Raw genomic sequence first — 72,089 nt, forward strand, 5'->3', positions numbered from 1 at the left:
GAATGTCATCAAATTTATGGAAATTGAAGGGTGTTTGTGTGACATTTTCCATCCAAAGAATCATATAATGGTAATTTGAGTCTGGAAAACTCCAGCCTGAAGAGGAGAGTAATTATGAGACTGTAGTAGTGGCTGGTATGACTGAGTGAGATAGAGTAGGATCTGTAAGGCTGTTACAGATGGCTTGGTTCCTTTTCTAGGGGTCAAACTAAAGAGATGAGCGTTGTCCATTCCCAATGCTATATGTTATAAAAGGTTTGGTAATATCCTTAGGACCCAACATTTTTCAGGATCGATTAGACTTTATTTGGTTTCAGGATCCATGTGATGCATGCGTGAAATCATTATACAGACTTTTGCCTTTAATGCAGTTTATTGATCTGCTGTCCCTGTCCCTCTTTCGTAACATTGCATGTTAATACAATATAATATTAAGAAAATAAAACACAATGCATTGAAATAAAATTAAACTAAATATCTCTGTTGATAATGCTTTTAAAGATGAGAAAAGATCAAGTGATAACATCAATAAATCAACCAAAATAATTATTTTTATATATCACGTAGCAAAAGCAAGCCATCCTTGTGTCATTATACATGCACTGATTAACTCTCTTATGTGATTTGTGTAAAAGAAGTGCATTGATTAGCTCTCTTATGTGTTTTCTGAAAGACATAGATTAATTGAATGCAAACTGCAAAAATAGCCAAAAAATGATGGAAAGACTAAAAACCATGCCTTTTTCTCACACTCATCTACCAAAGTTCGACGGGAAAGAAGAGATTGTACCAATAGGATCAAACCGTTGATGAAATCTTTAGGACATTCGTCATATAGCAGTTGCCCGACAACCAAAGGAGCATTTCCAGGATTGACCTAAGAAAAAAGAATGGACTCAGTGTTATAACTAGGCTGAGCATTCGGTCGGTTCGGTCAAAAATCGAACCGAACTGAATTAACCGAAAATTGAATTATTGTATTTTTCAAAACTGAACCGAACTGATCTTATATATTAACCGAACCGAAAACCGAATCGAATTATTTCGGTTTATTCAGTTCGATTTCTAAAAAACCGAAATAGTTAAAAAATATTGTTTTATAATTAAAATTTATAAAATAAAAAACCAAAAAAAATTTTAAATATACTATAAAATTGCAAACACCGTTTTATTATTGAAGATTAAAGACCTATACACTAGTTTATAGGTCATCTTACAGTGCTACTACTAATAACTAATAATACTAGTATTAATATGTATATGTTTAATAAATATGTTATATATAAAATATAATTCAAAATAATGTATAAATATTTTTTGGTTAATTCGGTTTTAACCGAACCGGTATTCTAAAAACCGAACTGAACCGATTTTATTTCGGTCGAAACCGAAAAATCGAAATAACCGAAATTTTTCAAAAAAATCAAACCAAACTGAACCGAAATTGCTCGGTTCGATTCGGTTTTTCGGTTTTGGTTCGGTTTTGCTCAGCCCTAGTTATAACCAAGCATACTAAATTAATGGTCAGAAATACTTGATGAAAGTTTTACCTTCTACACATAACTTCCATATATGGAAGCATATTGTTGTGTATAGGTACCGTGTAAGATCTGGAACGAAACCAAAGCAGTCACAAACATTAATCAGTTGGCGTGCATCTGGAAGGTTGGCTTCCATTAAGAGGTTCTTTATTTTTCAGCATCATAGTTATTTTATTCTCGTGAAACATTCAACTTCCTTGGTTTATCCAGTCTTAGTAGCTGCCTCAATGTACTTGAAGTGGACGTTATGATCCTCACTGAAAATAGACCAAATAAGTATTTGTAAGCTAAAAAATAACTGAACTCTATCATTTCCAAGAGAAGTGTGAAATGCTAGTTATATTCATTCGAAACTAAAATAACTGAACTCTATCTTGCTTCTCGACAAAATTATTATTTTATTTTCCACCAAAATCTACTACCTACACGTCAAAAATATTATCATAAAATGGTTGTAATGCAAATTTTTACAGTAGCATTTTTCAAGAATGTCCAGAATATCACTAAGAGGTTATATAATATGCAATAATCAAAGATAAAAAATCAACATAATGACTATGTGATAGTCTTGAATGAATCCTGATTATAACCTAGTAATATGTTATCGTTGTCATCAGCATAGCTAGAGTTCTTTACCCGACTGTCAAGAAAAATAGAGAGAGAGAGAGACTCTGATGCCAGCAAGAAATTGAACTTTTATACGAACTATCATTAAGGCTGATACTTCTCTCTATCTTCCCTCCCTATGTGATCATTTCTGAACTTTCATCGTTACTTAGATTTTTCCATATGTTACCTTCAAGTATACCTTAAGTTAAGCAGTATCAAATTATCAAAATCAAAGTCATTTGACTATAGTGAGAAGCGGAGATAACTGAAAAATCTTTCCTTAGAATATCCACTGGCTCCCGTAATCATGCCTGAAAAAAATGTCAAAATAGCAAGTAACAACAGTCTTTTCTAAAAAGTTCAACACACACACATTTATGTTCCAAACCATCTAGCATAAACATAATTATCAAAAACTTATATTTCGCAGCATGGAGCTTCGCAAGTGATCTCGTAATATATAAGAGCAAAAATTGATAATTTTTTTCCTATTGTCAGCAAATCTATACCACTCAACTATTGTAGACAGAAATTTATTCATCTGCGCATTTGTGTGAGCTTAAGTGGCATGGAACATTCTAAAACATGGTTTTGGATCTGGATCTCTATCCCCTTTCAGATAATTTAACTTTCTAAACTATTTAATGCACTTTTTGAGGCTTACTGTAACAGACAATAAAGTCCCTACACCTTTCTCACTTATGATCTTTCCCCCAGTGGCAGTATAACGCAGAGTGGCCATCAATTCAATCACAAAATGCACCAAGAAGTTGAAACATGAAACATTAGTTTAACGTACAACATTAATATAAAAAATAAAGTAATTAACACGGTAAAAAATAATACCTTTAAAAATACGATGTTATTTTCTCGCTTAATTCTTTAAGATTTACAATCTAAATTGTTGGTGCATTTGAGTTTACAATATGAGTAGGTGATAAAAAAATATTTACATCGTGTCTGCAAGTATGAGCGACAGCGTCAATTACTGCATAGAAGACTGCTGCCTTTTTTAAATAATACAACACTCAAGTTAATGATGTATTCCAAGAAATTCCAGATTCCAACTTGGGGCAGGGAAATTTGTAAGCACAAACTGAAAAACTCATATTATGTATTCAGTATTACAACTTAAACATATATAGATCCAAACAAAATAAACTATATTTTGGTACTGAATAATTTTTGACAGAATTGGAAAATATTATGTACAAGCCTATAAGGAAAGTGTCGAGAACTTTAAGTACAACGGTCATCGAATGCCAACAGTCTAAGCAAACATCAACTCTTGAGCAACAATATTTGGCATTATCATGATACATCATATCCTGTTGTGCAAAGACAAAATAACATATAAATGATGAATGACGGATATGATGATACGCCATATCATGTTGTTATATAAATCTTAAACTTTTACTTCCATTGCATTGCCATATCAAGGCCTGCAATAAATGTGAAAATAGTAAGTAACATGAATGTGTATCCGAAAAAACAAATTAAATAACAAAAATGAAAAATAAAATATACATAAGGAAAAAAAATGAGTCAGGGAAAGAAAACAAACAAACCTCCAATTGTAAACACATATGCAAACTTCTGTTTCAGAAGCAAATAATCTATCCACAATCACGACCAATTACAATCAACACAGATACATATAGTTCAAAAAATATATAGGCATGAATCATATTTAATTACAAAAATAACTGAAAAATTATCCGAGAAGATATGGACACAGAAATCTGAGAAAATACAAAGTGAGACAATAGAATTTGGCCGAGAAAATAATCAACAAACATGTACATTTACACTTGCATTATAAAATTTATAAATATCAATAAAAACTACAAAAGTCATGCTTCAAACAGATGAGACATGAGGCTATAGATAGTAAATCATTACTTAGTGTCTAAAAAAGTTTTAGCTAATTAAGTAGATCCATATACCCAACTGATGATCACTGTGATTGAGAAATATACTCTTGAATAATAATTACAATTGAATCAAAAAAATATGAAAAGTATTTTAAAATAAGATATAAAGAAAGCATATGTAAACAATTAAATCAAGAATTCCTAATAAAAATATTTGCATACATCATTGTTATATGACCTGATAATGGTTTGAGAGGAAGGAGATGATGGTCAAGCAGAACCGCTCCCGACTTTAAAACGGAAAACAGATAAAAGTGAGTCAAACTCTGTGCACGAAGGGAGATTAATTATCAATTATATCTGTCACCAACATCCGTAAAAAGTAATAAGGCATAGAGTAAACAAATTAAGCGCGCTACATTTCACCAGACAACAATCATGTAGAAATTGATAAGTATTTACCTGTTGACGTAGCATTAGTATGGTTTGAGGCGTCTTGACAACATGTCTTAAACGGAGTTGTAAAATCATCTAAATGAATTAAATTACACTTGAATCAGACATAAAACAAAAGTAAATCCAGGAAAATAGTAAGAATAGTATATTAGCCAACCGCGGTGGCATTAGAAATGTTGGGATGAACATTCTATGAGTTTTGACTCCAAATCCTACGTTTTAAACCTAAAGAAAACATCACACAAAAGTTACTCATTTTCCACGTGGCCACAAAAGTTACAATTAAACTTTGATGAAAAATCAAACATGTAAGTGAGGATCTTGAGGATGAATTTGTTGAGGGTGGATCTATATCTGTAACTGACCCATAAATGATCAAAATGTCTTTATCATCAATATAGATTTCAAGTAATCTAAATTGAGCCGGAGGATTAAAAACAAATCTCTTATTAAAATTTCATCAAACATGTAAACCCCATAAACAGAATTAATATAATTGTCTCCGTTTAAGAATTTTTACCTGATTTAATAGAACCTAAATAAAAAAACCTTCATATAGCATAAATCAGTTACACTGACATACGTTTCATCCTGCACAAATCAAACAAATTAAATAATTTACACACACATATACAAATATATATATATAAAGAAGGCGACAAAAATTGGGAGAAAGAAAAAAGTCTAAGAAGGAAAATGAAGGAAAAAAATATATTAATGATTTTGTATGTTTCGCCATTCTTGAAAGAGTTCTGAGAAAAGTGTATACATCAATATATAAACAGAAGAGAAGCAAAATAAGTAGAAAATTGTGAGAGAATAAAAATGAAGAAGGAGAAGGAAAAAAAAAGAAAAAATTAATTGATTGTGTGTATTGCCGTTCTTGAGAGATAGAATGATTAACAATTTTAAATTTTAAAAATTGATGTGGAATGATGATAAGATACAGTTGCTAATTTGATATAATCATAAAGCAGTTTAAGTGTAAGTTAATGGGTTGAGATAAATATTTATGTAAAAGATCCATGAATCTGTGTATAATATAAAGTTTTATAAGTAAAAAAATAAAATGAATTATGGGTGATGGATAAATTTTATATGGGCAATAGTAGAGTATAAGATTATACAAATATAGATGAATGGGATGCGTGATAACTATGTGACTATGAATGGGGATGCGTGATAACTATGTGACTGGCTATAATTCAAGCTTTGGCGTGGAAGAAGTTATCTCAAGTCATTGTTATCAACTAAACGGAAATGACAAACCATGTTTCAACTTTCAACTATAAATTTGTTTTCTGTATGCGCATGCCTTGAAAAGCCTTCTCTGACCAATAACAAAAAGTCTACCGGGCCAAACACTTAAAAGCCCAAGTGTATCGTAGAGTAGGGTCTGGAAGGTAAAACGTACGCAATAATTTTACCCTTTTCTACTCCCATTATTATAGTTAATGACTTAATGATGAATTGAATAAGCTTGGCAAAAATTATAAATATTGAAATGCATAAGTATGATAGTATAAGTTTATCTAGAACAAGCAAACAGATTTCTCAAAGTTACTAACAATAATCAGATACGAAAAATATAATTACATATACTGAAGCTGGGGAAATTAAGGTAGCAATAAATATTACACTCACAGTTCATACTGGCAAATTAAGATAACATTATGAGACTAGTGGTTGATTGCTAGCAATGCTTGTGATTGCTTCTCATAGGGAAACCCTTTCGACATAGAATCATCAGCAGACCAGATAAAGATACCATGAAGTTCATTCTTGCTTTTGAGCCTGTGACATGCTGTAAAGAAGCCATTTTGTGGAGACAAACCACCACTTCCATCAGTACTAAAGCTAGCCAAGACCTTACCTCCTTCGTATTTAGACGTTTGAGTCTCGAAATAATTTATAAATTGTGATACGGTAGTCCCTTCATCATATGCATAGAACTGAAAGTTCACATAGTCTATGAGATGACCATAACTCTTCCAAAGAGCCAAGTAATGACTTTGAACTTGATCGTCGTCATAAGGAGCTATTGAAGCAAATGAAATGACTCCGTTATTCTTAAGGGCTTTAATGAGTCTCCCGATACATTCTGCAAATGTCTGAGGATCTCCACGAAAATGCTCATAATCAATATCAATGCCGTCCAAGTTGTATTCTTGGATGATATCTGTGAGTGAAGATATAGCATTAGAAACCCAAGAATCAACTGAAGATGGGCTGAAGTAGGCGCTACCATCTCCAACACTATCGCCTCCTAAGCTCAGTGCCACCTTAACATTTGAATGCTTATTCTTGATAGCGGAGACTTGAGATGCGCTGAGATTTTCATTGTCCCAAAATATGTTGAACTTTCCGTTGGTGGGAGAAGGAGATGATGAAGTGGTATAGTCGATTGCAAAAGCAAGGATAAAATGAAATTCAACATTCGGGTTTATTGGTACATCCGAGAACTTTATGTTGTTAAACTCTGCACCAATGTATTCTCGGAAGATGTCTGAGGTTGCTGGGGAAGCTAATTGTGTTGCTGAGGTGATTAGAAGAGCTTGAAGAGCGAAAAGTGTGAGGCAAATCTTTGACAACTCCATTATATGAAAGAAGAGATTGTGTTGAAGGCTTGATGAACTAAACTCAGTGAAATACATATATATAGAATTCAGAAATGTAAAAATTTATAGAATATGGACATAAAATGTAACTGCTTTACATGGATTGTGTACGCTGTTACTACGCGTACGTTGTTTCTTTTGTACATTTTATCATTTACTGAATAGATTGTTTTTTATGCAACCTGAGAAAGTAACATTCAGCTTCCAAATATACATTTTGAGTCGTCTCTTGTCTTTATACGCTGCCCTTCTTTATATGGTGCTATAATGCATGTTTATAAGGTTCGCAAACATTTTACATTTATTGGATCCTGCTAAGCGGAATATACTGAGCCCGTTTGATTTTGCATCTTAACAACTAGCTGTCTCACTGCAGCAGCCTTGAATTTTGTAGAAGATAGTTTTGTTTGTTTCATTATGTTTATTCATAGTCATTTAAACAGTATGATACCTTCTCCCCACAGGCACAGCAGTGATTAAACAATTGACTTAATTTGTTTCTACAATTAGATCCACTTTACAAGGCCTGTAATTCAGGCCGAGCGAGCCGAGTTTCGAGCCGGGCATAATTCGAGCCGAGATTAATTAAATCGAGTCGAGCCGGCTCATTTAACTAATCGAGCCTAATCCTCTACCCGAACTCGACTCGTTTAATTTCACGAGTCGAGTCGAGCCGGGGCATTTAGCTAAACGAGCCGATTTTAACAAGTCGGGCGAGCTGGCTCGTTTAATTTTACACTTAATCGAGCCAAAAACTCTAACAGAACTCAGCTCGTTTAATTTCACGAGTCGAGTCAAGGCAGCTCGGGTAATTAGACGAGCCGGAACTTCGGTCCGAACTCGGCTCGTTTAAATGAGCCGAGTCGAGCCCACTTAAACGAGTTCGAGTCGGGCGAGCTCGCGAGCCGACCGACTCGAATTGCAGCCCTATTCACAACAAATATCAAACAATGGTTAACTGACATAAACTTCTAATTAAGGAGCTATTGGTTTCCTGTTTAATTGATTTAGGGACCAAGTAATAATTTATTCATGTAAAGTACTGTTTGGATTATGTCATCCACCCTATTAGTTAAGCAATGCTTGCTATATGAAGATAACTGATACATCAACTTTAGAGCATACAATCAACCAACAAGGCCAAAAAAGAAGAAGCAACTATTAACACATGATATGTATAACATGCCGTTCTCCTAATACCTTGTAAAAGTTCTGGTATTTGGAGAGTTGGAGATTACATAAAATGAACAAATAGATTATAGACAGCCCCGTGTATTATTCATTAACGTTTTATTGCCAGGATTCTGCTTCTGTGCATTCTGATCAAGACGACGCCAACAATGCTTGAGACGTCTTCTCATATTTGAACCCATTGGCCTTAGATTCATCAGCACACCATACATATATTCCCCCAAGCTTTCCTTGTCCTTTTAATTCTTTACAAGCCTCAAAAAACCCATCATCGGGTTTCAGTCCGATATTACCCTTGATAATAAAGCTAGCTAAAAGCTGTCCGCCTTGATAGTTATGAAGCTGTTGGTTATAGTACTGCAGAAACTGCGGAACACTTAGCTTATCATATGCATAAAACTGAAAGTTAACGTAGTCGATGACATGCCCGTATTTCCTCCACAAAGCTAAGTAATGACTTTGAACTTCTCCTCCATCATCAAAAGGCGCAATGGAAGCAAAGGAGATGACTTTATTATGTTTAAGCGTTGTTATTAGTTGTCCAATGCATTCTACATACGTATGTAAATTTGAACCTGAATCGTAATGCTCATAATCAATGTCGATTCCATCAATGTTATATTTTTTTATGATTGTGGTTAGTGAGGAAACTGCATTTTGGACCCAAGAGTTTATTGATTTTGGCTTAAAATATGCGTAACCATTTGCATCTCCAACCGTATCTCCCCCCAAGCTAATTGCAACTTTGACATTTGAGTGCTTATCTTTTATTGAAGCGATATCATCAGGACCCAAATTATTGGTTTCCCAGAAAACGTTAAAAACACCGTCAGTAGGTGAAAAACTATCGGTAGTGTAATCAATAACAAATGCTAGGATGAAGTGAAATTCAACCTCGGAGTTTATAGGCAAATCAGACAACTTGACGGAGTCAGATTCAGCTCCAATGTACTCCCGGAAAAGCTTTGAATTTGCAGCTGTTTATGGGCATTAATAGTCATAACCATAGAATAAGTTTATATAAATGTTGAATAAATCAAAGAACAATGAAATACTTGTTTAACTCAAGAAAGAACATAGGTACTTACCGTTGCTTGAGGGAAAAAACAGAATACAGATCGTGAACAGCAGTATATTCCATGCCTTCATAGCTATGTTCCCTTTTTAGTGTGCTGAATCTGTATATGCACTAGTGATACAACAGACGTATTTATAAGAAGTATTAGATACTGTATCGATTAGATTAATATACAGATGCCGCCATCTTAAGAAGATAAAAACAAAATATACGCCTTTTGAGGGTGTCTTAAGTTGTTCTAATAACACCTTAAGATTCTGAGAGAGCAGATAATGCTACAGAACTTTGCGCGAGCAAGCAATAAGGATCATTCTCCTTGTTCTAAGATGAAATCTTTACTAAATGCCAAACTGCCAACCGAGCAAACAAGTAATGAATCTTTTAGAAATACTTTAATCTATGAATTACAAAATTGAACACATATGCTTTGCAATTGCAGCCAATCGAACAACTCCAGATCTCTCTGATTTCTATGAACAGAAGCAGCTTAGCTTTAATTTTTTGATGTTTTTCAGAGTTATTTTGTTATTTTATTGGTCAATGTAGTAAATCAAATTCCTGTTTCCGGAAAAAGACAATCAAGTAAGGACCAAAATGATTCCATTGGTTTTGTGGGCAAGATGGCTCACAAATAAGACTAAAACAACACCTGGAAAACAACGATTATATATCCATATCTATGTAAAACTTATGATATCAATGTTGTTGCAGTAAGGTAAAAAAAAACCACTATCGGCTATATAGTCAATATCATGAGTTTAGTGACGGTGGAATCATTTGAATTGAGTGGTTTGGATATAATGCAGAAGTAGCAACCTATGACAGGATTGGAATATTGCCACTTCGAAAACTATAAACAGTGGACTATTTAAGCCGAGAGATGTAGAGGGAGAGACGGTCAATTATGCTTGTATGTTTCAGAATCAACTACGGTACACGTAGTTGATAAAACTAGGTTCCGTTCAGAGCATTTTGCTTGTCACCCGCTGGCCCTTGCAGTCCTAATGTTCGTGTGTACGAAATAAAATAGAATTGTTTATAGCATCTGATTAAGGTTTGAAGGTTACACAAATAGAATGCAGACTCTTAGTCAAGGTTAGAATCACCGGATATAAATTCATCAGGAGTACCATAACCATCGGATTAGTCATCAGTGAAAAGCATAGTCATATTCATCAAAATTATCTGAAACATGAAAAGTCGTCATCCATAGCAAGCTGCTCGACTATAGAACATTCAGAATAGAAGTTAAAAATTTTAGAAGCCAACTTCAGTATATCCTCATCATCCTCATCAAAACCTCCTGAACATCAAACTTCACAAGTTGTATGCGGTCCTTCAATATAATATTTACAGGGGAACGACAATTGCTGATGCTTATCTGTGATCTTTGTGTCCCCTTGTAACTAGCAGACCCATAACACTAGGCAATCAAATGAATCAGGATGACTTTGAGAATATCTACAACATGGAAGCTACAGCCTACATGCATGCATCCAAGGCTTAAGATTTCGAATTTTTTTAAATTTGTTATGAGGCTATGAATGATGCCTGAGCAGTGGACATGCAGTGCCAACATCTTAAAAGCAGGACATATTAATTATATAAAAAAAAGAGAATGAAATTAGAAGGATTTCAAATGAAAGATAGTTCAAACTATTTATAGTTTTTAACAAATTTAGGCTGGTTTAACTCTTTTAATCAAGTTTATCTAATTATTCTACAAAAAAATTAGCTTCATGATTAAATTAAAATAAATTATGTATTTTTTTATAATAATCAGCAAATCTTCAGACAAATGCAACATCTGATCTGGGACATTGCTCACACTAAAAACTTTTGTTTCTGGATATTGCTCACATTAGAACTCCTCTTCCTGTCTTAATACTCAAAACTGATGATCAAATTCTGTTTTGTTCTAATAGTTTTTTTTACATCTAATCAACCTAATACGCCTTCTAAAACCAAGATGACATGCATTTTGGACAATGAAGTACTTAGAAGATGCTTGCATGCATGCAAAATGATATAATGTGTAATTTTAATAAACAAAATTTCCGTTAATTACTCTCTATTTTTGGACGAGATATTAACTAAACCAACAACAGTATAACCTGAATGAATCATAACCCTTCCTAGCTTTCTTCATCGTTTAAGCGATGTTTCCTCCTTTCTCTTCTCTCTTCTTTCACCTCATTCATTTTACATTACACCTGCAACCTGCAACTCTTTTTCTTTCTCATCCATTTCCTAATTTTAATACCATTATATCCCATTCCTCTTGCAATTTTCATGGACAAATCGCGTATTAGTCTTGAGAGTGTTGAGATTCATAAAGGCGACTCACAGGATTTGGGACCATCAACACATGATCCAAGTAATTCGACATTGCCCAAAAGTACAAGCAAAAGCACTTTTAATAGGCTTGGTGGTAAATTTAAAGCCTCCACCAAGGGACTTAAAGGCTTTGGCACAAGGAAAGCCCCGAGAGCCAAATCTGGAGCGCTTAGAGGCCTCAAGAGCGTAAGATTCATCGATAAGAAAAAAATTGGTAAAGATGGTTGGAAAGATGCAGAGCGTCGTTTTAATCAAATGGCAGTTAATGGAAGGCTCGGGAGAGAGAAATTTGGAATTTGTGTTGGTATTATTAATAACAAACTTGATTTTGCATTTATTCTTTCGATTTGCATATAATTATCATAATGCTTGTAAACTTGAAGGCTTCTTGTGATGTATGTTTTTACATTCACCTGATGGAATTTATTTGATTTTTGGTTGAAAAAGGAATGCAAGATAGCAGCGATTTTGCAGCTGAGTTATATAATGCTTTAGGGAGGCGAAGGGAATTGAATTTAGAGAATGGGATAGATTTGGAACAATTTAAACTGTTCTGGGAAGACATTGCTTCACAAGACAGTGATACAAGGCTTCATATTTTCTTCGACATGTAAGGAACTCTTCTGAAACCATACACATTTCCCGTTAGTCTCACTAGCTCCGAAGTAAGGTATGAAGTGTTTTAAATGTACGCGGACCTTCACTCTACTCCAATACTTAAAAAAGAGTTGAAAGGTAGTTTCTGCGAATAATGAACTGTTCTGAAGCAGAGTTTAAAATCTAAGCAATGAAAATCAGATGGAATGAAATCTCCTTAGGCATTTCTAGCTTTCTTTCCATGTTAATTCCAAACTTTAGCCTATAAACTAAATGTAACGACGGTAGTTTTTCAGGTGTGACAAGAATGGTGACGGAAAATTGTGCGAGGATGAAGTAAGAGAGGTGATGATTTTTATATTGTGCTGTGTCTTTGAATCCTTATTCTCAATCACAAGTAAAAAATCCTCTAATTATTGTCATTTAAAAAGGTGCTGTTCATGAGTGCTGCGGCTAACAATCTGGGTAACTTTAAAAGACATGCGGGACGATATGCAGCTGTCATCATGGAAGAACTAGATCCTGATCAGTTAGGATACATTGAGGTACAAAAGGCCTAAGCAATACAACTACTATGGCAGAATCCTATAGTTAGGCTTTAGGGCCGCTCGAACTATCAGAGCTTATACGTTCAGAAATAGTACTCAGAACAGCTTGCACGCTCAGGGCGATGGCCCTAAATACTGTTTTTTCTAATTCCTAAAAAGCTCTTGTTATATATATTTGCAAACAGATGTGGCAACTTGAAGCACTATTAAAAGGAATGGGAGGGATGTGTCAAGCTGGTGGAGGAGGAGGAGGAGGAGGCTTCTCCGGGAGCTCATCTGTACAGAGATCACAATCACTTACAAGAACTATGATACCTACAAAATACAGAGGTAAAATTAGTAAATATGCAAGTTTAACGTTGGAAAAAGCACATGAAAATTGGAAGATGATATGGGTACTGTCCTTGTGGTTGCTGGTGAACGCTATTCTCTTTATGTGGAAGTTCAGAGAATATGAAAAGAAACCAGGTTTTCAAGTGTGTGGCTATTGTGTTTGCATTGCCAAGGGTGCAGCCGAGACACTGAAGTTGAACATGGCTCTCATTCTCTTTCCTGTATGCAGAAGAACACTTACTAAACTCCGCGAAACATTTCTTGGGACCTTTGTACCTTTTGATGAAAACCTTAACTTCCATAAAATTATTGCTTTAGGGATTGCAGTAGGGGTTATTACACACACAGTGTTTCATCTTACTTGCAATCTTGTGAAAATATCAACTTGTCCAAAGGCACTATTCATGAGAACTCTTGGAAGTAGTTTCGACTACCAGCAGCCCTCCTATATGGACATTGTAATGACAGTTCCGGGTACAACTGGTGTGATTATGCTTCTGATCATGACATTTTCATTCACTCTTGCGACGCATTCATTCAGGAGAAAAGTCGTAAAATTACCATGGAAATTTGACCGATTGGCGGGTTTTAATTCCTTCTGGTATTCACATCATCTTCTAATTGTGGTCTATATCCTCTTCTACTTTCATGGCACCATGTTAATCATTGGCAAGCAGAGGACGGTAATGCTATTTAGTACCCTACATCAGTAATTAAAGATGCATGCTATATTGCTATACTTTCGCTTAGCACTCATAATTCTACTTTACAATCATCTCATCTCTTAGAAACTTGATGAAAATCTGATTTTTTCTTCATGCAGACATGGATGTACATAACAGTTCCTGTCCTGTGCTATTCAACTGAAAGATTGTTAGTTCTCTACGATCTCAATTACGAAGTCCATATCATCAGGGTTGGTATTAACACATCCCATTTACTTAATTATCATAACAAAAACAACACAAGTAACTAGATATGCAATGCAGGCTGTTGTTTACACAGGAAATGTGTTAGCGTTATACATGAGCAAACCTTCACAATTTAAGTACAAGAGTGGAATGTACCTTTTTGTCAAGTGCCCAGATTTATCGAACTATGAATGGTAAGTTAATCACACATATTTGTTTCATGAAGTATTACTTTGCTGATAATCTACATTGATGGTACAAAAACAGGCATCCCTTCTCAATCACTTCTGCACCAGGAGATGACTATTTAAGTATTCACATTCGTGCTCTGGGAGACTGGACTTCTGAACTTAAAGACAGATTTGAGAGGGTAATATTTACTCATTTGTATTAGTATATATAATATAATTACTTCCTTACTCTAAACATATACTTGATGGACATATTTTTCGATATTTTCCTAGATGAATTTACGAGGTTCCCTGATCAGTGTAAATTTAGATCAACTTTGGAATCGTTAAGCTATCAATTCTTTAAAATCCTAAGGTGTTGAGAGAAATGATTAATTGGATTGTATATTTTAAACACTCCCACTGATAGCCCATAATAAGTCAGGCCCAATTAAAGAGGCCCAGGGCCCAAACATAAGACCCCAGGACACGTGGCGGCATCACCACCGTCCAGGTTCCCGGGATCTAGAACGTTCCTACGGTCCAGATCTGATAGTACTCTGACGGATTCAGCGTTGATCTTGGGGAGCCTAGGACACGTGGCAACATCACCACCTTCCAGGCACCCGGAATCCAGGACGTTCTTACGGTCCAGATCTGATAGTACTCTGACGCATCCCAGGCGTCCAGATGCCCTACAGTCCAAAAGGCCAACCTACGGTCCAGATGAAAAGGGACAAACCCCTAAAACCTAGTAGGAGGCCTATAAAAGGTGGAACAGAAGGAAGGTTAGATTTTTACAAGCATATATACTCTCTCTCTCTCTCGCATATACTTACATGCACACACGTACTCCTCACAAAGCCGGAGGTGCCGCGGGGACGCCACCCCCCTCCGCTTCTGTTTTGTAGGTTCCCACCCTACAGCTACACCGCACACGGCCATCGTTACAGCTTAAAAGGAGTTTGAGTTCGGGCCCTACAAGGGGAAGGTCCCGGGGTGATCTGGGATTATCATTGGCGCTAGAAGGAGGGGTGAACCTCCGAGAAACACGAAACACCATCTCCCAGTAAGAACCCTAATACCCATCTCTCAGACCCGTTTCTACAAGGTTTATTATTGTAAATTCATAGCATTTCCAAGTAATCATGACTACGAGAAAAAGCAAAGCAGCAGTGTCCACCTCTTTCCTACCGCCTCCTCCCCAACCCAGGGATGGAGACACGGAAGACCTGGACGAAGGATTCCCCATAACCCGGACTCCCTCTCAAAATCTCCAACCAGGAGATCAGAGGTTAGTCATTGAAAAAGCTGCCCACAAACACACAGGGATCACCACAAGCCCATGGGGAAGCATGACCCCGGAACAGATTCAGGCGGCTATGGACTTGTGGAAGGAAAAGCAGAATGCCGAGCCGGAGACCCGCCCAGGGGATCAGCGAGAGCGGTCTAAAGAACAGTCCGGAGAATCTCGGGGATCCGTCTTCGACCGGATCGCGAAGAATTTAAAAAAGCCACCAGAGGACGCCAGAGATGAAATAAGAAAAGCTGCCCTCCGGGAGAGAATCCGGAAAGACGAAGAGGCTAAAGCCCAAGAATCTATAGAAAGGAGGATCCGGGAGGAGGAGGCCAAACTAAAGAAAAGGGCCCACCGGATTCACGTTTCCTCAGACTCAGAACCGGAGAAGGAGTCCAAGCAAGAACAAATGGCACGGGCCCTTCGAGACCTTAAAAGGAAAGTGGAGGGCGACATGGAAGTAGGGGCAGCAGCGACCCCGTTCACAAAGAGTCTGGAAGCCACCCCTAGAGAGTCAGGGCTGAAGCATTTCAATTTCGACTCTTTTGACGGGCTGGCTGACCCTGAAGAGCATCTGAACTATTTTGAGCAAATATCCAATATTTATGATTACAGCGACCTGACTAGATGCCGATTCTTCGCATCGACACTGAAGGGGGGCGCTCAGAAATGGTTCAGCCGCATACCATCCCGGAGTGTGGACTCCTGGAGAGACTTCCGCGAGATATTTTTGAAAAGATTTAGGGCCAACCGAATGAACGAGCTGCAGATGTGTCACCTAGAAACAATCCAACAAAGAAGCAAGGAACCCCTTCCGGAATTCATCAAAAGATTCCAGGAAGTAATCAACCAACTCTCCAACTTAGAAGAAAAGGAGGCAGTAAACATCTTTCGAAGAAACTTACACCCGATATCTTGTGAAGGCTATGTCAAAGATCTGATTCACAGGGAACCCCAAGGCCTGGCGTCAGCATACGCGCTGGCATCAAAGTTCATAAAGGAAAATGACTTCCTCAAATCAATGAAGATGAACAGAAGAATACAAGACGACGACGAGTCTCCGGAGCGACGCTCGTCGTCCCGGAGAGACAAGAGATACAAGCTTGACAGACAAGCCAACTACATTCAGCAGTCCCGGGGAACCCCACCCCGGGAAATGTCCCCCGAATTAAGAAAAAACGAAAGGAAACAAAAGGCCAAGAAGGAACCCAAGCCGGAACCAGAGTGGACACCCCTCAACAGGCCCCAGGCCGACGTTTTACGTGAAGTCAAGGGCAAACCATTTTATTATCCGCCGAAACCCTTGCTAGCGCCGCCCGAAAACAGGGCCCGGGACAAGCATTGTGGCTATCACGAAGATCATGGCCATACTACTGAAAACTGTTTCTCCCTCAAGATGTTCATAGAAGACCAAATCAAGAAAGGAAACATGAACCAGTATCTTCAAAGGGGCCCGAATGACAAAGACAGAGCCACAGGAAGAGGGAAAAATGTGGTGAATGTTGTTTTCGGTGGCACAGTCTCTCCACCACGAAGCCCGGATTGGGAGAATGAGGTGATGATGATCCAGACTCAGGAGGACGAACCAATTTGCTTCTCTTATTCTGATTATGAGGGCCTCGATCCGGATCACAACATGGCATTAGTAGTGACCCTCGACGTCGCAAACAACGAGGTAAAAAGAATCCTAGTTGATAATGGTTCATCTGCTAATATCGTATTCGAGCACACGCTTAACAGGATGGAGCTCGGACACCTCAGAATGGATCCCTGTCTTGAAGACCCTTTGTACGGATTCGGGAACACCATGATTCCAATCCGGGGTATCATCTATCTTCCCATCATATTTGGAACCGCGCCTCGAGTGATCTCCCATATGATGAAATTCTATGTCATAAGCGCAACCTCCTCATACAATATGATCCTCGGTAGGCCCACTATCACCAAGCTCAGGGCGATCCCCTCAACTATCCACTTGAAACTCAAGTTCCCCACCCCAGGAGGCACTGGAGAACTGAAAGGAGATAGGGAAATGGCTGGTAGATGCTATGGTCAAGCACTCGTCATGGCAGAAACGGAACCCGAAAACCGGAAGAAAATAATGTCCCTGCCCAAGGGACAAAGCAGAAAGAAGCATCGAGAACACCTTAGTAAAAGGCCCCGTATGGATGTGAACATGATCGAAGACTCCGGATACAGCGTAACCAACGCTGACGCCCGGATTCAAAAGTTTGTAGAGAGCAAGGAAAAGACGAAGGTAGAACCGGCCCAACAGACAATCGAGGTAGATTTGGAACCCGGGAACCCCACCCGAAAAATCAAAATCGGAAAAGGATTGGAAACCATATTCCAAAAGGAGCCTATCGGCCTACTAAAAGAACACGCTGACGTATTCGCCTGGTCCCCGGAAGACATGCCAGGAATCGATGAATCTGTGGCCATGCACAGCCTGGATGTAGATCCAAAGCAAAAACCAATCAAACAAAAGTGAAGGAACTTCGCCCCGGAAAGGCAACAGGCAATCGACCAAGAAGTCGAGAAGTTGTTAAAGGCAGACATAATCTGCGAAATTAAGTATCCGGACTGGCTAGCAAAGGTTGTGCTGGTCAAAAAACCCAACGGCAAGTGGCGAATGTGCGTGGATTATACAAACCTCAATTCAGCATGTCCTAAAGACTCTTACCCCCTGCCCAATATCGACCAGCTGATAGACGCGACCTCGGGCCATGTCATGTTAAGTTTTATGGACGCCTTCTCGGGTTACAACCAGGTCAAGATGAATCCGGCAGACATTGCAAAAACGGCATTCATCACGCACCGGGCCGTCTACGCTTTTGTTATGATGTCGTTTGGGTTAATCAACGCCGGGGCAACATACCAAAAAATGATGAATACCATCTTTAAAGAGCAACTGGGCAGGAACATGGAATCTTACGTTGATGACATGATCGCCAAGTCGGTCACAACCTCCGAACACATCCAGGACCTTCGGGAGTGTTTCGAAAACTTGAGAAAGTACAACATGAAGCTGAATCCGGAAAAATGCACGTTCGGGGTCCCTTCCGGGAAGTTTTTAGGCTTTCTGGTCAGCGAAAGAGGAATAGAGGCCAACCCGGAGAAGATCAAAGCTATAATGGAAATGACAGTTCCCCGAACTCAAAAAGACATCCAAAAGCTCTCAGGATGCCTAGCGGCACTTCGAAGATTTATTCCAAAGTTGGCAGAAAAATGCCTACCATTCTTCGAACTGTTGAAAGGGGCCCAAAACAAAAAGCTAATACAGTGGACCCCGGACTGTCAAACAACGTTCGAAGAAGTAAAGCGACATTTGATGAACCCGCCTATTTTATCAAAAGCAAAGCCCGGGGAGCCCCTTTACCTATACATCGCAGCCGGGGAGAGAGCAGTATCCTCCGCACTCATCAGGGAGGAGAATGGCACACAGACTCCGGTATATTATGCGAGCCAAGTCCTGAAAGATGCCGAAACCCGGTACCCCAACCTGGAAAAATTCGCACTGGCCCTCGTACACTCGAGCAGAAAGCTAAGACAATACTTCCAAGGCAGGGAAATCAGAGTAATCACCAACCAACCACTTCGCAAAATCATCCACAAACCGGACGCCTCCGGGAGATTAGTCAATTGGGCAATTGAATTGAGCCAATTCAACATCAAATTCATCCCGAGGACAACCATAAAAGCCCAGGCGTTGGCCGAGTTCGTCATGGAATGTACTTTTCCAGAAACCACCGAAACGCCTGAAACCAGTTCCAAAGGAGAAAAAGAGTCTAACAACCGGGATCTTTGGACGGTACATGTTGATGGCTCGGCCACAGCCGAAAGGTGCGGAGCCGGTCTGATCCTCTCCAGTCCGGATGGATTCGTAATTCAGCAGGCCATCACCTTCGCCTTCAAAGCAACAAACAACCAGGCTGAATATGAAGCCCTACTCTCCGGGCTCAGGCTAGCCAAAACCCTTGGAGTAACGAGTTTAACAATCTACAGCGATTCTCAGATCGTGGTAAGACAAACCAATGGTGAATATGTCGCAAAAGATCCTAAATTGGCCCGATATCAGGAAATGGTTAGAGCAATCCTGGAAACCATCCCAGACTCGACCATCTTACAGATAAACAGAGAAGAAAATGCGAAAGCAGACGAGCTGTCCAAGCTCGTCCAAAATACTTCAGATTTAAGCAGCTCGGTTTACTTCGAGGAACTCGGAGCCCCCAGCACCGATCGACAAGAAGTATTATGTGTTAGCAACCCGGAGAATTGGATGACGCCCTACATAGCCTACCTCAAGGACGGTACCCTGCCGGAAGATCAGAACAAAGCCCGGTACCTCAAGTATAAGGCTGCACGCTTCTTTCTAGAAAACAATCAGTTATACCGGAGGACCTTCTCTGCTCCAACTCTAAAGTGCGTTGATCCGGAGGAAGCGGATTACTGCCTCCGTGAGGTTCATGAAGGGATCTGCGGAGATCACCTAGCGGCTAAAGCTCTAGCCTACAAAGTCATCAGACAAGGCTATTACTGGCCAACAATCCACGCTGATTCATTCGCCTATGTCAAAAAATGCAGTAAGTGCCAGAAGTTCAGCAACGTACCAAAACAGGGGTCAAGCCTCCCGGGATCCGTTCTCTCACCGATCCCATTCGCTGTCTGGGGAATTGACATCATGGGTCCTTTCCCTCGAGCGAGAGGGGATCTCCGTTATGTCCTGGTAGCAATAGATTATATGACTAAGTGGGCGGAGGCCAAGGCTATGAGAACCATTAACCAACAAGACTGCATCAAGTTTGTAGACACGATTGTAATGAGGTTCGGGATCCCGATGGTCTTAATCTCGGACTATGGTCCGCAGTTCGCGGGTTCAGATTTTGAAACCTATCTAAAAGAGCTCGGGATCAGACACAAAAAAGCATCTGTTGCCCATCCACAAGGGAATGGACAAGTTGAGGTCACAAACAGAATTATACTCCGAGGTCTGGAAAAAAGACTGGAAGACTCTAAAAAGAATTGGCCGGATGAACTCCAGAAGGTCCTATGGTCATACAGAACTACCCCCCGGACGGGAACCGGGGAGACTCCATTCAAGCTCGCCTACGGTACTGAAGCCCGGTTACCGATAGAGACCGGATCCCCTTCTCACAGAGTGACCAACTTTGACGAGGCCTCCAACATAGAAGGCCTCAGGACCAACCTCGAATTCCTGGACGAGGTAAGAGATCGGGCCGTAGAAAAAATGGAAAGCTACAAGGAAAAAACAAAGCTTTACTTTGCAAAGAAAGCCAGAATACGGGAATATATGGCAGGAGATCTAGTACTCCGGGACACTGAAGCCTCGGACCCAACTAACCAGGGAAAACTGCAGCCAAACTGGGAAGGCCCTTATATAGTCAAAGAAGTGATCCGCCCGGGAACTTACAAGCTAAGCTACCTCAGCGGAACCGAGGTCCCCAATACCTGGCATGGAACCCGCCTAAGGAAATTCTACCAATAAGCAAAAGGTGCACACCCTGGAAACACATCTACATCTATATTATGATATTTTGATGTAAGCATTGCCCTCATTCACCCCAGAATGTAATTTTTGCTCTCAATATGAATGAAAAACTCTACTTTAAGCGTTCCATAGTTTGAATCAATTTCATTATGTCGCTTATTTATTTACCATCAGATTTAAAAACACAGCCCATGTGTACTTTAAAAATTCCTATCAAATGGAGATTTACCCCTGCCCGGGGTCCTATAAAAACTCAACCTATGAGTACTTATAAAATTTGTCAAAGTTAAATGTTTTTACCCCAACCCGGGGTCTGCAAAAACACAGCCCATGTGTACTTTAAAAATTCCTATCAAATAGAGATTTACCCCTGCCCGGGGTCCTATAAAAACTCAATCTATGAGTACTTATAAAATTTGTCAAAAGTTAAATGTTTTTACCCCAACCCGGGGTCTGCAAAAACACAGCCCATGTGTACTTTAAAAATTCCTATCAAATGGAGATTTACCCCTGCCCGGGGTCCTATAAAAACTCAACCTATGAGTACTTATAAAATTTGTCAAAGTTAAATGTTTTTACCCCAACCCGGGGTCTGCAAAAACACAGCCCATGTGTACTTTAAAAATTCCTATCAAATGGAGATTTACCCCTGCCCGGGGTCCTATAAAAACTCAACCTATGAGTACTTATAAAATTTGTCAAAGTTAAATGTTTTTACCCCAACCCGGGGTCTGCAAAAACACAGCCCATGTGTCCAAGACCGAAGCTCTAAACATGCGAATCAATATGAAGGAAACAGAGCATAATAACATTAAACTACCCGGGAAAAACACACCCCGGAGGGCAAAACAAGATTCAAATTACAATCGTCTAAAAAGCCAAAAGGCTTAGTTCGGAATAACTTAAGCTAAAAATAAGGAAATAAAATTACATGCCACGACAGGGCAGAATCTTTAAGCTTCAGCGGCAGAGTCGGCGGGAGGCGAAGGAGGCTGCTCCGGATTGCCTACTGGTAAAGGAGGCTGCTCAGCAAGGGGAGACCCGGAGAAGAAGGGAACATCGCTGGACGTCCCAACACCAGACTCCATTGCCCGGACAGCTTCCTTTTCCTGCTCCAATCGGGTCTCCTCTTCTATATACTTCTCCAGGAAGACGTCTATTGTACCTTGAGGCTCCTCGCCGAGATACTTCGAAGCCACTTTCCAGCAGATCTGGATCTTCTCCAGGGCTTTGTCATTCAGCTCTTCGAAATACGCGGGAGTCCCCCGGAACCCTGCCAAAACCTCCTCGAGGGTAGGTCGGGCGGCAAGATCATCTTTCAACTTCTGATTTTCAGCCCTCATCTCCCGGACAGAAGCCTCAGCCCGGTCCTGCCTCTCCCGGATCTCATCTATAATCTTCTTATGAGCAGCAGCCTCCCTTGCACTGGCCTCTTTCAACTCCTGGATCTCCCGGGATAGCCTCTCAGATTCAACTTGATAGACTTCGGCAGCATCAGCCTTCGCCTGAAGGCTCCGGGTTATGCAAACCAGTCCAGCAACCCGGGAGTTAGCCTGAAAACATTAAAAATCATGATTAGGCAACACAAAAACAAGAGTACAAGAGGAAAACAAGAAAAATGCTTACAGCAGTGATGTCCTCCTGGAGCCCGACCAGGAAATCATCAAGGGGCTCCTTCCTGTACTTCTTCCTCTCCGCCGTGCTGGCATAATTCTCGAACAACTCCCTCCGGCGAGCCTCTGGGGTAAAACTAGCAAGCAAGGCCTTCAGAGTCTCCGGAGTGTCCGGAGCCAGATCAATAGTAGCCTTCTTCGAAGCCAGGCCCTCAGAAACGTCGCCACTGTTATCCCCGGAACCCGCAGGGATGCCCTTCCTCTTTCGAGGCATTGGAACTCTTATCACACCCCCCTGCTGCACGTCTTCGGACCGGGGCTCATCGATCACGATTGTCGTCCTCCCCGGGCGAGACGGCGCCGCTTTCCGGGCCGTATCATTACCCTCTCCAACCTTCTTCTTCCCAACATCCACGCTAGTCATTCCCCCAATCCTTCGCAGCTTGGCCGACAGATCTTTAAGTTGGGCAGACATATTTGGGGGATAGGGAATCAACTTCGGAATACCTGAAAAGGAAAACAGCAAGAAATCAGTCCCGGATACAAGCAATCAATAAACAGTTACAGTATCAAAATAAAGCAAAGGCAATACACTTACATCCGGCAGCATGCATGTTCTCATTGCTAGTAAAATAGTCCCGGGTCCACTACGTCCCAAGTGCCCCACAGAAGGCATAAACCATCGCGAGAGCTGCTTGCCCGAGCCGCTGGACCGGAAACCTATCTGTTTTAATCTCAAGTTTATGGAGTGGCATGAACTCCAGATCCCCACCCCGGACAAAAATGAACTCCCGGTGCCATCCCTTGAGCGACGTCAGCATACTAACCGGGAGCACCATCTTATCAGAGGGATACCCACAATCCTCTATCCTAAACATGAACTCGTAAATCGGCCGAGAGGTGGATCTCTTAATTTTAAAAATATGATGAAAAAGTTCGAAGGTGGGGAGGTAATTTTTGGCATGACAGCAAGCTAAAAACCAGCTGATCCATTTCACCGAGTTCGGGGCCAGCTGAGTAAAAGGGATACCATAAACATCCCGACATAGGGATTTGGTGAACTGATGTAGTCCGAGGCGCATGCCCCGGAGATGCTCAAGCGGAATTCCAACCCATCCCCCCTCCGGTCGGTGGTATACCCTTTCATGCTCCTCAGGCCATCTCCACTGGTAGGTGTCATCAAGGTTAAAGGCAAGCCTAAGGGCACCATCTACCTCGGCGTCTGTGTATTTCTCCTGAACCTCTCTATGAACTGCCCCACACTCATACCTAGTACCCGGGGCGGTGAAGAACTTCCTATCCATCTCATCCTCATTATAAGGCTCCCGGCCTCCCAAACCATCCGGACCTCCATATGCCTCGGATAAATCTCTGTAATAAAAGCTCAGGGGCTTGGGGTTCACTCGGCACTGGACAAAATACTCATCTACATCCTCCCACGACCCATCCGGATTCGATAAGGTACCCCCGGGCCCTAATACTAGGGTCTGAGCTAAAACTTGTTGAGGCGGGTCAACCCGGGGAGGCATTTCTACTGAACTGCAGCTGGAAGAGGAAGAGGGGTAGAAGGAGTCAAGTTCACCTAACCCGACAGGACGCTCGGGATACCGATTCCTAAGAGTAGCAATACGCTTAAAACGACTACCTGGCATATACTACACGTGTCTATGAAAACGCACCCCGGAGTCAATGCCAAACCCGAACCCAACAACAAAACAAGACAAAAAACAGAACAAGTTTAGAAACAAAGCATGTACGTATCTTACCCCAAAAACAAGATCTGCAGCATATACATACATATACAACAAAAAAACAGATATCAAGAACACACCCCGGGATCTACAACTATTTACACTACAAAAATCCACGTTATTTACACAAATGAGACACAAAGCCATTGGAAAAGCTACGCAAAAACTACACTACAAAGATTCAAGGCCAAAACATCAAGGCGGTCATGATATACGAGCAAGAAATGCAAAGTGGCGAAGCAAAAACTCGCGCAAAACAACCACATGCATCGCAAAAATACAGGAGAAAAGTGAAAAAGGAAGCAAAATAATCGAGATACTTACAAATGGGCAGGAGAAAGAAATGTGGCTTCAACAAGAAATGCTCCGAAAAATCTCTGAAAAATCTCTCTTGGCTCTCTCTGTGGAAGTGTTTGCGTAAAATAAAAATGGAGAGGAGAGGATGGTATTTATAGAAGGAAGAAAGAAGGTGTAAGCGTTTTTTTTTTTTTTTGGGTTAAAGAAACCGTCGGGGCCACGTGGCTCCAATTGATTGGCGATAAATTAATAACCGCAGCAGTTATTACCACTACTGCAATCATGTCACGGCGCGTCTTTTTAGGCAAAAAAGGGGGGGAAACAAAAAACTGTACACTCAAACGATACGCATAACAGGTGTATATCTCTGACCCCGGCTGGAATCCCAACAGCCACTTGGCATCCCGGGTTTGCAGCGACAGCTTTTCAGAGTCCAGTTAAATCAAATGTTAGGAGTGTACTTGCCCACCAAATCAAACCCCCAAAATTTTCCAAAGTATTTCAAGGAACCCCACCTTGAACTAAAGTCAAATGACTAGCCAAGACAACCCCGGAGTCTCATCCCCAGGTGACCCCGGGCTCAGGGGGCAACAAATCAAACCCCCAAAATTTTCCAAAGTATTTCAAGGAACCCCACCCTGAACTAAAGTCAAATGACTAACCAAGTCAACCCCGGAGTCTCATCCCCAAGTGACCCCGGGCTTAGGGGGCAACAAATCAAACCCCCAAAATTTTCCAAAGTATTTCAAGGAACCCCACCTTGAACTAAAATCAAATGACTAACCAAGTCAACCCCGGAGTCTCATCCCCAAGTGACCCCGGGCTTAGGGGCAATAAATCAAACCCCCAAAATTTTCCAAAGTATTTCAAGGAACCCCACCTTGAACTAAAATCAAGTGACTAACCAAGCTAACCCCGGAGTCTCATCCCCATTTTACCCCGGGGTTTGGGGACAGCAAATCAAACAACCCCCAAAATTTTACAAAGGCGCCGCGGCACAAGGGCAATTACTCTACTCCCCCATCCGGGTAAACCCGCATAAGGGAGTGGGGGGCAAATGATAGCCCATAATAAGTCAGGCCCAATTAAAGAGGCCCAGGGCCCAAACATAAGACCCCAGGACACGTGGCGGCATCACCACCGTCCAGGTTCCCGGGATCCAGAACGTTCCTACGGTCCAGATCTGATAGTACTCTGACGGATTCAGCGTTGACCTTGGGGAGCCTAGGACACGTGGCAACATCACCACCTTCCAGGCACCCGGAATCCAGGACGTTCTTACGGTCCAGATCTGATAGTACTCTGACGCATCCCAGGCGTCCAGATGCCCTACAGTCCAAAAGGCCAACCTACGGTCCAGATGAAAAGGGACAAACCCCTAAACCCTAGTAGGAGGCCTATAAAAGGTGGAACAGAAGGAAGGTTAGATTTTTACAAGCATATATACTCTCTCTCTCTCTCGCATATACTTACATGCACACACGTACTCCTCACAAACATATCCGCATAATCCCAACTTTGCCCTTCTTCTCCTCAAAACCCTTTCTCATCCTCACGCCGGAGGTGCCGCGGGGACGCCACCCCCCTCCGGTTCTGTTTTGTAGGTTCCCACCCTACAGCTACACCGCACACGGCCATCGTTACAGCTTAAAAGGAGTTTGAGTTCGGGCCCTACAAGGGGAAGGTCCCGGGGTGATCTGGGATTATCACCCACTCACTTGAATGTACAATTTTAGTGTGAAGACCAGATAAGAGCCCGTCTACAACCCCAAGTCAAAATCAGATATTTAAGAATATTTGGGTACCAAACCGAGACCTCTGATATAACCTGCACTTCAATACCGCCTGAAATTTATCAGGCCTTCTAAAATCTTAAGGTGTTTGAAATATGATTTGATTTGATTAACCATCATCAACTGCTAGGCCTTTTTTATATAGACTTGTAATGTTTCTGTTAATCCACCTCCACATTCTTTACTTGATATTGTTTCTAGCTTCCAGTTCTGAAATTTACTGTAACGGAATTGCAGATCTGTGAAGTCCAAGACGCAAAACCAAGAGAAGGAAATCTTGTCAGGCTTGAAACAAGAACAAATGCAAGAAGTGCATGCACAACTCCGATGGGAAGAACTTCAAGTGTAGTTCCGCATGGAAGAACTTCAAACGTAGCTCCGGTGGCAAGAACTTCAGGCGCAGCTCAGCATGAAAGACTTTCAAGCGTAGCTCAGCATGAAAGACTTTCAACCATAGATTCGCTATCAGTCACATCAGTTGATACCATTCCTACTTCAAAGTCAATTCGCGAACAGCCAGACTTGGCAGAACCAATGTAAGTAATACAAAAAATTAGGATATATGTAAATGGTTTGATATATTGTTGTTAATTCATATCCTCTGATGCAGTTTTCCAAGAATTTACATCAAAGGACCTTATGGAGCACCAGCTCAGAACTATAAGGATTATGACATTCTTTTACTTATTGGTCTAGGAATAGGAGCAACTCCATTTATCAGCATCCTAAAAGATCTTTTAAACCACATTACGCCATCTTACCTTAAAGTGGTAAGTCAAGTGCCCAATAACTTTTAAGTGTAATTGAGCGAGAATAAGGACAAAAGCAAAGAAATTTTAAGTGGTTCTAGTACTGCAGGACTTGGATGGAGGATTTGATGGTAAAGTTCCAGAACGAGCATACTTCTATTGGATAACAAGAGAACAGGGGTCATTTGAATGGTTTAAAGGCGTAATGGATGATGTTGCAGAATACGATGTTAATGTATGTTCTATGAAATAAAGCTATTCAACTAAACCTTCTGTCCTTACCTCATTCCTAATAGCTTCTCTAATGATTATCGCGCTTTTGCAGCATGTAATTGAAATGCATAACTATCTGACTAGTGTATATGAAGAAGGCGATGCACGATCTGCACTCATAACCATGGTTCAGTCTTTAGAACGCGCTAAAAAGGGTGTGGACGTCGTTTCAAACAGTAAGGTATTATCTTATTCACTTGATCTGCAATTCAAATTTATATGGACTTTTTTCAACTTGTTTCTAATAATTTAAAAGCACAACAGATAATAACACATTTTGCAAGACCCAATTGGAGAAAGGTGTTTGAAGATTTAGCACAACGGCATAATTCACATTGCGTTGGTAAATATATTTGTACCATTCATGTACTAAATTATTGTACTTGAACATACAAAGAACTACTATATGCTTCTCATTCGCTGTAGTTAAGCTGCTTCATGATTGTCGATTACTTAACATGAGCTAAATTTTCAGGGGTGTTCTACTGTGGAAGTCCAACACTTACTAAACCACTCAGAGAACTCTGTGAAGAATTTACGTTGGAATCGACAACTCGATTTGAATTCCATAAGGAAAACTTCTGAAGTAGAAGGGGCAACACCCAACACATAGATGTGAAATACCATATCAGCTTCCCTACTTTGTTTTTGAGTCACATGTGTATACACACACACAATCATTAAATTTGAACCTTGAAGTATTAGTTTAGCTTAAATTTGTTTCTGGAAAGATAGTTTAGGTTGATTTAGCAGAGTTTAAATGTTGTGTTTCATGCTTTAGTTATTACATTAACCACCATTGCTTCGATGAATTAGAGTAAAATAGCAAGCCAATTGACAAAGCCTTCTGAAAATACCAGATTGATCATAAAATGCTTCAAGCCTAGCAGTTCTCCAATCTCCACTGTCAAGGGACAAGATATAACAGTGCCTCCAATCTACATGTCAGAATTTAATTAGGAATTGTCTTACACTAAACTTTAAAGAAGGTTTCAATATATGCACCTCATTACATTTACAGTTGTAATAAAAATGTTATAAGTTATAACATTTGAAAATTGACAAATTAGCATGTGGAAGTTATCTCACTGCTTCATCAACATTCTTCCTGCAGTTTCTTTCGATTAAGTTATACAGTAATTGTTAAAAAATTATTCTTCTACGAAAAAGAGGACAGACTATTACTAGCTGTGTCCACAACAAAATGAAGAATGTGAATCTAGTACTGAACTGTTTTCTTTTTTGTACTCAACAAAAAGGTGAAAATCAACAATTGCAGTTTTACAAGTTAGTAGTATAAATAAATAAAACATAGGTGTGGAGAGTTCTTAGTTTTCACTGTAACTTTTGTACACCAACTTCCAACGGATAATGTACAATGAAGGACAAGACAAACTGTATAAATATTTTAAATGAAGTACAACTACAAGAGCACCCGTGGCCTAATGGATAAGGCGTCTGACTTCTAATCAGGCGATTGTGGGTTCGAGTCCCACCGGGTGTGTTCCCTTTTTAGTTTTGTCTTTATATTAATTTATAAATTAACTCATCTTCAGTTTTATTTTACCACTTTCATAAATTTATAAATAATTCTATATTTAGCTAACATTTCATCCAACTCATTCGCTTTATTTTTAAAATAGACATTTTTACACTCCATTATTAGTTATTTGATAATGTGGCAAGGATGATTATAACCATTTTTTGATCTCAAATATAAGACCAAGTATTCATTTTATATTGTAATTGAGTTTTATGATTTTAATCTTATATTATTGTTATAAGACTAAATATAATTATGCATTGGACTTACTCTAACATAATATAAAATATATGATTTTTTAAAATAAATTGACAAGAATGTGATCATATATGTGCGTAAATTAATGATGCAGTGTTAATTAAAATGATGTAACATTAAAAAAATATTTTAAGTCGTCTTTTATTTTTATTTACGTAAGAAGACTATATATTTTTGTATATATATTTATCACACTCATATGTACATGAGTAATGATGCTATTACTCTTGACGCTACACATTGTATTAAGGCAAGTTGGGTTAAATGGAGGGCGACTATTGGTATTTTGTGTGATAAGAGTGTACCTTTGAAGTTTGAAGGATAAATTCTATAAATTGGCGGTTAGACCGTCATATAATAATTATATGGGTCTAAATGTGAGCCATTGAAAAAGAATCAAAAGCGTAGATTGCAAACGACATAAATGTGTATGTCGCAGTGGATTTACAGTTGCAATATGTTTGATTATATACCAAATGAGGATTTCAGAAGAGTTCTTGGTATTGAGTCAATTTCTAAGAAAATAAGATAGGGGCGTTTACGTTGGGATGAGAAGTATTTCAGCCTCAATTAGACGAGTTGAATGTATTTCAGTTAGGGGGAAGAGAAAGAGAGTTAGACGGTGTAGGACACGGAAATATCAATTAGGTTTGGATATGGCGACTTTAAATCTCAAAGGTGACATGATATTAGATAAGCCTGCTTCGAAACGGCGTATCAAGTTATTAGAAGCTAGGTCTCATGGTTAGCGAAGGATTCGTTCATAATTTTCTATGTTGCACGAGTAAATTGACATCATCAGTGGTCTGTATTCATCATTTCATAAGTTCTTTACTTGCATTGATGTATTTAATTCGAGGTAAGTATCACATGTATAACGTCACATGCTAAGGTATTGTATCACACTTATCACACACTTTTTATGTCTATTCACTAAGTCGAGAATTTTCACGGAAATAGTCTTCTTATTTTAAAGGAAGGTAGGAGGATGACCGGGTACATTTTACCTTTCTCAGAACACACTCTAAGCGAGTTTAGTTTGATTTGGTTTACATATGTGTATATATATAATTTTAATCATTTTTATTTTTATATAGAGGAAAAATAATAAAAGATATACTTAGAAAAAATATGAAAATGTTATTCTTAATTATAACTGTGTAATCGTAATTTAAGAAAATTATTACTATATAGAGTATTTTTATAAAGAGATTCTTTTTTTTCTGTCAACAAATTTATATAGAGGTTCTCCCGTAATAGTAATACAAACATATTGTCCAACAATCTGATACCAGATACTACGTTTATCAGACCTCCTAAATATAGCAATTAGAGAAAAATATATATAGTTTCATGCAAGAAAAGATGAGCCTAAATTGTCGTTAATACAACAAACAAGTGAGCTTCTTCCTCTGTTCTAAGATCCGAACATCGCTCAGTCAGACCGTTTCTCTCAATCACTCACATTCCTCCTTCTCTGTAGTCACTCTTTGAGCTGTGTTTTTCCAGTGACCATGCTAATCAAACTCACTTTTTTACCTAAACCATACACTTTGTGTAATATTACACAACAAACTTCATTTTCGACAAATTATGACCTCTCCTCGACAACGCCTGCCTCTGACAAACTCCGTTTCTTGGTTCTTTGTTGGCATGCTTTTTCTCTACCTTCTATATTCTTCCAGTCTCATCCTAAAGAAAGATAATCCCAGCTGTTCTTTACGCTGTGATTCTGATGTTATTCGCACAAGAGAAACCCTTCAAACAGCTGAAAATTCGACTAATTCATCTCTGTTAAGCAATAAAATTACTAATGTTACTACACGGGCATCGGGTATTCAACCGTTTGATACCGAGCTCAAACACATTGCTTTTGGAGTTGCAGCATCTTCGTATTTGTGGGAGGGAAGAAAAGAGTACATAAAACAATGGTGGAGGCCAGGGGAAACTAGAGGGGTTGTTTGGTTGGATCAGAAAGTAAGTAGAAAAGGAAATGAAGGGTTGCCTGAAATTCGGATTTCTGGGGACACTTCTAAATTTAAGTACACGAATAGGCAAGGTGACCGATCAGCTTTGAGGATTGCAAGGGTAGTTACTGAGACATTAAGGTTGGGGATGAAAGATATTAGATGGTTTGTCATGGGAGATGATGATACTGTGTTTCTGGTTGAAAATGTAGTCAGAGTTTTGTCTAAGTATGACCATAATCAGCTTTACTATGTTGGGTGTATATCCGAAAGTCATGTTCAGAACATAGTTTTCTCCTATGCAATGGCATTTGGTGGAGGCGGATTTGCTATAAGCTATCCACTGGCAAAAGAATTGGAGCAGATGCACGATGGATGCATTCAACGATACCCCGGATTGTATGGAAGTGATGATAGAATGCACGCTTGCATGGCAGAACTAGGTGTGCCACTCACCAAGGAATACGGATTTCATCAGGTAAATTAACCGATATATTAAAGAAGTGATTAGTTTAGAGTTGCTAAATCAGATTGCAATATCTTAATATTAGGTGAAACCTTGACACTGCAACCTGATACTACACTGGACATAAATTTCTATACAACTAGTTTCACAAGCAATAATTGAGTTCTAAAGTAGTGGCCATAAGCAGAAATGGTCCTCACGGTTAATGCGATATATTCTAACTAGTATTTCAATTGTCTCTATGTCCTATTTTGAAAGAGAAACATTTCTATTTTTTTATGCAGTATGACGTGTATGGGAATTTATTAGGACTTTTGGGAGCTCATCCTGTAACTCCCCTGGTTTCGTTACACCACCTGGACGTAGTAGATCCAATATATCCAGAAATGACAAGAGTGCAGGCCATTAATCACCTATTTGAAGCTGCCAAGTACGACAGCGCCAGTCTAATACAGCAGTCCATCTGCTATGACAAGAAGCGTAAATGGTCTATCACCGTTTCATGGGGATACGTTGTTCAAATCATAAGAGGAATACTTTCGCCAAGAGAGCTAGAAATGCCTACAAGAACGTTCCTTAACTGGTACAGGAGGGCTGATTACACTGCATATGCATTCAATACCAGGCCGGTTACAAGGCACCCCTGCCAGAAGCCCTTTATTTATTATATGAAAACTATGAGCCATTACGAGAAAAGGAAGCAAATCATCGCATTTCATTCACTCCAGAAAGATCATCATCCTGATTGCCAATGGAGAATGGACTCACCTCAACATATTGAGTCCATCATCGTCTTGAAAAAACCGGATGTTGATCGTTGGCAAAAGGTACACCACGTAGTAGTATTTGACTCTGTTTTTTTTGATGCATTTAAAGAGATTTAATTTCAATGTAAAAGAATCTTTTCATTCATAAACAGTTCATCATACAAATGACAATTCTAATAGAACAAATTCCTCCGTGTTACAGTCACCAAGGAGGGATTGTTGTCGAGTTTTGCCATCTAGTAAAAATTCAACTATGTACATATGGGTTGGAAAATGCAGACAAGGTGAAGTTAGCGAATTATAGCTGTAACAGGAAAGGTGGGATCGGCGTCATATGTAGAGTAAACTGAGCTGCAGAAGATATAACTTCCAGAAGTGTAGGACATCTCAAAAAGGTAGAACAGTCTTTCAGCCAACAGCAATTTACGACATCTAGCAGACTTTCTTTATCACATTATTGTGTATCCATTTCTACCAATATTTATGCAAAATCTGTATGTAGTCATCTTGGGAACCACTAGTTTTTCCCTGAAGCTACTGCCACAACTGAGATATTTTATTATACATATGTCCGAGAACCAATACTGTAATTTCCATCTAAAGTTACTGTAAAGTAGCGAAAGGATGATGTTTCACTCATTCATCAGTTGTTCGGGTTGCTGGCTGTGGGGCAGAGGCAGTATTAGCGTTGCTGGCTGTGGGGCAGTGGCAGTATTAGCTATCAGCATATCAAAAACTGAGACATTTGGTGAAGTAGCCTTTGCCAAGATAGTCAGATCAACCCGTGTTTCATTCAAAGAACGTGGCATCTCAACTCGATTGATTTTTGTGAGTCTTCCATCTCTGATTTCCAAGTTGACTATTTTGACATTAACATTTGAAGTTTGTTAGAGAGGTAGAGAGAAAGAAATGAACTGAATGTATTTTTTAATAATGCTTATTGCTTATAAATAACAAGCAATCAGAGGAGTGAAGCATAACTTATTAAATAGAACTAATATGACCTTGAATTGTTAACAATCAAATTTATATGGCATCACCCGTTTCACATGTTGATTACTTGCATGTTTAAAGCAAACACATGTCAGAAAGAACTACAAGCCCAAAAAAGGTAAAAAGAAAACAGCAATAGAAACTCCACTATTTCAAAAGTAATTCATTTAGGACAAACAGCACAAGCACGTATTTTTGGGAATTAGTACCAAACACAGGTTTTCTTACATATCTGAGCAAGTATACATATTGTAGTTCCTAATCTCTGTTTTCATAACTCTGTGTATGTGGAGATAATGTTTCAGCTGCACATTTCAGAATAAATAGTATTTTGTGGAGTTTTAATGTATACTGTCTTTTAGGTCCCCGGTTAAAAAAGAAAAAATAAATTAGGGTATGAAGATGGTTCTACATTCATATAAAAGGATGATCAACGAAGACTGCAATAACAGTACACACTAGAGCAAGTACACACAAGCAAAATGTACAAAATGGAAACACACAAGAGGTTGTTAAATAGATAGAATGATGTTAAAATAATATGGACGTCCCTCTACGCCTAAGTACATGTCATACACAGCGCACACATACACACAACTTCATAAAGTATATGTGCAACAACTTAAGAATTAACAATTTTAAGAGCCACAAGAAAATACTGTTTCTCGTAATACAATACAAGCCTAGATGAGATATTAGGCCTCAGTATTCTCAGATTGCAGTAACACATAAACCTACTCATGACAAGTAACTAAAACAAGTTACTGCACTACTCAATCTTTTGATTCTCTGATTACTTAGTGATGTCCAACAATTTCATAGCAATGTATTTGCATAGTTAATGATTTACGAAGAAAGCATATATATATATATATATATATATATATTACAATCCAATAATTATAATCCTAAACCAACAACTTACAAAATCTGGTTGTTCAGCATGTATAAATTGATTGACTAACATATGTACTCATATACATTACAGCTTGGCCAGAAAAAGAAACAGATATCATTCCACATGTCATATATAGTCATATACAGAATCACAATTTGTTACAAGCCAAAGTCCATATTACAAAATCTATACGATGCACAATGTACAATGTACATATGAACAGAAATATTGCAGATCGTCAAGTAATTTAATCAAATCAATCTCAAACCACCTCTCACATTGACTAAGCAAACAGAGATTTTTACAGATCTTAATACTCATCAACGAATTCATCAATAAATTCAATTCTGAAATCAAAAAATTAGCAAAAATTTTAAAATTAGCAAAAGACTTAGACTCGTGGACATAAATCATACATATATGTATTAGTACTCATCTACTAATCTTCAAGAAAACTAGCAAAAGTACTTTGACTAAAGCAATCTGAAATCAGTTTTCGAATTACACAACAAAGCAACTTTCTCCAAATCTCACAAAAGTTAACAAACTCGTGTGCGTAAATATGCAACAAATAGAGATTATACAGATCTTAATACTTAACGACATTATCAATAAATTCAATTCCGAATCAAAAAATAAGCGAATTGCAGAAGACGTAACAAACTGGCGCACACATACATTGTCAATTTGTCATTATATACATTACATATATGTATCAATACTAATCTAAAGATACATTTAATAAAGCTAGTGAAAAATACTTCGATTTAAGCCATCTAGAATCAATTCTCGAATTACACAACAAAGCAACTTTGTCGAAATCGCAGAAAAGTTAACAAAAGACGTGCGCACAAACATGCATATGTAGAAAATTGAAGGAGTTAGGGATGATGAAAATACCTGGATAGGAGAAGTACCAGAGAATGAAGAGACAGAGCAAGACAATGAGAGGAAGGATATGAATTAACGTGGTTTTGAAAGGAGATGATTTGGAGCGCGAAGTGAACCAGCGTCGCGGCTTCTCCATTGCTTCCTCTTCCTGTTGCTTCTCTAGATCAATTGAGTGATAGTCCTTCGGAACTCGTGATGCGCTGCTCGGTCGCTGCATCGAGAGAGAGAGAGAGAGAGAGATGTGTGTGATTTCCTGGTTTGTTATTTGAGGCGGTTTGAAGTTTTTAGATTCCTTCTAACGGTTTTAGGCGCGCAAGTATATATACAAGTGGTGTGTGTGTATAAGGCACGTGACTGATCTGATTGTAAATATTGATTTATTTTTTATTGCTTTCTATTTATTTTTGTTGCTCTTTGAAATAATTAAAAAGATGTTTGATGTTGCGAAAAATTATTTTTTATAATCCTTTGTAAAAAAAGAGAAATAACAAAACCATCCATTGGTTACATTTAATAATAACCCTAATGTCTAAATATTGGAAAACTAATATTAAAGAACCAAAGTTACATCTAAAATATATGATAACATACGTCAAATTATAAATTTTAAAATAAGTAACTAAAGTCAAATATGTACATATTTTAATTATCAGAAAAATATAGATATACAGATTTTATGTTTTTCAGAACTGAATTTATATAAAATACTTTCAAATAATGTACTTGAAATTAATTTAACTTATAATCCGAAGAGTAGTAGTTAAAGATAAGTTGATAACTAATTCTCAAGTTTCAAGTTAATTACACGTACAACATATTAGAGATAATGAAGATCATGCTGATAAAAACAAATCAAGTCAAGATCAGTGTCACAATTAAGCAATGATTTAGTAGTTGTATATGTGTTGTAGTTTCCTTATGTAGTCTGCTAAAATATTGTCAGACTGATATATGTGATAATATAATTGATATAGTAGCTGTAAATTAGCAGTAATTTAGCTTGACAATCTGTATATTTATGTATTCATTGACAAGTGAATGAGAATTACTCTTTCTCAATCTTTACATGGTATCAGCCTTCAACCGATCCTCTATCTCTCTAATTTCTTTGTCTTCTCTTTGTTCTTCTTCATGACCAACAATGGAGATTCATCTTTTATTTCTAATACTCATGAACCAAGCAAACCTCTTACTGTCATTACTTTTAACAACTCTATCAAACTTACACCAACAAATTACCTTACCTGGAAAACACAGATTGAGACTATTCTAATAGGCTTTGATTTATACCGATTTATTGATGGCACTACTCCATGTCCTCCCTCTACAATCACATCTGATTTTAAGATTACACCTAACCCTGCTTATTCCGCCTGGGTTCGTCAAGACAAACTCATTTTTGGTGCATTTGTTGGCACATTTACACCCACACTTGTTCCTCTCATCTCTCAAGCATCAACATCCCGTGCTGCCTGGCAAACTCTTGCATCAACCTATGTCAATCCATCACGTGGTCATATCAATCAACTCAAGGACCGACTCAGTAATATAACAAAATCTCCCACTCAATCCATCACCGAATACATGCAATTCATCAAAGCCTGCACGGACCAACTTTATACAATAGCATACAACTAATGTACATATGAGTTGTTAATCATATACATATTAGATATACTTGTGTCTTGAAAAAGTTAATATTTATTATTATATCTACTGTGACTAACGAATAAGTTTTAATTATCTATCTTTTTTTACATTTGCTATGTTTAACCCAACATAGGGCATTTGTGAGACATTTTAATCAATTTAAATGGTGAGACATTTTATTTAACTTGAAATGTCTAAATTGCCCTCATAGTTACCATTTATAAAAAAAATGCTTTTGGTGGGAATCGAACACTAGTTTTACAAATACTTTATACAACAGAGTACCACTAAGGTACTAAATCATATGAGTTGTTAATCATATATATATTATATATGCTTGTGTGTCTTGAAAAAAATAATATTTAGTATTATATCTACTGTGACTAACGAATAATTTTTAATTATCTGTCTTTTTTTACATTTGCTATGCTTTTAGTGGGAATCGAACCCGGTATTAAAAATACTCTGCACAACATAATACCACTAAGTCACGCAACCATATATGTTGTTAATCATACACATATTAGATATGATTGTGTGTCTTGAAGAAGTTAATATTTGAAATTATATATATTGTGACTTACGAATATTTTCAGGGCTTAATGCTCCTAAATGCATGGGTATTTTTATGATTACAAAAATTGATTAAAAAATTAGACTATTAAAAATACACTACGTGCTCATATAACTCTCTTAAGTACGTAGTTTGGGATATTTTTCTCCAAATTTTAATCACATATTTCTTTTTATATTTGCTACTTTAGTCATTTAATCAAATTGACTGTAAAGTTATAAAAGTCAACAATAATAAGATAAACCGAGTACTATTTTGTGTCCTTACGGGTAAAACTATTCCAAATTTTTATTTGGACTAATATATTTGAGCTTATTCTGAACTTAACAGAATGTCACTTAATTTCTAAAAAATACTCAAAATTTGACCGTTTTTTACAAATGATGTCAGAGCTTTATCAAGCTAAAATGTATTTTTTTACTTTTGAATTTAGTCAACGGGCTAGAAAATGATTGAGAATAAGTTATTTTCAATGATATTTTTCGTACACTTTATTTTAAATTATTAGGGGTTATATACTTTATTTCTAACAAATTCGGCACAAACTAAATTTTTTTAAATTATACGCTATGTATTTTAAAACATTATTAGATAATGACCCGTGATAGCCCAACATGGGGCTATTTGTTCCAGAGACATTTTATTCCATATAGATATTAAGACAATTTATTCAGTTTAAAATGTCTAAATTTTCATTAGACTTACTATTTTCTTAAAAAAAAAAATTATTTAAATGAATTCGAACTTGAGTTTATACACTAGATTGCACATCTCCTACCACTAGACCAAACACTCGCATGAATTTTTAATCATGCAAATTATATGTGTGTATAAGTGTCGCATGAATAAAAATATAATGACGAACTTATCATTGTGCTTACTTTTAAAAATGTAATTAATATTTAGGGCTTTCGAAATCGAGTATATACACTAATTTAGACATTTTCTTACCAATTAAAAATCACTCATTTGTGTTTTATATCATACAAATTATAGGAGTGTGCATATCGTATGAATGAAGAAATTTTTGATAGTTTAATTATTATGTTTCTATTAACATATTTTAATACTGATCAAATTTATATACTTATTGATTCAGATTGTAATATATTATGTATCATATAAGGTCTCTTTATCCAATTCTAAATTATATAATTTAGTGTAAAAATAAAATTATAATTAAAATTTACTATACATAAATAATTGCATTGAAAATTATGTTACTTGTGTTTTCAATCATACACATGGTAATGGTATGTATGTGTGTGTACCGCGTGAATGAAATAATATTTGGTATTATTTTTATGATTTATTAACAATTTTTTATCATAGTTTTAGTTTTACATATCTTAATTCGGATTATAATATATTATTTCACATTATAGTATGAATAAATTATATATAATATATAGATGGACTATATTTCAAAGTAGTGTTAAATAATAATAATAAACTACTACATATGAGAATCAGATCACGCGCCCACCTAATCTTATATTTCCACTCATACACGTGATTCGTGTGTGCGCGTGTCGCGTATTATAGAAATATTTGATATTTTAATTATTATAACTTATCAAAAATATTTAAACACAATATTTTTTTGTATTTATTTATTCAAATTATATTATATTACTTTATGATTTAAAATAAAATAGACTATAATAACGCATACCTTTAGTGAATTGCAAACAACATTCCCACATATGTTGAATCGATGAAGAACATAGGGACACATCAACCCAATTATAGAGAAGGAAATTTGACAGATAGACCATCATGTACCAATACACATTTCAAACCAAAATCACATCATGTACCAATAAATATTTCACACAAGAACTGATATGTATGGATGAAAGAAAAAACTCTACTTTTATGAATTGGGTACATAAAGAAATTTTTTGTCCACAGTTTTGTTATCTATGTGACTCTTATACTTTGCAAACATGGACCAAAAACACAAGTAAGTCGGTTTATAAACATTGGGCACAATCTTATAAACTATTAAGTATCTACACTACTCATTTCGCAAAACAAAAATATTTCAATTATGGATAGTTTTCATCTATAACTAGGTAATTATATAGCTAAAGTACAACATATTCATCACCAAATAATGAATATCCCACACACCACAAAATCTCGATCTCGAAAATTTTAAATTTATACCAGAACACGATGGTTTTCATGCTAGTTTTGTATAAAAGTGTACTTGTGGATGCTAGAGATGTAGTAAAATGCAAAAAAAAAAAAATCAAATACCAACAGAATCGGAAGCTCCTCTTCTTTAAAAAAGAGGACAACTATGAGTTATTCACTTTTCAGTTGATGGTCCGAGACAATTCTAATAAAAAAGTTTCCTGCATCTTACATTATATAAAGAATGTGAAAGATACCTTCTTATGCCTATCAAGATAATGCTTTTGAAGCTGAGAACCTGTCATCATGGCTCTGATACAAAACTTGATAATCAGGATCACGGCTGGAATGGTATAAGAACACCTCTGGAATAGTTTAAAATATATATGGCCATTGAAACCAATATCTGGCTATGAGATGGCAGGGATTTCCAGAGTGCTCTCTGCAGGAGGACTTTTTGGCGAATATGGTTGTGACACAATGTGATCTAGAGCTTTAACCACTTCGGACACACGAGGGCGGGCGGAAGGTTGCTCCTGGACACAGATTAGAGCAGTTGCAAAAGCTTTATACAACTGTTTTGCTGGATAATGACCTTGGATCTCAGGATCAACCATCTGATATATGTTCTTCCTGTCCCTCAACAGAGTTCGTGCCTGCAAACAAAATCAAACGATTTCGTTTCATTTTTTCAGCGTACTCGGTCATGGAAAATCAATCGCTTTATTAAAACCAAAACTACTTCAGCAATTATTAGGATGAAACACTCAACGTTAAAAGTCAATTGCATCCCCAATATAGAAACATAAAGATTAAAGATTCTAGTGTTGTGGTTGATGAAATTATATCATTAAATCATCTATTTTACAGGTACAATGCTAAAATAGTTTGGCAATGTAGAATGAAATGATGAATGTGGCTACTAGTATCTTTGATATGCATAAACACAAATGTAATAGATGGCCTCTTACTGTACAAGTCCTTACTATAGAGCTACAAGCACCGGCATGGTGCTTGACTATAAAGCCAACCACATTTTTAATATGAAATGTGAAGATGAAAAATGTTATTGTTGTGTCAATGAGATTCTAATCATCTATTTAACAGGTACAATGCTAAAACAGTAGTACAGTGTAGAATGCCAAATCTGGATGCGGCTTTAGGATCTCTGATGTGCGTAGATACCGACCTTAATAGACAGCCTGTAACTGTACAAGTCATTGCCACAATGCTACAAGCACAGGGCCATGTGTGCTTAACCATCTAGCATCCAATTGCTCTGCCAAATTTAACAGAGTTGGATTGCTGGACACTTGTGTTCACACTTGCATGGAAAGGGATTAGGTGAGATTCGAATGGAAGTCAACTGATTTCGGATATGTATGAACAAATATTATTCCTTCCTCCATTGCATTCTTTAGGTTTAAATTATAATTCATTCATTTTAGTTTCAAAGTGAATAGTCATTCCTTGCGTCCACCATGTCCTAACAAAACTTATCATTCCATCCTTCTGGTATTTCTTTTTACACTCACCCCACCTTCTCCTAAACCTCTTTTTCTTCATTAACTCATTATTTTCTCCCACCATTCCAGCCCTTCCAAGTCAACACAACCTTAGATCGCTTCCGGGTGGTTGGTGTGGAATGGTGGTGTAAATGGAACGAAAAATGTGACGAAGGTCAGAGGTGGAAAAGAAGTGAACAAATTTAAGCAAAGTAATGGGAGGCCACAATAATAATTTAGGCGAGTAGGAGATATTGAAGAACAGTCAGTTCCAGTACAGGTCATAAAAATTTGAATGTTTAGTAATGCTGCGAAAAAGAGAGATGATGGACTATGCACAAATATCAATACAATCACTTAAATTCTTAAACCATTTTGGTCTTGTTATATTCGAACCAACCTAACACAATTGAAATATATTTTGTACAGCTACAAATTAGACATCAAAACTTACCTATAGCTGATCCAGATTACTACTTTAACAGACACTACACTTACTGCCAAATGAACAGAAGTAATTTCAAAGTTCTTTACTGTGCAATTAGGCGAGTTCTTTAGCACTCCCTAGCAACAAGGACGAGCTAGCCTAATTGTTACTTGTACAACACATTGCTAATAATTGAGTTTGAAGTAAATAATGTGCATGATTTACCTATAAGAATATATAAGAATATAATCTGTTAACCAGTGAAAAAAAAAGGGAAGGAAATCTTACCCAATCAACCAGATTTTGATCCTTGGATGGTCTTTTGTGATCTATAGCTTTCCTTCCTGTAAGGATTTCCAAAAGAAAAACCCCAAAGCTGTAAACATCCGACTTAAAGGTCAGCTGGCCAGTCATTGCATATTCTGGTGCACAATAACCTTCTGTTCCCATTACTCTGGTTGACACATGGGTATTAGTCCCGGTAGGTCCCACTTTGGCCAAACCGAAATCCGATAGCTTGGGATGATAATTCTCCCCAAGCAGAAGGTTAGAGGATTTTAAATCACGATATATAATTGGGGGATTCATCATATCATGCAGATACTCTAATCCTCTTGCAGCCCCAGCTGCGATCTTCATTCTAGTATTCCAATCAAGACCTTCACGATTAGGGCCTATACAACAAGAAAAAATTAAGATGGCAAAGAAAAAAGTAAAGACATCATGTAATAACGAAGAAAGAATTATACATTTAAACTGTACACATCCAAATTTAAGAATACTGGATTGCAAAACGAAGACAAAAATTATACACTTATACTGTACACATCCAAATATAAGAATACGGGATTGGAAAACAAAGACAAGGGTTATTGTAACATAATATTACCGTACAAATGCTTCTCCAGAGAACCCAATGACATATACTCATACACCAACAACTTCTGGTCTCCCTCAACACAATATCCAATTAGTTTGACAAGGTTCGGATGATCAACTAAACTTAAAGTCATCATTTCAACGACGAATTCCCTAATACCTTGTGTGCCATCAGTGTCCAGTTGTTTAATAGCTACAAGCTGTCCACAAAATATAAAATTAAAGGAAAGCATCAATATACAAATCCATAATCAGATCCTAAATTATATACTAAAGCTGCCTGGATAGATCTAATTGAAAACAAAAAGGAAAAGAATCAATATGCAAGTTGAGAACACATGAAAAAACAATTTGGTTTCAACAGACCTCACCAGTATCCTTTAACTTCCCTTTAAAAACTTTCCCAAATCCACCTTCACCGAGAAAATTTTCCATACTGAAATTTTCACTGGCATCAACCAATTCACTGAATTTAAACGACTTTGACTTCCCCTTCTCTTTATTATCGCCATCTACGCTTCCACCAACCTCCGATTCCTTAGTAACCGCAGATTCCTCAGCATTCACAACATCTTCTTTCATATCAACCTTATCCGTAGCAACTTTTCCTGCATCATCTTTCATATCATTCTTAACCGGCGCAGCAAACTTTGGTGCATCTGAGCCATGCATTAGGAGTTGAAAATAAGACTCGAAAGGGTAAACCATTGAGGAATAAAGAGTAAGATACATGATGCACAGAGTCACAGAGAGATTCAAGTTCAAATTGTTCACATTTATATCACCATAGCAGTACGACTCTAATGATAATAACATACACAATACCACATTATAAAACCACCAAGCACCAAGTGGCACTCAAAAAACTGAAAAAAAAACAAGAAATTCTTGCTAAAATATTTGTTAACGAGTCTAAAATGTTAAGTTATCTAATGTCACTAACGAATGTTTTTCAATACAAAGTTTTGAACTAAGGATCCTCGACCAAAAGTTCAAATGAGAGTTTGAATAAATCTAAACCAAACTTAATAATAAGCTCAAAGAGCCCCCGCTTTATACAAATACCACTAAATTAACTTAATATTTGCCTTTGCAAATGTATCCGGCTCGAAGAGCATGAGAGTAACAGTAGTATGGTACACACCTTATCTCTACTCATAGCCTAAAATTGATCTTTTCCTCTACAAAAGATAATTTAAATACATAAACACACCACAACAGTAAATTACATAAAAATTAAAACTTTTCAGTTGTGCTGATTCTAGCTATTCAAAATCAGTAAATGTCTATGAAACCAATCTGCTACATACTAATAGAAATAATAATACAATCACAAGAAACATGACTTCAGTATGAATAATCAATAAATTCCCCTGCCCATTAACAATTTAACAACAAAAGTTGGTTTAAACAAGAAATCAAAAAATCTGGAGGGTGCAAAATCATTCCTTAAAACAAAAATACATCAATTCAAAAAAAAAAATTCCCACGTAAATATTGAAAAACAGGCAAATAAATTTACAGATTTCTAAATAAATATAAGCATAAATGCATGGCATTAAAAATCCCAGGAAAAAAGGAGGTACCTAAAGGTGATCCAGGCTTGTGAGAGTTATGATCCAGGGTCTTGAATTTCATCTTATTATTAGTTTTGGGTTTTTTGGTTGGATCTTTGGCCCATGGAAAACAATTCATGCCTTTCCTTCTCCTACTCCTCCTCCCAACCAACTATGATTTCCCCCTGTGTGTGTATGTGAATATTAAGATGGCGTGTGAATGTTGAATTATATTATAAAATATGTATAAGAATAATAATAATAATAATAATAATAATGAATGTGTATCTCTTCTAAAACAGCAAAAACCCAGAAGAGGGAAGTGGAATTCACATAGGGAGGATAAAAAGGTGATGGTCTTAAAAACACAAAGATGCATACACACTACGATTCTTTTCCCAAAGTATTTTTGGCAAAACTCATCATTTTTCTTCTCTGTTTACTAATTACTCATCATTTTTCTTCCTTTTTGTATCGTCTCTCACCCCAAATTCTTGGAAATCATATATTCGAGAAATGTTATAATTTTCAAAATGGTTCATATCATTGTTTATAAATGTTCATATATAAATTATGAATTTGATAAATTTTCTGATAACGAGATATTACTTAGTAGAGATGTACAAAAGACTCATCAGGCCGGGTCATACTTGTCAACGGCTCGGATTTAGATCGGATTTAAGTAGATCTGTATCCATATTCATTTAATTTTGTCGAATCGGATTCGGATCGGATCGCGTGTAGGATAAATTATAGCTCAACCTATATTCATCTCATTAGGATTTTCGAATTTCAGATCGGAGCTCCGATCCATTTAGATCTAAATATATACAATTTCTCAAATTAAATTATTCTTGCTATATGCTGATTTCTAAAAATGAAAATGAAAAATATTTGGAAATTAAAGTTTTGTAATATTGCAAATATGCAATGACATAGTCACGAGACCCATCAATTCCGTAATATAATTGCTATTTGGTAAGTGTTAGAACTCTAAGATTCAATTTTTATTTAGAGTTTAGAAGTGTTATTGGATTATAGAATAACTTATGATATAGAATATTTATTTTATTTATTAATTACGCAATTATTTGCACAATAATTTTGTAAGTTTTTTAAAAATTACCAAAAGTTACGAAAAGTAACTTTAAGAAAATTAAAATACTTGTAAAATTAAGTGTATAATCTGCGTAAAATTAATTTATCATTTAATGAAAAAAAAATCTTTCGAAATGGAACAAACTAATTATTCAACTTATCATACGAGTAATATCGAAAATGAATGAACAAATAATTTTTTTTGTAAAATAAAGTGTATAAAGCTAAAAATGTGAGGAAAAAACCTGATATCATCTTTAATATCGGGAGAATAACATTAAAAAAAAGAACGAACGAAGAAAAATATAAAATGATACGATATGTGTTTAGATAAATGTGCAGGTCATTCAAAGACCCGTGTCATCGAATTTCAGTTTATTTATTTTTGCATATTGAAACGAGTTCATCGAAAATTATGAATTTTAAAATATAACACCGATATGGTTACATCACAAAATTTTGCACATATGTTCAGTTTTAAGGATTAATGTAGCGAAATTAAACTATTAGTAAATTGATTATGTTAAATTTCACTTTTCTACGGTTAAATATAGATATATTCTGAAAGTTACACAACCAGCCTATTATTAAAAATTCCAAAAGAATATATAAATACATTTGAATATTTTGTGTATCAGGTTTAATATGTAAATTTCAAGAAAGAAATATTAAGGAATTTAAATTTAATGAAAAATTTGTACTTAGAAACTTAAAATATTTAAATATATAGATTATATATATATAATATAAGTCAGATCGGGTTTTTAACAGATCGGATCACGTCTTTATTGGATCGGATTTTTAGTGAATCGAACTTTTTTTTTATACGATCCATATTCATTTATCAAGTTCCAATTGAATCAGATCGGACCGGATCTTTTGACTGGGTCTCAAAAAGCCCGGGTTTTGACCGAGCTGAGCTTTTCGGGCTTTAATTTTGACCGGGCCGGGCTGGGCTTTCAGAAAATGTTAAAGCCCATTCGGACCCTCGAAGCGGGTTTAACTGAACTTTTTTTTTGGGTCGGATCGGATCGGGTCAGACTTTTTTTTAATTAAAATCAAATCGAGTTTTATTAGAGATTCTGAATACTACATATGTTAGCAACTACATCATCGTAAAAATGTATTAGTTTGCATAAAATATTTTATGAAAACATTTAAATTCGGCAAAAAATAAACATGTTTATAGAATAATATGTTTTATCAATGTTATCCAAATATACATAGTGTACTTATTATATATTCTTTCATTATTCTTGTAATAAATTATATAAATAATATTATTAATCACGAATATGTAAATATATATGTATTTAAAATATTATTTATATTTATAGTAAATATAAATTTATAAATATATAAAAAATATATTAGAATAATCAGATTTTAACCTGGTTTTTTCGGTCTTTTAATTGGGTCGGTCCAAAGAACAGGCCGGACCGAAACCCAAGCTTTTAACCGAGTCGGGCGGGGTCAGGTTTTGCCTAAAAATATAAGGCCCGTGAAGGGCCTAAGCCCGGGTCAGGACCGGGTCGGGTTTGACCGAGTTTTGACCAGATCGGGTCGGACCAAATTATTTAATCTGACCAGGGTTTTTTGTGCATATGTAGTACCTAGCGTATAAATATTTGCGCTCACGTTGTATTATTCGAAAAAGATTTTGAAAATGGATATGAAGTACACCAAAAAAAAGATGAATTAATTTGAGGAGTTATTCATGAATGATTTTTTAAATAAAAAAATAGAGATTAGAAATAGATATTTTAGTTAAATACTTCCAAAAATTTATGATATCCAAAAAGACGAGGAGATAAACGAGAAAGAATTAAGTTTGCCTTGTCAACAGTCCCTCCCCCTTACCTTGAAAGTTGAAATAGGGACTTCTTTCATACCATACCCAGCCATGCCTCGACTTAAAATATTTTTAAGTGAGTGGGTGCAATGAGTTTTGTTTTTTACATGAGCTATGAGTAGTTTAGTAGGTTTTCGTTGTTACTTCACTCACTTTGTTTTTTTTCACCGAACAGTCACTTTGTTGAGTAGAGAATTTCTAGAGGAAGTAGTATAAATAAATATATACCATTATGGTTATAAATTTCAAAAATTTGAAACTAATTAATTGAAATTTCAATTTGTAATTTATCGGTAATTTATTAAATCGGTTAAATTATTTTTTATGGATTTATATTTCTATAACAGAGTATAAATTATTATAAGAAAAATAAAATAGACCATATTTTATAGAAAATTTTATTTATAATAAAAACATATAAATAATACATTATAGAGTTAAATATGACTATTCTTATTTAGCAACAAAAAATATATGACTATTCTTGGCGATCAGTAAAAGAATAATGAAATACATGGTCCAATAATTTTGGAACATTTTCTCTAGTCCACGTATTTTGACTATACTAATGCGACGAGTAAATTTCCCTATATATTACGATTGCTACATACAAATTTCTATTTTGTTATTTTCAGAGCTAACTGCAGCTTATTATACTGCAGCCTATTATACTAGATCATAGTCCTTCTAGTGATATAAAAAAAACAGAAATTGAAAATTGTGTATAATCCATTGAGAATTTGAGATATCAATTGAAGGTCGAAAATTAAGTATAATCGATTGAGAATTCGAGTAAAGTTAAATAGGAGTATATTTTAACACTAAAATAACATTTAATAAATTACTATTGACTTCATTACTTATTTATTGAACTAATAATTTATTACGAATCCTCCTAACGATAGAAATATTCCAATGATGGAGCGAGCAACTCATAACGATTACTTGTATTTCAAAAGTTGGATCGGACACATACCTTATAAAAGATTAATTGTTCAAATCTGAAAATTTGAAAAGCATGCTTGTGCTTGTTACAATACTACTTACTAGGTAGGGGGTCGGATTTATTATCATCCGAACACCACCTCAACACAATAATATAGTAGTATGACCCCAAAGCAAATAAATGTTTTCATTTTATGGAGGTTAAGGATACAGTTGTACATCATGAAATTATGATATGTGAATAAGAACAATAAATTATGCTTTCGGGATAGGTCTTCCTCCACTTCGGCATCGTCAAATTATTCACCCAGGTGAGAAGCACGTATTGAAAAGAATTTGTAAGTTGCCACTTCTTTTTCCTCGACTTGGAACCTATCAATTTAATTATTCAAGGCTACCATATGATTCTCATTTGAGACCAACAAGTCTCATAGCCTGGCCTCTAAATCCTACAAACTCACCAGCAAAAGAATTCACAGATACCGTAGACTTTACAGGATGCGCTCCTTTTTCAGTATAAAGTCTACTGCCTCTTCCACAGTATCAACAACCTGCACAGATGGTAATACACAATTTTTCAGAGTTCTTTTACATAAAAGAAAAGCTATTCTTCAACCCAGAAAACCCTTGACAGTGTGTATGTTGGGAACATTAATAGTTTTCGCAAAGGAAATCTATAATTTATTACTCGGTTTTTATCTTGGTTATTAAACAGTCACACACCTACCCCACCTTGTCCTTGACAAGATTCGGACCCTCGATATCCACTTGTTCCCTTGACAGTGATTGTACAAGATTTGTGGTGCATATTAAATTATGTGTCGGTGTTTCTCATTTCTGACCATCTAAAATCAGATTTAGGAAGTACTATTAAATACAGGAATTCAACCTACCAAATCTGCTGGATGCTCTGCATGATTTTCTTTTCCCTTAAATACCCCTGTTCTCGTTAAAATGGAAAACCAAGGTTTTCCTGCCTGAAAAGTGACATCCATAAATAAAGCGAGCTTTGATTTCACAGTATCAATGTATCATATTGACATTATATAAACTGGCACAATGAACACAACCTGACGTGCACCATTTATGTCAATCGCAGGATTATCCCCTATCATGTATAAGGTCTTGAAACTATGATGATCATATTTTCCAGGTTTGGCATCCTTAAGATTGTGAACAAGTAATGGCAAGAGATCCTTTAGTACTATTTGAGCATTTTGAAAAACGAAAGGTTTGGGCTTCCCAAACGATGTATACTCCAGCGGTTTTGGATGTATTCTGCACATCAAAATTTCTAGAAATTAGTATATAGCACATATCCAGGATTATAGTTTAAAATGATTTTATATTTTCAATAACAAAGAAGCCACTAGCAATCTGCCCTCATTTTTAAGTTTTAAAATTTCCATGATTCCATCCTGACAAGTGATTCTCATTTGATGCCCAAAAGGCTAAAACCAGCCAGAGTAGCGAAATTATTACTAATCTTACTATATTGCAGTTGTATCCAAAATCCAAATTACAACTACTGAATAGTGTAGGATAATAGTGTGCAAGATTGGTGGATGTAATCAAGAACACAAAGAACACACCATCTGGAATAATACTATGCAGCTGGCACTATAATGCGAAAGGTGTATACAACTTTACCTGTTATATATAGACTCTAATGCAATTCTGAAAGCAGCCATACCAAGCCGTTCAGACGGAAACACAGCCTGTCTAAGGTAGCATTTCATCAATATCTTGTCAAATTTTTATTACCAATGAATCAATTTACATAACCTGCAACCAAATTTGTAACCAACCTGGTAGTCGATGTCGTCATTGGCAAAATAAAGAGGCGGCTGATGTGCTATTTCTGTTCCAGGGAGACCTCCAGTTCTTAATATGTCACAAAGAACCTACGACCACAGGACAACAGCCTAAGTACTTTGTAAAAGTGAGAAAATAGAAGGCCTGGGAACTAGGAGCCATGAAGTGAATATAATGAATCCAAAATATATTGATAAATGTGCAAAGTCTGAAGTAACAGTGCAAAAAAACAAGGAACAAAAGCAGTTATTCCAATCTGATGTTCGAAGTTCATGGAGATCCTACAATCAACACTAGTAGGCTGAAACCTTGCGGCCTGAAATCTATTTACGTAAAAGAGATTGAAGACAAAAATAACAATCACTGCAATTACACCAGACATCCAAAAGGTCAATCAGCTGAAGGCACCAGAGGCTTCTAGAAACAAGCCTTGATTAATCCTTCACCATAACAAGGAAACCTTTAAATATTACAGCATTTATCTCCACTCATAGACACCATAAAGTATCATATGCGGAAACTAAGAGAACTTAAATTAATTCTGCTGCCAAATTAAGTCTTACACCATTATTTGCAGAAATAAGGAATTTACTTAAAAGAATAACTATATTCAATGCCCAGCATACTCGATTCTCCTCATTTACCCAATATTTTGCATCCTAGTCATCAGTTAGCTATTTAGTAAGGCAGAAATAGTGGCAAATTAATTCCCTTATCCGACTTAGATTAAGCCCACAAAAATGTTTATAATTGCAGTTGTAAATGGTCATGAAATTGAACGATAATTTCAGTATTGGATTAATATGATTAATATGGATACAAATACGGATATATACAGGTTCTGCAAAGACAACGAGCAAATAGCAGACTGATTATACTCTACAGAACATGTAGCTAATAATAGACTTTCTGACTACACGCATCTGCGGTCATAAGTATAAGTCACCCTGATAGCTTGAGCATAGAGATATATTTGTTTGCAGCTGAAAGTCCAAAATTTGTGCTGCTGCTACATAATTGCATCTTTTATGTCATACTGATTACTCTTGAATGGTTCAGTACTCCTTTTACCAGGCATGAAGGAAAAAAAATAGTAGTTATTGTCCACACTGGATGTAGTTGCCTATGCTAAACACAAACAAATATATCTAAAGATGACAGGGGCATAGACTAACTTTCTATATATACGCCTGTTATGTTTATATAACTCTCCTCTGGTCTTACACTTTCGTATTTAAGTACTATGCTTTCAGTAACACTGGCATGTACATGTTTAGGAGAATATTGTTACCTTGCATATATAGTAAAATAGAAGCAATATGTATTAAAAACATAGGGTAAAAAATTGATATTAACCTGAATGTCTCTGCCCCAGTCGATAGGATCACTAACAATAAATGCTGCCTTTACTCTCTGGGAGGAAATGCTAGTCTTGGAAGAGCTTGTCTGGCCATCCACTCTCCAATTCTTATACTGTGCCAAAGGATCAATGCTGTCAAAGCTTGATGCATAGTCATCCATGGAGACAACATTTCTGAAATATATTGAAGACAGCAGAAAAAGAGTTAGAAAAAGACACGGGCCAAAAAAGATATTTCATTTATAAACAAAGATGCACTCTTACTTAAAACCATATTCAGTCATCACATCAGCAGGTTCTCCTTTACCAACAGCTACAACTAGCTCCTTCTCATATCTGTGTCAAAAAAGAACCGTGAAACTGAGAAGCAGCTATCGATTTAAATGAGATCAAAATTAAACACACCACTTCTTTTTTAAAACCCTATAGTCTTTTAGCAACTGGATATTTACCGGCAGGTTGTTGTACATTAAAAAATATATCTTTGAATATTTTGATGGGAACACAAATGAAGTTAATTAGAATTTTTTTTATCTATTCATTGTAGATATTAAGCACGTCCAATAAAGAGAAATTTAAGTATCTAATAAATTTATAAATTAATATGTGGGATCTGACTATCTAGATATATATTTGAATTATAATTTATAAGTCCAAGTGTTATGGGCCTTAGGCCACAAGTTAATCTTATATTCTTATCAGTATTAAGTCTTATAGAAGTACTGTAATCACTCACTTATCCAATAAATTATGAAATCAAATTGTTGACTATGGAGAATATCTCTCTACGTATGGTTATTAGGTTGTGATCCATAGAAATTCACATCCAGCATTACATTTCCATTAAATAATTAAGGTAGATTCGATGTGGCATTGTTCATAAGCTATCTCCTTCCTCTATAGTACATACTAGCAGTGGCCTTAACAATTATAACGGACACCAACTCTTAACCATTACAATTTTAGCATAATACAAAGTCAGTGTTCATACATTCTACACACCAGTACAGCTTATTGATCCCTAAGACGTTCTTCGAAGTTCCGACCTTCTTCTACCCTACAGTTGCTATCTTGTAAAAGAACCAAATATTCTTACACTTGAAAAAACACAATACTTTATTTCATTACTTCATTATTTTAGATAAAATTGAACACAAGTCTACTCTCATTTAGAGCATTGTAGCTAAATAGATATCTACTGTGTCTTTCTGGTTATCATTTTAGTCAATTGACTTCTTTTACACTATAGCTAAGCTAAGTGACATTCGAGTATATCACATTCTTCACTACTTTACGATATTAATGCCACTAAAATGGATAAACAACATGTCGCTACAGGCCAAGTGAAATAAAATAAAACATAGTTAAAAGATAGGTATGATTCTATACCTCTTTACCAGCTGTTTAAAAGGTGAATGCCCATGGATAACCTGCATTACAGTATTGAATGACTGGAACATAAGAACTGAAAACGATATAGATAAGATCTAGGTGGCAGGTAATGGTCTAGATTGAATTATAAGTAAACATGTTAGCATCCGCAACTTCTACAGAAAGTTATGATGGCACATTTCAGAGATAGAATACAGAAAGCAGGTCATATTCCATCAAGTTACCAAGGTGTTATACAGGAAATTTAATGCAGTGTAGGAACTAGGAAATAATATTTTTGAAAACATATTTCAAGAACATAATTTCTGTATCTCTCGAACTGCTAGAATTCAGGCTAAAACACATTAAAGTCTCATAAGACGGTTTCAGTTAAATACTTTTCTTTGGCCACACAAAATTTTAAACTATAGAGTCTGAAATAGGTGTAGTTAAAAGAGGGAGTTTATTATAACATTAATAACTTAATAAATACCTGCTGCGGCCGAACACTGATACCCAGCTGTTTACTTAGCTCAGAAGCTCTTTTCGATTCAGGGACGCCACCACCTATTTTTGTTAATTTCTATAAGATTAATTCTCAAAAATACTTTCAACACATAAGATACTACTGAAAAAACTTAATTTCCATTTTATCATTCAAATAAAGGTGTGACTGAAGATGGATGCTAAAACTGATGAACATATGCAAATAGCTTAAATGTTAATGCACCTGATGCGCATAATATTATACAAGTAGTAGATATATCCATATGTACAAGAGGGCATTACCATCTCATTCAGTTCAAAGCTATTTCACACTATCAATGTAATTATATCTGGAATAATGGACGAAAGATGCAACTCACCATTTGTTAAGAAAACATACGGAACCTTCAAACTACCTGCACAGAAATATATAATAATAAATGCATTTAATGGAACGTATAGATTATGCCAATAAAATTGCGAGGAAATTCACAGAAAAGAGAATCTTCACATCTGACATTAGTGTGTTAAAAAAGAAGTTACAGGCAACAAATTTATAGAGACGTAGTTACTTTAAATTGCAAGTAGACATACATGGAATGACTACCCACAGCATAAAGAAAAGTATCAGCAAGAAAGCATAGGGCTCCTTTCAGTAATATCTATTTCATATTAAAATTTTAAAAATATAAAAAATATTAAAAAAAAATCAATTATACAGACTGGTTCCCCCTTAATTAAAAGAAATAAATAATAATTATACAATGTTGGTGCGTAATCAATTTGTTTTTATTGGAGTAGGGTGAATTGCAAGATTCTTTACACACTGTCGAACTCTCGACCTAATTCGACCTCTTGTTATCGAGAACGAGGAAGGTCCATTAGGTTGTTAAATATACGTCAATAGATACTAATGAAGTTAGTTTAAAACAATTAATCAAAAAAAGAATAGTTGAAAAACACAAAATATACCGGAATGATGGTAAAGTTGAGAGAGAGCTTGTGGAGATCCACCAATTGGAGAGTGGCCACGAAGAATGACTCCGTCAATATCGAAAGCAATTCCAAAACATGGCAGCTCCCTGTAATATACATACATAAAAAAACAAATTTCAAATTTCAATTTGGCTCAACAACACAATTGCAATGATATGATAATGTTTGTGTAAATATATTTATACATACGGTTGAGAAAGAGAATGAAGGTGAGAAAACGATGAAAGCAGTTTGGTCCTGCGATTGGGAGAACAAGCAGCATTGGATATCAGTTTTGTAAACCTCATTCTCCTCCAGATTCAACTCAAACCTCTTTTCATGACTGGTAATAGTATTAGTATTAGTACTGCTTCAAATATAAAGTATATGCACATTTGTAAGAAAGTAAAGAAACTTTTATTCATTTTGAAAAACATACATAACCCAATTTCTATCAGTTTCATTTTTATTTATATATGTTTAAAGTCCAATTTCTATCAGTTTCATTTTTATTTATATATGTTTAAAGATCTACACAACCCTAAAGAGGGAAGGCGAGGGTAGGTTTCATATTAATTAATATGGTTATTTTTTGCATGTAATCAGCAATAGACAAAAACAAATTCATTATTTTAAATGAAATTATCTCTATAACCTCATACTAATTATACATCATAATCTTAGAAAACATTATTTTATAATGTTATCACATACAATCAGATTTGAATCAGAATTTTTACCTCTTACAATAGCTTTCTGGTCACCGGAAGTCTCAACTCACCCTTGCCCTGTTATCCACAACGCTCTCCAAGCTCCTTTGGATATTCTTTGGCTGGATGCAGGAGTCCTCACACGGTCTCTTCCATATCGCTATTCGTCAAGATATTATTTTTCTGAACCAATTCTGATTGTATACAATACATTATAAAATAATCTGTTTCTATTATTATGATATATTCCTAGCAGAGTTTATAGAGATTGAAGAAGTTTTAGCCAGACATATTGAGAGAGAGAGAATTGAACTTCAGAAATTTTCAGATATCTTTTCCATTTCATGTATAGACTTATTTATAGTAGTCTTTCTATATGGTTACAGATTACCGGGATAACCGGTTTCTTTTACATAATTACTAATAATTCAGGAATCTTTTCTTTTCTTTGTCTGCCATTTCTTCTTTTGTCATCTCTTCATATTTTCTTCATCTTTATCTTTTGTGTCTGCCATGATATCTTGCAGGATTTGTCGTCTTTTTCCAGGGAATCTGCTTTTTCTTTTCTTCTTTCTTTATCTTTGTCTGCCATGATATTTTTGGAATCTCCTGGTAATATAACTTTTTGGTTTTCACCATTCAATTTGCAATATTCTGGTGTATTACACCATTTTTGTATTATGCAAAGGGATCAGAATTCATCCCTTTGTCATCATTTCTTAGACTGATAATAGATCTTTTTCGAGGACCTGTTATCCTTTGATAATATTCAGTAGTATGTTTTGCATGATTATATTTCAGGTTTTCTATTTTATCAAGCATCATTTCTAATGCATTAGTACCTGAATTTTGTATAATATTATCATAATATAAAGTTATTATACTTTCGGTGAAACCTCCACCATGGCTTTCAGAAATGATTATAGCTTTCCGAGCTCGTAGTATATCTTGTATTTTGGACCTGAGGGTAGCTAGTCCAATAGCTCGTTTTTCACATAACCATTCCTGGAATTTGTTGATATCACAAGGATTTGGTAATTTCAAGCTTTTGGTTTCTCCCACAATATCTGTCATATTCCTTCCCAGTTTAAATAGTTGACATATTATTATGGGTTTTCCAACTAGATCGGTTGATGCATCAAAAACTTGTATTCCGTATGAGCCTGCTCCCATTTCCCGTATCATAGCTTCCACGGATTTGACAATTATACTTGGTAGCTTTGATATACAATACATGGTTTCATTTGTTAAGATCTTGTCAACAAAACCATGTATAAACAGGTTATATACTATGTCAGGTTTTGCATTTTCACAACAAATGTATCTGGGATATTTTGTAGATTTTGTCAGTCTGCAAATATCAGGGTTAGATTTATAATCATAATATTTCATCATTTGCTCGTATGTTTTCACTGTCTCAGGTGAGTATTTCAGCTTATCACTCATTGATAAATTTGACAGAGTAGTTGATATGCTGGTTGAAGGTGATGGCATGGTTACAAGCTTTGATGAAAATGTCATAGGTTTTATTGTAGGGATTGCAACTGAAGCTTGTAGAGTTGTTTTGTCTTTTACAGCTTCCATAATTTATTTCAGAAAATGTTGGTTCTCCTGAACCAGGGTTTCTATCTCCTTTTGGAGTTTGGTGATTTTTTCATTATTGGTTGATATATGAGATGTAACATCAGTGATATATTTCTCAAAATTTTCCATCTTTTGTTATCCTGCTAAGAACAACAAACAATTAAATTTTCCCTTTACAAAAACAAAATGCATGACATTCAATGGTATTTAATTTTCTGATAATTGATATTAATAATTCATCAATATTTCTTCTGTTAGGAGCGAAATAATAACCAATGTGTTTTTCTATTTCTAGAAATCCTTTATATGCTTCTTCTAGTTTTTCTGTGTTATTTTCATCTAATCCTTCGAGAGCAAAATTTTTTATAAATTCTACAGCTTCTGAAGTAGTAGTCCATATTATTAAAGATCCTGATTTGATTTTCCATGGTTGAGCTTGTCTTCTTGTATATTCTATTTTCATTGTTTATTTTCTCTGCTAAGATAGTCAGCTAACACATTTTTTGTTCCTGATATATTTTTTATTACAAAATCATAACAACAGAAAAAAGATTGCCATTTTCTTCTTTTATTTAATTCTGGTAATAATTCTATTTTATTAGTAATAAAAGCTTTCACTTGAGTATTATCTGTTCTTACTACAAATTTAACAGGTAACAAATGATAATGAAACTTTTTAATCCCATATTTTACAGCTAATAGTTCTTTTTCATTTATGTGGTAGTTTGATTCATTAGGTTTCCAAGTTCCTCCTGCATATCCACATATATGTGTATTTTCTTTATCTATGTCATCCTTCTCATATGCTATTAGGACTGCTCCCCATCCTATATCACTAGCATCAGTATATAATTCTAAATGATCTGTTTCTATGGGTATTCTATGTTTTGGTAAATCTTTCACCTTTTCCTTAAGAATTTTTATACAGTTTTCATGTTCTTTTGTCCATCCAAAAGGTTTATTTTTTGTTAGTTCCTGTAATGGTTTTCTTAATTTAGGTAAGTCTTTAATATGATCTGAGGCATAATTTATTATTCCTAAAAATTGTTGTACCTCTTTTTTATTTTCTAATTTGTCCTTAAAATTTACAATCTTTGTTACTATATGGTCTTGTAATTGTATACCTTCTTTATCTATTTTGTATCCTAAATATTCTATCTTATTCTTAAATATTTCAGATTTCTTTTCAGAAAGTAATATTCCATGCTGGTCTATTATTTTTATAAATTGCTCTAAATGTTTTATATGCTCTTCTAAAGTTTCACTATATATTAATATATCGTCTACATATACTATACAGAAATCTTTTAATTTTCTAAAGATTTGGTCCATTCTTCGTTGAAATATTTGTGGCGCATTTTTTAATCCAAAGGGTAATACTATCCATTCATAATGTCCTTGCGGAGCACTAAAGGCTGTTAAAGACCTTGATTCTTTGGTTAATTTTATTTGCCAAAATCCACTTTTACAATCGAATTTACTAAACCATTTCTTATTTCCTAGTCTATTTATAAGATTTCTTTTGTATGGTAAGAAATATCCATCAAATATAGTTTTCTTATTTAATTCTCTATAGTCTATTACCATACGGGCTTTTCCCCTTTTTTGTTCATTATGTTTTCTTACAAGGAAAGTCGGGCTACTATGTGGACTTTTACTTTCTTGTATTAATTTTAGTTTTAATAATTCATTGATTTGATTATCAAATTCTTTTTGGTCTGAAGGGCTATACCTTATAGGTTTAGATCTTATTATATCATTAGGGTTTAATAATTTTATTTCAGCATATATTTTTTCCTTATCCCATAAACTCATAGGATTTTCTCCGAAGTTAGATTTTAATAAATTATTATATTTTTCAGTTAATTCTTGTAGATTATTATTTCTCTCTATTTTTAGATTGTTTATTCTTATAGTATTTATAGTACTTATTGGCATAATTCTTTTTAATACTATCCACTTATTACACGGAGTTTGTAATGATAGGGAATTTGAAGTTACTATATGTGTTTTAAAATAATCTAAAAAGTTATTTCCTAATAATATAGATTGCTTCATCTTATTCTGATATACAATAGGTAAACTGAATAATGTTTTATTTAGCTTTATTCTCATGTTTTTTGCTATTACATCTAATTCCTTCTTTTGTTCATTAAATCCTGATACCCTAGTTCTATGTGTATTAGATTTTTCCCATCTATACGAAGCTAAAACTTCCTTTTTTACTAGACATAGATCTGCTCCACTATCTATAAATATTTTTTGTTTTAGGAATTTATATTTTTTATATTCTACATCTGCTTCTATGTATATTGCTACCATTCCTCCCAACTGCTTTCACTAGATGATTCATAATTTATAAAGTTTATTTCATTATCAGTTTCACTAATATAAAACTCTTCATATTCATACCATCTATTGTCATCTTCTTTAATTTGTTCTATTTCCATTATGAATTGTGATGTATTTATATATTTTACTTTCTTTTCTTTCAGTTTAGGACATTTATTAGCATAATGTCCTTTTTCATTACAATTCCAACATTTACATTCACTTATATCTTTCTTTTTAAAAGGTTTTCTTCTAAACTTTCTCTTATTTTTATATCTTCTCCTATTTTCTGGTGTATTTCTAAATTTCCTAAATCTTTTTCTCTTATATCTGTTGTATTTATAAGGATAACTATTTCTATTTTGTTTGCTTCTGTACTTATCATATGATTTTTTCTTATTATACCTCTTCTTATAGTTCCTATAGGGTTTTTTATCTTCACATCCAAATACTAATCTTCTTTCAGTGAATCCACATATTTCTCTTAATCCTAGTTTTTTATCCTTTTTAACCTTTTGTTGTACCCTATATTCTTCACATTTTCTCATTAGATATCCTCTTAGTACTCTTATTCTTTCACCCAGAGTGTTCTCACGAGGTTCTAACTTATTATATTCCTTAGTTATCTCAGTATTATAAGGTTCTGGTAAATGATCATAATATAATTGTTGATATATATGTCCTTCTTCGGGTAAGAATCTAGCTTCATAAAAGAATTTAGTAAAACTTATAGTATATTCTGGTAACTTGTTAATTTTACAGCATTTCATGTTATTTAAATTCATTATTATTTCTATTTTTCTTTCTATTAAAACTTGGTCTCTAGCTACTATCCAAGGTTCTCCTAAGAATTCTCTTTTTAATATCATATCAAATATTTGTAACATTGATTTCCAATCCGTTGCATACCTTAGTACTTCAGTTTTTAACTGATATTCTATGGATTCTATCCAATATGCTACCTTTCCAATTAACGTTTTTGAGATCAAGTTATAAGTATATTCTAACTCATCTGTATGAGTGGAGTTCATTAATGCTATATACATTCCTAAATTCCAATCAGTTATTCTCCTACTAATTTCTTGTTCTTCATATACATTATCTAAGTCTAAAAAGTATCCATTTAAGTTCACGCCTTGTGACATTGATCCTATAAATTCTTTAAATTCATTATGTTGTCCTATTGGTATGTGTTTTGGTATCGTGTTCCTATATCTTGTTATAACTTCCATATTATGGTCGGTTACTTCTTCTTCTGGGTAGTTATCCATCTCCTCATTTTTTATTTCTTCAGTTTCTATATCAGTATAATTTTCTTTATCTTCTTGGTCACTATTTGATTCTTGTTTTATTACTGCATTTACATTTTTCATTCTTTCTAAAGCTTCTATTATATTTTTATTTTCTATTTCTATTTCAGAATTTTCTTCATAATTACTGTTATATTCTTCTATTATATTCACTGTTTTTCCTAAATTATCTTGTTCCGATTCACTAGTACTTGTTTTATTATTTGTAGACACAGTACTAGAAACTTCACTTGTATTCTTTTTCCCTTTTAACTTATTTAATTGTTTTTTCAATATTTCTATTTCTTTTTTATTTTCTTCTGTTTTTTCATTTAATTCCCTTTTTGTTTGTCTTAAATCTCTTTTTACATCTTTTAGTTCCTTTTTAGTTTCTTTATATTTATTTTTATATTTTTTATATTTTTCTAACCATTCTTCATTAGTATTTAATCGTAATTTTTTATTCTCCGTTCTTATTTCTTCTACTTCTTCCTTTTGTTGTTCTAATTTTGACTTTAAATATTCTATCACAGTTGTATCAATCTTAAACTCAGTTTTGCTTTCACAATTTGTTTCCTTTTTTAATGGTTCATACTTATATTTTTCTCTTTCTAAAATTTCTTTTCCATGATTCTTTAAAAATGTTATCACGTTATATTCTTTTTGTTCTTTAGTTTCCATTAGAATTTTCCTTTTTTACTAAGTTGTCCCAAATTGTCTAATACCTTTCCTATTGGTTCAGATATATTAGGTTTCATTTTACTTATATCTATCATCATTGGCTCATTAACTCTTCTCCATGCATTTATGGCTTTTAATTCTGGCTTATTTGTAATTTCTTTTTCTGGTTTAATTTTTTGTTTTCCTTCTTCTAATTTTATTAACTTGTCTAGTATCATTTTTAAAGTAGGTATTTCAGAATTATTCCATAAGCTTGTTAACTCTTCTCTTATTATTTGTCTCAAATTTTCTTGATTATCTTGTTTTTCTACCAATCTCATTATTGCATTTAGTTTTTCCTTAACTATTATTTCTTCCCATAAATTTTTTATAAATTCTGAGTCTGACATTTTATTATTTGTTGATTCGCTTCTTCCAACCATTTCCAACATCTATCCAATATTTACTAGTATTTTTACTCTGTTCTTCTAATTTCTTAATATCATTTTCTAACTTTGTTTGTCTTTCCTTATATTCTAAATATTTTATTTGTGAATCTATTTCGCTTTCTAACATACTCTGTATCTTCTTTAACTTTCCTTTCTTATTCCTTAATTTTTCTTGTATATTCATAGTTTTTCTATAAATCTTTCTTTTCCTTGATCTACTATTTTTATTCCATTATTATTAATTTTATAATTTATCATTTTTAAGAAGTCGCTTCCTAATAATAATTCACTCGAACTATCATATTCTATTACTCCTATATTTATATTATATTCCAAGTCTAATATCTTAAACTTTAAATTAGTACATTTAGTAATAAATATTTCTCTATCATTTTCTGCATATCTGTAAGTCTGAGGTTCTATCCACTTACAATTTTCTTCATTTACCTTGCTTATATGAATAAAACTTTTGGTAGCTCCTGTATTAATTTCTGCTATACAGTCTCTTGTTATTGTTTCGTCAAATATTATTATTTTTATTTTCAAACTATCAGTATCTATTTTTATTAAATCTATCTTTCTACTCGTCATACTCATTGATCTAATTAATCTTATAGGATTTTGTTCTTTTCTAAAACTTAATCTAGATCCTTCTAATATTGGTTTAATTCTCTGTCTTGGAATCATTTGTCTATTACTAAAATCTATTGTAATTTCTTCTGGGATTGTTATTTGAGATTCTTCTTTATGCTCAATTTTTTCTAATATATCATTATATAACTTTGGTACTATTATTCCTAATTCCGTTTGTTTCTTCACATGATGGTTTCCAGTCATAGCATAAACCATTTTGGTTTCTATACTAATAACTTTACTTCCTTTTTGCATTTTTATTCCATCTAACTTATAGTATAATGTTAAAGATCTTTCTTTATTTTCATCCCTTAGGGATATACTGAAATCGGGTTGTATTATAAATTTTAATTTCTGATATATCAAGTTTCCTTTTATTACTGCTATTAATGAATCTTGTATATTTCCTATTATTCTATCATCCAATACATATATCTGTATAGGGGTATCGATATTTTTCTGAAAATATGCTTTTATTGTAAATTCTATTGCTCCAAAATATATATTTTTTAGTTTATTTGCTTCCTTTTGTTTTAATTTGGATAATTCTCTTTTTATTAATCCATCCGTTATTAAATTTATTCTTGTTTTAGTAAATTCGATTGTAAAAGTGGATTTTGGAAAATAAAATTAACCAAAGAATCAAGGTCTTTAACAGCCTTTAGTGCTCCGCAAGGACATTATGAATGGATAGTATTACCCTTTGGATTAAAAAATGCGCCACAAATATTTCAACGAAGAATGGACCAAATCTTTAGAAAATTAAAAGATTTCTGTATAGTATATGTAGACGATATATTAATATATAGTGAAACTTTAGAAGAGCATATAAAACATTTAGAGCAATTTATAAAAACAATAGACCAGCATGGAATATTACTTTCTGAAAAGAAATCTGAAAATTTCTGAAGTTCAATTCTCTCTCTCTCAATATGTCTGGCTAAAACTTCTTCAATCTCTATAAACTCTGCTAGGAATATATCATAATAATAGAAACAGATTATTTTATAATGTATTGTATACAATCAGAATTGGTTCAGAAAAATAATATCTTGACGAATAGCGATATGGAAGAGACCGTGTGAGGACTCCTGCATCCAGCCAAAGAATATCCAAAGGAGCTTGGAGAGCGTTGTGGATAACAGGGCAAGGGTGAGTTGAGACTTCCGGTGACCAGAAAGCTATTGTAAGAGGTAAAAATTCTGATTCAAATCTGATTGTATGTGATAACATTATAAAATAATGTTTTCTAAGATTATGATGTATAATTAGTATGAGGTTATAGAGATAATTTCATTTAAAATAATGAATTTGTTTTTGTCTATTGCTGATTACATGCAAAAAATAACCATATTAATTAATATGAAACCTACCCTCGCCTTCCCTCTTTAGGGTTGTGTAGATCTTTAAACATATATAAATAAAAATGAAACTGATAGAAATTGGACTTTAAACATATATAAATAAAAATAAACTTCTTCAATCTCTATAAACTCTGCTAGGAATATATCATAATAATAGAAACAGATTATTTTATAATGTATTGTATACAATCAGAATTGGTTCAGAAAAATAATATCTTGACGAATAGCGATATGGAAGAGACCGTGTGAGGACTCCTGCATCCAGCCAAAGAATATCCAAAGGAGCTTGGAGAGCGTTGTGGATAACAGGGCAAGGGTGAGTTGAGACTTCCGGTGACCAGAAAGCTATTGTAAGAGGTAAAAATTCTGATTCAAATCTGATTGTATGTGATAACATTATAAAATAATGTTTTCTAAGATTATGATGTATAATTAGTATGAGGTTATAGAGATAATTTCATTTAAAATAATGAATTTGTTTTTGTCTATTGCTGATTACATGCAAAAAATAACCATATTAATTAATATGAAACCTACCCTCGCCTTCCCTCTTTAGGGTTGTGTAGATCTTTAAACATATATAAATAAAAATGAAACTGATAGAAATTGGACTTTAAACATATATAAATAAAAATGAAAGACCATATAGTAACAAAGATTGTAAATTTTAAGGACAAATTAGAAAATAAAAAAGAGGTACAACAATTTTTAGGAATAATAAATTATGCCTCAGATCATATTAAAGACTTACCTAAATTAAGAAAACCATTACAGGAACTAACAAAAAATAAACCTTTTGGATGGACAAAAGAACATGAAAACTGTATAAAAATTCTTAAGGAAAAGGTGAAAGATTTACCAAAACATAGAATACCCATAGAAACAGATCATTTAGAATTATATACTGATGCTAGTGATATAGGATGGGGAGCAGTCCTAATAGCATATGAGAAGGATGACATAGATAAAGAAAATACACATATATGTGGATATGCAGGAGGAACTTGGAAACCTAATGAATCAAACTACCACATAAATGAAAAAGAACTATTAGCTGTAAAATATGGGATTAAAAAGTTTCATTATCATTTGTTACCTGTTAAATTTGTAGTAAGAACAGATAATACTCAAGTGAAAGCTTTTATTACTAATAAAATAGAATTATTACCAGAATTAAATAAAAGAAGAAAATGGCAATCTTTTTTCTGTTGTTATGATTTTGTAATAAAAAATATATCAGGAACAAAAAATGTGTTAGCTGACTATCTTAGCAGAGAAAATAAACAATGAAAATAGAATATACAAGAAGACAAGCTCAACCATGGAAAATCAAATCAGGATCTTTAATAATATGGACTACTACTTCAGAAGCTGTAGAATTTATAAAAAATTTTGCTCTCGAAGGATTAGATGAAAATAACACAGAAAAACTAGAAGAAGCATATAAAGGATTTCTAGAAATAGAAAAACACATTGGTTATTATTTCGCTCCTAACAGAAGGAATATTGATGAATTATTAATATCAATTATCAGAAAATTAAATACCATTGAATGTCATGCATTTTGTTTTTGTAAAGGGAAAATTTAATTGTTTGTTGTTCTTAGCAGGATAACAAAAGATGGAAAATTTTGAGAAATATATCACTGATGTTACATCTCATATATCAACCAATAATGAAAAAATCACCAAACTCCAAAAGGAGATAGAAACCCTGGTTCAGGAGAACCAACATTTTCTGAAACAAATTATGGAAGCTGTAAAAGACAAAACAACTCTACAAGCTTCAGTTGCAATCCCTACAATAAAATCTATGACATTTTCATCAAAGCTTGTAACCATGCCATCACCTTCAACCAGCATATCAACTACTCTGTCAAATTTATCAATGAGTGATAAGCTGAAATACTCACCTGAGACAGTGAAAACATACGAGCAAATGATGAAATATTATGATTATAAATCTAACCCTGATATTTGCAGACTGACAAAATCTACAAAATATCCCAGATACATTTGTTGTGAAAATGCAAAACCTGACATAGTATATAACCTGTTTATACATGGTTTTGTTGACAAGATCTTAACAAATGAAACCATGTATTGTATATCAAAGCTACCAAGTATAATTGTCAAATCCGTGGAAGCTATGATACGGGAAATGGGAGCAGGCTCATACGGAATACAAGTTTTTGATGCATCAACCGATCTAGTTGGAAAACCCATAAATTTGATCTTTAAACATATATAAATAAAAATGAAACTGATAGAAATTGGACTTTAAACATATATAAATATAATTAGTATGAGGTTATAGAGATAATTTCATTTAAAATAATGAATTTGTTTTTGTCTATTGCTGATTACATGCAAAAAATAACCATATTAATTAATATGAAACCTACCCTCGCCTTCCCTCTTTAGGGTTGTGTAGATCTTTAAACATATATAAATAAAAATGAAACTGATAGAAATTGGACTTTAAACATATATAAATAAAAATGAAACTGATAGAAATTGGACTTTAAACATATATAAATAAAAATGAAACTGATAGAAATTGGACTTTAAACATATATAAATAAAAATGAAACTGAAAGAAATTGGTATCAGAGCCAGTAATAGGCGGGAGATGAACAGTAAAAACACTGTAGCAAAATAGTAAAAACACTGTAGCAAAAAAGTAGCTGTGAATAGTACACTGTGAATAGTAACCGACAGTGAATAGTAACTAATGAATAGTAAAAAGGAAACAAAATTTGATAATTAAATGAGACCTCCGACAAGAATAAATAGAGAAAGGAATAAAAGATATAAATCTAAAATAATAGCAACTCTATTAATTTTATTTATGGTAGAAAACAAAGCAACACAACAGATGTGTAAGAAAATTTTATACAGACAATTAATCTGACTTATGGAAGACTTAAGGATACAATCAATTCAGTACATAGCTGATAAAGAACCTACATATAACAGGCTAATAAATCAACATATTGAAAGTTGTAAGATAAGCATGCAAATAATAAATGAAAAATTAGATATTATAGCTATGATACAAACATTGTTAGAAGAAAGAGATGAAAAAATTAGGAGACTAGAGGAAGAAAAACTTTTACTAAAGCGAGAAAAATTTATTAAAGAAACTAATTTAGAAATCGAAATAAAAGACTTAAAAGAAGTATTAACTGAACAATATAAATTAATAGACGATTTAAGACAAAAAATTAAAAAATGAATTGGATAGATCCAAATGCAATAACTAGAAATAATAGAAAACTAAAGCAATTAATAAAAAATCAGGAAAAATTAGAAAGAGATCTAGAAAAATTACTAGAAAGAAAAAATAAAATAATATGGACAAGAGAGAATAACGAAGAAATTATGAGAATTTACCAACAACTTGGAAATATGATAATAACATTTCGAAATGATAAACTAAGAATACAAGGACTTAAAAGAATAATTTTAACAAATAATATAACTGGATAAAATATAGATGGATAAAATGACATTAGAAGAAATAAGTGAAAAACAAGATATGTATTATCAAATGGATGAATACGAAGGAGGAACATCACAAACTCTAAGTTTTAAACCAGATATATATAATCAAATTCAAAGTGAAACAGAAGAGTTAACAATAAAAAAGATATTCAAGACATCATATTTTAAAAGAAATAAGGAAGTTAGGTATATAGCCCAAAAACATGAGAATATAATAGATATAGATACAATAAATGGAAAAACAAGAATAAATTTAATAACGGATGGATTAATAAAAAGAGAATTATCCAAATTAAAACAAAAGGAAGCAAATAAACTAAAAAATATATATTTTGGAGCAATAGAATTTACAATAAAAGCATATTTTCAGAAAAATATCGATACCCCTATACAGATATATGTATTGGATGATAGAATAATAGGAAATATACAAGATTCATTAATAGCAGTAATAAAAGGAAACTTGATATATCAGAAATTAAAATTTATAATACAACCCGATTTCAGTATATCCCTAAGGGATGAAAATAAAGAAAGATCTTTAACATTATACTATAAGTTAGATGGAATAAAAATGCAAAAAGGAAGTAAAGTTATTAGTATAGAAACCAAAATGGTTTATGCTATGACTGGAAACCATCATGTGAAGAAACAAACGGAATTAGGAATAATAGTACCAAAGTTATATAATGATATATTAGAAAAAATTGAGCATAAAGAAGAATCTCAAATAACAATCCCAGAAGAAATTACAATAGATTTTAGTAATAGACAAATGATTCCAAGACAGAGAATTAAACCAATATTAGAAGGATCTAGATTAAGTTTTAGAAAAGAACAAAATCCTATAAGATTAATTAGATCAATGAGTATGACGAGTAGAAAGATAGATTTAATAAAAATAGATACTGATAGTTTGAAAATAAAAATAATAATATTTGACGAAACAATAACAAGAGACTGTATAGCAGAAATTAATACAGGAGCTACCAAAAGTTTTATTCATATAAGCAAGGTAAATGAAGAAAATTGTAAGTGGATAGAACCTCAGACTTACAGATATGCAGAAAATGATAGAGAAATATTTATTACTAAATGTACTAATTTAAAGTTTAAGATATTAGACTTGGAATATAATATAAATATAGGAGTAATAGAATATGATAGTTCGAGTGAATTATTATTAGGAAGCGACTTCTTAAAAATGATAAATTATAAAATTAATAATAATGGAATAAAAATAGTAGATCAAGGAAAAGAAAGATTTATAGAAAAACTATGAATATACAAGAAAAATTAAGGAATAAGAAAGGAAAGTTAAAGAAGATACAGAGTATGTTAGAAAGCGAAATAGATTCACAAATAAAATATTTAGAATATAAGGAAAGACAAACAAAGTTAGAAAATGATATTAAGAAATTAGAAGAACAGAGTAAAAATACTAGTAAATATTGGATAGATGTTGGAAATGGTTGGAAGAAGCGAATCAACAAATAATAAAATGTCAGACTCAGAATTTATAAAAAATTTATGGGAAGAAATAATAGTTAAGGAAAAACTAAATGCAATAATGAGATTGGTAGAAAAACAAGATAATCAAGAAAATTTGAGACAAATAATAAGAGAAGAGTTAACAAGCTTATGGAATAATTCTGAAATACCTACTTTAAAAATGATACTAGACAAGTTAATAAAATTAGAAGAAGGAAAACAAAAAATTAAACCAGAAAAAGAAATTACAAATAAGCCAGAATTAAAAGCCATAAATGCATGGAGAAGAGTTAATGAGCCAATGATGATAGATATAAGTAAAATGAAACCTAATATATCTGAACCAATAGGAAAGGTATTAGACAATTTGGGACAACTTAGTAAAAAAGGAAAATTCTAATGGAAACTAAAGAACAAAAAGAATATAACGTGATAACATTTTTAAAGAATCATGGAAAAGAAATTTTAGAAAGAGAAAAATATAAGTATGAACCATTAAAAAAGGAAACAAATTGTGAAAGCAAAACTGAGTTTAAGATTGATACAACTGTGATAGAATATTTAAAGTCAAAATTAGAACAACAAAAGGAAGAAGTAGAAGAAATAAGAACGGAGAATAAAAAATTACGATTAAATACTAATGAAGAATGGTTAGAAAAATATAAAAAATATAAAAATAAATATAAAGAAACTAAAAAGGAACTAAAAGATGTAAAAAGAGATTTAAGACAAACAAAAAGGGAATTAAATGAAAAAACAGAAGAAAATAAAAAAGAAATAGAAATATTGAAAAAACAATTAAATAAGTTAAAAGGGAAAAAGAATACAAGTGAAGTTTCTAGTACTGTGTCTACAAATAATAAAACAAGTACTAGTGAATCGGAACAAGATAATTTAGGAAAAACAGTGAATATAATAGAAGAATATAACAGTAATTATGAAGAAAATTCTGAAATAGAAATAGAAAATAAAAATATAATAGAAGCTTTAGAAAGAATGAAAAATGTAAATGCAGTAATAAAACAAGAATCAAATAGTGACCAAGAAGATAAAGAAAATTATACTGATATAGAAACTGAAGAAATAAAAAATGAGGAGATGGATAACTACCCAGAAGAAGAAGTAACCGACCATAATATGGAAGTTATAACAAGATATAGGAACACGATACCAAAACACATACCAATAGGACAACATAATGAATTTAAAGAATTTATAGGATCAATGTCACAAGGCGTGAACTTAAATGGATACTTTTTAGACTTAGATAATGTATATGAAGAACAAGAAATTAGTAGGAGAATAACTGATTGGAATTTAGGAATGTATATAGCATTAATGAACTCCACTCATACAGATGAGTTAGAATATACTTATAACTTGATCTCAAAAACGTTAATTGGAAAGGTAGCATATTGGATAGAATCCATAGAATATCAGTTAAAAACTGAAGTACTAAGGTATGCAACGGATTGGAAATCAATGTTACAAATATTTGATATGATATTAAAAAGAGAATTCTTAGGAGAACCTTGGATAGTAGCTAGAGACCAAGTTTTAATAGAAAGAAAAATAGAAATAATAATGAATTTAAATAACATGAAATGCTGTAAAATTAACAAGTTACCAGAATATACTATAAGTTTTACTAAATTCTTTTATGAAGCTAGATTCTTACCCGAAGAAGGACATATATATCAACAATTATATTATGATCATTTACCAGAACCTTATAATACTGAGATAACTAAGGAATATAATAAGTTAGAACCTCGTGAGAACACTCTGGGTGAAAGAATAAGAGTACTAAGAGGATATCTAATGAGAAAATGTGAAGAATATAGGGTACAACAAAAGGTTAAAAAGGATAAAAAACTAGGATTAAGAGAAATATGTGGATTCACTGAAAGAAGATTAGTATTTGGATGTGAAGATAAAAAACCCTATAGGAACTATAAGAAGAGGTATAATAAGAAAAAATCATATGATAAGTACAGAAGCAAACAAAATAGAAATAGTTATCCTTATAAATACAACAGATATAAGAGAAAAAGATTTAGGAAATTTAGAAATACACCAGAAAATAGGAGAAGATATAAAAATAAGAGAAAGTTTAGAAGAAAACCTTTTAAAAAGAAAGATATAAGTGAATGTAAATGTTGGAATTGTAATGAAAAAGGACATTATGCTAATAAATGTCCTAAACTGAAAGAAAAGAAAGTAAAATATATAAATACATCACAATTCATAATGGAAATAGAACAAATTAAAGAAGATGACAATAGATGGTATGAATATGAAGAGTTTTATATTAGTGAAACTGATAATGAAATAAACTTTATAAATTATGAATCATCTAGTGAAAGCAGTTGGGAGGAATGGTAGCAATATACATAGAAGCAGATGTAGAATATAAAAAATATAAATTCCTAAAACAAAAAATATTTATAGATAGCGGAGCAGATCTATGTCTAGTAAAAAAGGAAGTTTTAGCTTCGTATAGATGGGAAAAATCTACTACACATAGAACTAGGGTATCAGGATTTAATGAACAAAAGAAGGAATTAGATGTAATAGCAAAAAACATGAGAATAAAGCTAAATAAAACATTATTCAGTTTACCTATTGTATATGAGAATAAGATGAAGCAATCTATATTATTAGGAAATAACTTTTTAGATTATTTTAAAACACATATAGTAACTTCAAATTCCCTATCATTACAAACTCCGTGTAATAAGTGGATAGTATTAAAAAGAATTATGCCAATAAGTACTATAAATACTATAAGAATAAACAATCTAAAAATAGAGAGAAATAATAATCTACAAGAATTAACTGAAAAATATAATAATTTATTAAAATCTAACTTCGGAGAAAATCCTATGAGTTTATGGGATAAGGAAAAAATATATGCTGAAATAAAATTATTAAACCCTAATGATATAATAAGATCTAAACCTATAAGGTATAGCCCTTCAGACCAAAAAGAATTTGATAATCAAATCAATGAATTATTAAAACTAAAATTAATACAAGAAAGTAAAAGTCCACATAGTAGCCCGGCTTTCCTTGTAAGAAAACATAATGAACAAAAAAGGGGAAAAGCCCGTATGGTAATAGACTATAGAGAATTAAATAAGAAAACTATATTTGATGGATATTTCTTACCATACAAAAGAAATCTTATAAATAGACTAGGAAATAAGAAATGGTTTAGTAAATTCGATTGTAAAAGTGGATTTTGGCAAATAAAATTAACCAAAGAATCAAGGTCTTTAACAGCCTTTAGTGCTCCGCAAGGACATTATGAATGGATAGTATTACCCTTTGGATTAAAAAATGCGCCACAAATATTTCAACGAAGAATGGACCAAATCTTTAGAAAATTAAAAGATTTCTGTATAGTATATGTAGACGATATATTAATATATAGTGAAACTTTAGAAGAACATATAAAACATTTAGAGCAATTTATAAAAACAATAGACCAGCATGGAATATTACTTTCTGAAAAGAAATCTGAAAATTTCTGAAGTTCAATTCTCTCTCTCTCAATATGTCTGGCTAAAACTTCTTCAATCTCTATAAACTCTGCTAGGAATATATCATAATAATAGAAACAGATTATTTTATAATGTATTGTATACAATCAGAATTGGTTCAGAAAAATAATATCTTGACGAATAGCGATATGGAAGAGACCGTGTGAGGACTCCTGCATCCAGCCAAAGAATATCCAAAGGAGCTTGGAGAGCGTTGTGGATAACAGGGCAAGGGTGAGTTGAGACTTCCGGTGACCAGAAAGCTATTGTAAGAGGTAAAAATTCTGATTCAAATCTGATTGTATGTGATAACATTATAAAATAATGTTTTCTAAGATTATGATGTATAATTAGTATGAGGTTATAGAGATAATTTCATTTAAAATAATGAATTTGTTTTTGTCTATTGCTGATTACATGCAAAAAATAACCATATTAATTAATATGAAACCTACCCTCGCCTTCCCTCTTTAGGGTTGTGTAGATCTTTAAACATATATAAATAAAAATGAAACTGATAGAAATTGGACTTTAAACATATATAAATAAAAATGAAACTGA

At 34.2% G+C, this 72,089-nt stretch overlaps 6 protein-coding genes and 1 non-coding gene across 10 annotated transcripts; 3 read left to right on the plus strand and 4 right to left on the minus strand.

The window, feature by feature from the left end:
• Positions 1-6,049: 6,049 nt before the first annotated feature.
• LOC141705914 (chitinase 2-like) lies at positions 6,050-7,095 on the minus strand. The gene has a single exon (XM_074508779.1). It carries the CDS (start codon positions 7,078-7,080, stop codon positions 6,163-6,165), a length of 918 nt encoding a protein of 305 aa, XP_074364880.1. The 5' UTR covers positions 7,081-7,095; the 3' UTR covers positions 6,050-6,162.
• A 1,056-nt stretch (positions 7,096-8,151) lies between these two features.
• Positions 8,152-9,867, minus strand: LOC141707322 (chitinase 2-like). Its single transcript, XM_074510413.1, has 3 exons — positions 9,619-9,867; positions 9,381-9,481; positions 8,152-9,269 (listed from the first exon to the last, which is right to left on the minus strand). The coding sequence occupies exons 2-3, from the start codon at positions 9,439-9,441 to the stop codon at positions 8,425-8,427; spliced, it is 906 nt and encodes a 301-aa protein (XP_074366514.1). The 5' UTR covers positions 9,442-9,481; positions 9,619-9,867; the 3' UTR covers positions 8,152-8,424.
• A 1,699-nt stretch (positions 9,868-11,566) lies between these two features.
• Positions 11,567-28,297, plus strand: LOC141707321 (putative respiratory burst oxidase homolog protein H). 2 transcript variants are annotated; one of them, XM_074510411.1, is made up of 14 exons: positions 11,567-12,011; positions 12,155-12,317; positions 12,601-12,649; positions 12,736-12,849; positions 13,038-13,868; positions 14,009-14,101; positions 14,175-14,290; positions 14,364-14,466; positions 26,764-27,062; positions 27,137-27,296; positions 27,385-27,510; positions 27,601-27,729; positions 27,813-27,891; positions 28,024-28,297. In XM_074510411.1, the coding sequence occupies exons 1-14, from the start codon at positions 11,663-11,665 to the stop codon at positions 28,131-28,133; spliced, it is 2,721 nt and encodes a 906-aa protein (XP_074366512.1). In that variant the 5' UTR covers positions 11,567-11,662; the 3' UTR covers positions 28,134-28,297. The 2 variants fall into 2 exon arrangements, with proteins under 2 accessions (XP_074366512.1, XP_074366513.1); XM_074510412.1 differs by lacking the exons at positions 27,601-27,729; positions 27,813-27,891; positions 28,024-28,297 and having other exon boundaries at positions 27,223-27,296.
• A 682-nt stretch (positions 28,298-28,979) lies between these two features.
• Positions 28,980-29,052, plus strand: TRNAR-UCU (transfer RNA arginine (anticodon UCU)). Its single transcript has one exon. It is a non-coding gene; the product is annotated as a tRNA-Arg (tRNA).
• Positions 29,053-30,942: 1,890 nt separating this feature from the next.
• On the plus strand, positions 30,943-33,408 carry LOC141688798 (uncharacterized). The gene is made up of 3 exons (XM_074492913.1): positions 30,943-31,794; positions 32,067-32,609; positions 32,752-33,408. The coding sequence occupies exons 1-3, from the start codon at positions 30,943-30,945 to the stop codon at positions 32,851-32,853; spliced, it is 1,497 nt and encodes a 498-aa protein (XP_074349014.1). The 3' UTR covers positions 32,854-33,408.
• Positions 33,409-39,704: 6,296 nt separating this feature from the next.
• Positions 39,705-44,517, minus strand: LOC141707323 (putative serine/threonine-protein kinase PBL5). Of its 2 annotated transcripts, none has more exons than XM_074510415.1 (5): positions 44,095-44,517; positions 42,875-43,116; positions 42,519-42,708; positions 41,918-42,303; positions 39,705-40,353 (listed from the first exon to the last, which is right to left on the minus strand). In XM_074510415.1, exons 1-5 carry the CDS (start codon positions 44,201-44,203, stop codon positions 40,108-40,110), a joined length of 1,173 nt encoding a protein of 390 aa, XP_074366516.1. In that variant the 5' UTR covers positions 44,204-44,517; the 3' UTR covers positions 39,705-40,107. The 2 variants fall into 2 exon arrangements, with proteins under 2 accessions (XP_074366516.1, XP_074366515.1); XM_074510414.1 differs by having other exon boundaries at positions 42,875-43,167; positions 44,095-44,515.
• Positions 44,518-48,130: 3,613 nt separating this feature from the next.
• Positions 48,131-54,332, minus strand: LOC141707324 (mitochondrial hydrolase YKR070W). Of its 2 annotated transcripts, XM_074510417.1 has the most exons (13): positions 54,177-54,332; positions 53,964-54,073; positions 53,372-53,407; positions 52,999-53,072; positions 52,524-52,564; positions 51,399-51,470; positions 51,131-51,308; positions 49,768-49,863; positions 49,610-49,677; positions 49,030-49,237; positions 48,853-48,936; positions 48,421-48,510; positions 48,131-48,331 (listed from the first exon to the last, which is right to left on the minus strand). In XM_074510417.1, the coding sequence occupies exons 1-12, from the start codon at positions 54,272-54,274 to the stop codon at positions 48,451-48,453; spliced, it is 1,125 nt and encodes a 374-aa protein (XP_074366518.1). In that variant the 5' UTR covers positions 54,275-54,332; the 3' UTR covers positions 48,131-48,331; positions 48,421-48,450. The 2 variants fall into 2 exon arrangements, with proteins under 2 accessions (XP_074366518.1, XP_074366517.1); XM_074510416.1 differs by having other exon boundaries at positions 48,131-48,510.
• Positions 54,333-72,089: the final 17,757 nt, after the last annotated feature.

The sequence above is a fragment of the Apium graveolens genome, chromosome 2 (assembly GCF_009905375.1).
Source record: "Apium graveolens cultivar Ventura chromosome 2, ASM990537v1, whole genome shotgun sequence".
In the NCBI taxonomy this organism is placed as follows: Eukaryota; Viridiplantae; Streptophyta; class Magnoliopsida; order Apiales; family Apiaceae; genus Apium; species Apium graveolens.

Coding starts and splice junctions, on each gene's coding strand:
- LOC141705914 (XM_074508779.1), bottom strand. CDS start 7,080: ATGGAGTTGTCAAAGATTTGCCTCACACTTTTCGCTCTTCAAGCTCTT.
- LOC141707322 (XM_074510413.1), bottom strand. CDS start 9,441: ATGAAGGCATGGAATATACTGCTGTTCACGATCTGTATTCTGTTTTTT. Junction 9,270..9,380: donor GTTTTTTCCCTCAAGCAACG/GTAAGTACCTAT, acceptor GCCCATAAACAG/CTGCAAATTCAAAGCTTTTC.
- LOC141707321 (XM_074510411.1), top strand. CDS start 11,663: ATGGACAAATCGCGTATTAGTCTTGAGAGTGTTGAGATTCATAAAGGC. Junction 13,869..14,008: donor TCATTGGCAAGCAGAGGACG/GTAATGCTATTT, acceptor TTCTTCATGCAG/ACATGGATGTACATAACAGT. Junction 27,730..27,812: donor ACGTCGTTTCAAACAGTAAG/GTATTATCTTAT, acceptor AAAGCACAACAG/ATAATAACACATTTTGCAAG.
- LOC141688798 (XM_074492913.1), top strand. CDS start 30,943: ATGACCTCTCCTCGACAACGCCTGCCTCTGACAAACTCCGTTTCTTGG. Junction 31,795..32,066: donor AGGAATACGGATTTCATCAG/GTAAATTAACCG, acceptor TTTTTTATGCAG/TATGACGTGTATGGGAATTT. Junction 32,610..32,751: donor ATGTTGATCGTTGGCAAAAG/GTACACCACGTA, acceptor TCCGTGTTACAG/TCACCAAGGAGGGATTGTTG.
- LOC141707323 (XM_074510414.1), bottom strand. CDS start 44,203: ATGAATTGTTTTCCATGGGCCAAAGATCCAACCAAAAAACCCAAAACT. Junction 43,168..44,094: donor CAAGCCTGGATCACCTTTAG/GTACCTCCTTTT, acceptor TGCATGGCTCAG/ATGCACCAAAGTTTGCTGCG. Junction 42,304..42,518: donor TCTGGAGAAGCATTTGTACG/GTAATATTATGT, acceptor CTTGTTGTATAG/GCCCTAATCGTGAAGGTCTT.
- LOC141707324 (XM_074510417.1), bottom strand. CDS start 54,274: ATGAGGTTTACAAAACTGATATCCAATGCTGCTTGTTCTCCCAATCGC. Junction 52,565..52,998: donor TCAGTGTTCGGCCGCAGCAG/GTATTTATTAAG, acceptor ACTGTAATGCAG/GTTATCCATGGGCATTCACC. Junction 49,238..49,609: donor TTAGAGTCTATATATAACAG/GTAAAGTTGTAT, acceptor TTTGATGTGCAG/AATACATCCAAAACCGCTGG.